Genomic DNA, 60,948 nt, shown 5'->3' with positions numbered 1-60,948 from the left:
TATATTAATATTTTATACCAAACATTTGTTTTTTTTTATAACAAAAGTAGAGTGTTTTGGAAATTATAAGGTTTAGTATAATTGCACAGAGTGCCTTTGCGGCTCCAAAAATATGGAACAATCTGCCTCAGCACATTAGACAGGCCTCTTTGTCTGTTTTTAAATCTCTTCTTAAATCCCATCTCTTCACCTTGGCCTTTGACATCTTGTGAGACATTGATTTGGTGATGTTTTTATTGTATGGCTGTTATTTTTACTTATGTCTTTTAATTTATTTTATTCTATTCTATTTGTTTTTTTATATGCAATTCTATGCTTCATGTGAGCTATGTCTTTTCTTCTGTACAGCACTTTGGTCCACTGTGGTTGTTTTAAAGTGCTTAACAAATAAAGTTGGATTGGATTGGATAGGTCAAAACATTGCTAAATTTGGCTAGATGACAATAACCAAACAAAATAAATAAGGAGTCGTTATTTTTGAACTGAGACAAATGTCACGGTTCATTAGAAAGAGCCTGAATTCCCATCACGGCTGTACACACATTGCACTTGTGTGTTATGTGTGTGTGTGTGTGTGTAAAGGGGGCAGCTGCTGCTTCCGGGGTGGAGACACATGTGCAAACCGCCGCTTCCTGACGTCTGCTGCCGCCAAAACTTAAAACAACAAGCAGTCTGCAGCACCAGCTGTACAGTCCTATCAAGAAGAGTAGTTTCAAGAAAAAGGGGGTTCATTTAAATTTCCTAAAAATGTCTTATACCCCGAAGAGACCCTGCCCCGACCCGATGAACGACTCCATGGAGAAGGTGATAAAGCGGATATCAATCGAGGGCAACATCGGTGAGTGCTGAGCTTAGTTTATGGTATATTTGTACATTAATAGCCAGCTTTAAAACTGCAAAATGCAAGCTCAGGTAACCACAAATGTGACAGTCATTGTGTCATAGTGGTATATCTTCATAAAGTCATTAACTCTTTACACAATACAGTTTTAGCGCCAATTTCCAGGCTCTGATTAACTTACTGTCTCTATTAACGTACTACTAGCTAATGCACACAGTTGCTAATATACCTTTAGGTAATATACTTGCACCTGGCATTGATATTTGTACTTTAATATCTGCATCCTTTTGTGTTCAGCGGCGGGTAAATCAACCTTTGTGCGCCTTTTGGAGCAGGAGAGCGCGGACTGGGAGGTGGTGCCTGAGCCCATCGCCAGGTGGTGCAATGTCCAAACAAAAGGCAGTGACTTTGAGGTATGATATAGTGTTTGTGCAGCATTAAGAAAGGGTCATAAATGTTCAATTCGGTCTCTAAAAACAACAGTCAGGTGCCCAAATGAGCATTGTTTTTTCTTGTTATAATCATGTATCCAATTCATATTGGTTGTACAGTGTAAATAATGGGGGGGACGAAATCTACAGTCCTTCTTCTGTGCAAAAATGTATGTAAAGGTGTATATGAAACTTCAGTCCAAGTTAGTAAAATCATCATTACAGTAATTTTAGTTCTTTATGTCACTGTACTTCCACTGCAGCTCAACAGGGAATCACAAAGAGGCAATTAGATGCTAAAAAAGACAGTAAATATAGACAGATATCCACTTGATATGACTGATCAGACTGCTGTGGCTTCATAAAAGCATCAGATTCACTTTTAAAATGCATTTTTTGCACAAAATGACAGTGTGGACACATTGTGGATTTGTCCTCTATTGCTGACATTAGAAGCACATATGAAGGGGATTTTTTTTAATAGACAGTATGAACAACAGGAATGATTACAGTGAGGAGAACCTCTTTCAAGTGTTCATATGGGCACCTGACTGTTGTTTTAAGACAGATTTAACAATACTGTCATTTAAAGATACAGCGTGTGAGATATAGCGGCATCTAGCAGAACAGACTTGGCAGAAATGGATGAAAATAAGTATGCTTTAATTGGTGTATAATCACCTGTTTTATTTCCTTAGAATGAGCCCTTCAAATCTACATAGGGAGCAGGTCCTCTTCCTTGGAGGCCAATATATTGCACTGTCATGTTTCTACTGAAGCCCAGTATAAACAAACCAAACACAGGCTACTGTAGACAGGGCTTTTTGTGTTTTTTGCAAGTTTAACACCCACTCTAGAGTCTACTACATGTTTGGAAGGAGGGAGGAGGGGGATGTATTAATTTGGTTGCAACCTCACCGCTAGATGCCACTAAATGTTAAACACCGGTCCTTTAATTCAGTCAGGCAAACCCTCCTGTGCAGACAATACAAATGAGATCAGTGTCATCATTGCCATCTCAGAAGAACATGATCCTCCAATCCTCCCACTGTCACTGATTTAACATGTGTGCTCCTGTTAAGATACAGTCTTCATCTGTATTTAGAGTGCAGCTGCCATCTGTCCGTATATGTGCAGTGGTCCATGTCAGACCAGCAGCACACACCCAGAGGAACAGATGGTCACTCAGGACAGATGAACATGCCATCACAGGGACAGACATCTCTTTTTCCCACACAACTACAGACCGAGCCTCAGCCTCATTTTCAGGGGTTAAACACACCCATCTACAGTATGTATACAGCTGTGACTGTAGATCTGTCATAAAGCAGCACATTCATTATATTTAAGTGTATTTTGAAGTAGAGCTGCTAAGGATGATTGCTGTCATTATCAATTAATTTGCCATTTATTTACTCAATAAATAACTTAGTCAATAAAATGTTAATGAATAGTAGAAATATTTGCATTGACAATTTCATGGAGGCCACAGCGATGTCTTCAGTTTGTTTGTCTTTGCTTGACTAACAGTCCAAAACCTTAAGATATTAAAATTCACTGTCATCTGACAAAGAAAACAAGAGCAGTTTGTCACATATAAGAGGCTGGAAACAGAAAATGTTTGATTTTTTTATTCAATAATAAACAATTATTTGATTAGTAAACAGCTGCAGCTCTATTATGAGGCTTATCGTACAATTTTAATTTCAGTTATGAATGAAAAAGTTGAATAAGTGTTAAAATAATTTTTTCCAACAAAAATGACAAACATTAACTGGTTGTAGCTTGTAGTTTTTTTTGTTTTTGTTTTGTTTATTTATTTTTTGGATTAACTAATTGTTGCAAATTTACATTCATGGTACTTTTTTATATTTTACAACAAAAAATGGGAAATTACACAGTACTACACAGTACTACACAGTGTATGCTGCATCACACACTGTGAAGTAAAGTGTAAATTGATAGCGCAGTGGTATTATCAGAATGTACAACTGTTATAAAGTCCAACAAGGCTGCTTTCTACAACTATGATCCACACTGTACATCTACAGTAGTTTGACCAGGCGCCCTCTGCTGATCATTGGTCTCTGGCTCATAGAAGCATATTTTCATGGATTTTGACCAAATGTCAGCTGAGAGTTTTGGAAATGCTTGTTTTCAATTGTATAGTAAACAGGAAGATGACATGTACAGAGTGCTGTAAATACATTAATATAAGAGTAATTAGTTACACATGTCAGCACGAAATAAAGGCAAACACTTACATGAAATGCCACTTTAACAGTTTCATATTCATATTATCTTAATTGCAACAAACATATTGATCCCTAAAGAAGGGGAAATGCAATTAAACTCAAGCTTTACATCTGCTGTACTAGGAGCTGACCACATCTCAGAGGAGTGGCGGGAATGTGCTGCAGATGATGTATGAGAAACCGGAGAGGTGGGCCTACACCTTCCAGAGCTACGCCTGCATCAGCCGGGTGCGAGCCCAGATCAGGTCCGCCAACGGGAAGCTCCAAGAGGCAGAGAACCCCGTGCAGTTCTTCGAGCGGTCCATCTACAGCGACAGGTATCGCTGACCTTCTATAGCTCATGAATTTCAGCTGAAAATATAATTTAAAAAGACGATCAGTGGTCATGTGAATATGCAGCTTGTACAAAAAAAAGCAAAAATATGGTTTTTAAAAGAAATGTGCTTGAAGTTGAGTATTCCTGTCCATTTCTTCCCCTGTCTCAGGTACATTTTTGCTTCCAATCTCTATGAGAGCGAGTGCCTGAATGAGACAGAGTGGTCTGTCTACCAGGACTGGCACGGCTGGCTGCACAACCAGTTTGGCAAGCATATCGAGCTGGATGGTATCATCTACCTCAGAGCTACACCAGAGGTAACCGCCCCCCCCCCCAAACCCCAGCTGCTTTTACTGCATTATTATTCAATTACATCTACATGGAAGGCTTTTACTTTAGAAATTCACTTTTCTTTTTGCTCTTAAATAGAATTGAAATGCCGCTACATAAAGATGTCAATCATTTCCTTCCTCTTGTTGTGTGTGCAGAGATGTTTAGAGAGGTTGCGGATGAGGGGCAGAGAAGAAGAGCAGGATATCCCTCTGGAGTATTTGGAGAAGCTCCACTTTAAGCATGAGAGCTGGCTGCAGCACAAGACCATGACGTGAGCAAACACACACACACACACACACACACACACACACACACACACACACACACACACACACACACATTAACCTTTATGATATGTTTTCACCAGAAACTGTACTCGTGTTCGTGTGAGGACAATAGATTTATTTGTGTTACAGTATAGAAGAGGAGGGTCTGCCTAATTTGTCGTCACACCACATTAGACTGAATGGGCATCTTGGGTATTAGAAAAAGACCCAATTCATGAAGTAACCTGGGGGCGACTCAGTGACATGTGATTCTGCATCCCCCCTTATTAATGTACTTTATAAATGCATGAGGCCAGAAGTGTGTTCCATTCATATGAGAAAGGTTTTTCCTTTTTTATATATTATATGAAAAAAGTTTCTCGCAGGAAATAGTTCAACATCACTAACAGCTTGTCTCATGTCACCTTTGGCCCACAGCATGGAGTTCGAGTATCTCAATAATGTGCCCGTCTTGACAATAGATGTGAATGAAGACTTTAAGGGAAGTAAGATAAGGAGTGCTGACATGATTGAGAAGGTGAGTAGCTGTGAAGTCTCAATAATACATTAAGATTTGTCTCCATCCAAACATTACAATAGGATGTTGACTTCAAATTGAATCAAAAAACCCTGTAGATGTTTTCTTTAACACTTTACTGTTCACTATAAACACTATATCCACCAGCTGGATTACTGGAACTCTGAGTATTTCTAGTTTTGCTACTTTATGCTTCTACTTGTGTAATTGTACTTTTACTTCATTTTCATTTAATTTATTTAACAGGGACAATACTCACTGAAAAACAAACTATAAATGAGTTATTTGTCATTCCTGGACAAAATTAAAATCAATCCAATCAAACAATGTCACAACACAATACAGAGTAGTTAACAAAAATTCACATAAAGTAAGTTAAGTTAAAAAAACACAACTTGAAAGGAAATAGCAAGGATTAGCAACATCATATAAATCGTTATATGTTAACACATAATAATGATACGTATAAAGTATAACAATGGCAGCACTTCAAAAAGTCTCCAATTTATTAAGTGTCTGTTTGCAATTTTTAAACCCTAAAAGTCACATTTTTTTAAACAAAGTGAAAAATGCTGTCCGCTGTAGAAATGTTTCAAATTAGGGCCTGACACATTGGCACATTGCACTGAAACATTAAGCTGGGAATTTAATATATATATATATATTATATTAAACTTAAATTAGGAAAAATAATTAAATATAAATAAAATGCGGCCTATTTATCTTTAAAAAAAATATTGGCACATAGTGGACAGCATTAACACCGATACCAATATATCTGTGATAGACCACTATTGGCTGATAATATCGGTCAAGCTTTATTTTAAATGCAAATGTCCGTATTTTTTGATAGAAGACACATAGTGACATGCAAATGTGTTACAAATATCCTGTAACCAGTCAGTTTGTTTTGGAAATATGTTGAAATGATCTCACCATGCCTGCTGGCAAACTTTTCACTTGTTTTTAAGAGATATTCAGAACACAATGACCGACAAATATAGTTTATAAGATGCTGATTTTTTGCAGTGAAGGGCAATAATGCCTCTGATAATAATTCTCTACTTCAATAATCAGTACATTTTTGGCTGTAGTTGTATTTCTTATATTTAATTTGAATACTTGAGCTTGTTTCCTGCTTACCTTTGTACAGTTCTCATGAAGTTGTTCACTACTTAAAATAATATGAACTCTCACGTGTTGCATCGGATATTATTTGAACAAACAGACCAGAGCCTTTTAAACTATGTGTATACTGCGCTGTTTTCAGGATTAAGCAAGCTGAAATCAAAGAGTTTAAAATTAGTTTTGGGGAAGTATGATCTCTGATACTGAGTCACACGCATTCACACGTAAACTCGTGGGTTTTTTTTGCACTAAATGGAAATGATGCCTGAAGAAGTGCTTACGTAGTAAACTCATATTACTGGGAAACACAGGACTTTTTTTTTTATTTTTTAGATTTTTACTCCCATTCAAAAGAAATTGGCGAGAATTAAACCCAGCTGGCTTGTTTTTCAGTTAGTGTGTGTTGGTGTTTAGAGCCCTACCGATTATATTGGTTGGCCAGTTTTAGCAGCCAATATTAGCCTATCGCAGATATATCGGTATTGTATCAGCGTATGTGTTGTCCTACATGCACCAAGATTTATTTATTTAAATTTATACAGAAATCATTTATGATTTTATTTAGTTTACTGTTTTAGTGCACTGATGTCATACTGGGCAATACAGTTTATTGTTAAAGTGTAAAATGTTCCACCTCTATTATATATATTTGTCACAAGTGTTTGATATTTGAGGGATCATTACAAAAAAATGTGTTTTTTTTTTCCATATACAATCATGTTATTTACTCCCTGATATTGGTCCCGGTATCTGCACCAACAATCCAGTATCAGTGGGACTAAAGTTGTGATTTTCACCCATGTTAGTGTTGACTGGTTATGCTAATTTCTTGCCCATTGTGGTTCTTTTTCAGGTGAAAGAGTTTCTGAGCACCTTGTAAAAGATCACCTGGTGGTGGAAAGCAGAGACGGTGCTTAAAAGAAGAAAAAGTGTGGTATTACTTTTGAAACAATGAAATGCCTCATAAAATTTCACAATTTTTAATCATTAAAAATGATTAGCAGTTTTGTTTATACAATTTTTTACCACTGTGTTGTACATCGAATATATTTATGAATTTTTTTGTGCAAATGATATGAAATATGTGTTTTGGGAGGAGGGGTCTTGGTATTATAAAAAGACAATAAACTTGAAATGCTTGAAATAATTTTTGAGTTTTGGTTTTCTAATATGTGACCTTCTCGTGTTTAGCTGCTTTAAAATGTGTCCTAAGAGGAAAAAACCTTTACACACTCTTCATAATTCATAATTAGTGTCTATACTTCATTTCTGAACTACAAATCATTCATGAATACTTCAGCAGTCGTTAATAAACTGGTGATCAATCCTTAATGAAGCTTTCAGAAAGCAGACAGTGTATTCTTTAGTTTTATGCTTCTTGTTGATGGAGAAAAAACATTTACAATTACATCATATATACTGGTCCAATGTTACTTAACACAGGAGACCATAACACTTTCAGTGAATTGTATTACATGTGAATTAACTATTTCTTTTAATGGTTTTTGAATAAAAATTAGTCAAACACTGCATATCAGCTGCACAAAAATGTTTTTAAAAAGTTTGAATATTTCCATTTTTGTATATTCTAGGTTACATTAGAATGGGTCATCACATTTCTGGCTAAAAGTAAACATTTTAGGTTGAGGGTTTTTTTTCTCGCAAAGCTCAAAATGGGTCAAATTACACCCTGAACAGTATGTAAGGCTTAACTTTATGTGTCAGTCAGACTAGTCTTACACTTTCAAGTCCTCCAGAAGATGTCGCCAGTCCCCATAACAGTAGTCCAGTCAGCTATTTTTGACTGCTGAGCTTGCCTTTACCTGGTAGCTCCAATAGGATTTGAGTAAAGCCACCTGAAATAAATAGGTGCTTCTACTTTCACTTATAATTCAAGATCAGAGCAGAATGCATTACAATAGTGAAACTGCGGGGCCTTTTGATGCACAGCCAAGAAAAAAATGATAGTGTTTAAAATCTGAACTGTTGCAGTTTAAGTCCGGTTAATGTTTAAGATTGTGTGGGAAAAGACCCAAAAATGAGTGTGCTGACACATGGTGCAATTATCCATAATTAGAGGTCGAATTTGAAGTGGTAAAAAATAAAAAGATCTTAGTGTTGAAAGCGTTGGGCTTGTATGCAATTAATATCAAACATAAAAAAGTGCTGCAAATTCCAGTGTTGAAATGTGTTCCCGATGATGTAATAGATCTGCTGAAACTATAATCTGCTTCTTTAAAATGCAAAGTGGACAATACAGAAACCATTTGTCAAGTTAAGGGGTTTGGTGCGCCACCCAGGAGTAACTTTGTGACCTCCACCCCCCTGTGGCGTCACGCAGGAGGAGGGATGGCACTTTAAATATGGAAAAAGACACGCTGCGCTCTCAGAGAGTCTCCACAAGCGTCCCAGCGAGGCACAAAACGAGCCTTTCCCTTAAGATGTCACCTGGGCACGACCTGAAGAAGTCTAACACGATATGAGGATTGTGTGTCTTTTTTTAAGTTTGATTAGTAGAGCCGAAGAAATCATTCCAGCGAGATAATAGCTCGAGCTCATCGACTACTTATTCTTTCTTACTTTTTAATCCACTTGGAAAAAAACGCGACATAGTCTAAAGAGTAGCTGGAGATTTTTCCAACGCTGACTAAAAGAGACACTCACAGCTGTTTGGACATCAGACTGATCATCTTTAAAGGCGAACGTTGTCACCATGAGTTCCGAAAAGACAAAGTAAGTTTTTTAATCTCTAATGTGAAACTTTACCTTGTGGGTTACAGCTCATACGTCAGCGCGATTTCCTGGCCAGGTGAAACAGTGTGAGTTACGCATCAGGTGTAAATCACCAATTAATTTAACATTGGACGCATTCACTTAGATTTTCTGTGCGTAAATCTTAGCTCATCTGGGTTTAATTTGCCTGTTGTGACATACCTTTTTAGTAAAACGCATGTAGATTATGTACCAGGCTATTAATCACAAATCAAGAAATATTTCATTCATTTGAGTTAGAGTGACATCCTCGGCTTAATACTATAGCCGCACCGGTGTGGCCATGAACGGCCGCTAATCTATTTTCCAAGACCCTGTCACTATCAATTAGAGAGACTCAGGGAGCGCAGTGCTGGAGATCCCCGTCTTCGGTGCAACTTTATGAATAAAGTTGCGAGTATGCTTCACAGACCATGTGGCGTATGAGGTGACACCCCCCAAAAAAAATCCACATTCAGCTTGAGCCAGCGTGTGCGTCCACATTGCGCAATAACGCATGTTTCCAGAGCTGCAACAAATCAGCTCCAGGGTTACTATCAAACACGGAAACAGCAGTGCGAGTCTGCATCTGCATGCAACTGATCAGCTGCATGGTAATCCTCGTTTGCAGCCAGTGTGAGGTAGTTGTAGATATTAGGGTTTCCAGTATGAGGGTGCCCCCCTCCAGAATTCTTACTAGTTGGGGCACAGTCCCTCCTGAAACCAGCAGTATCATTGAGTGACTTGAGTGGCTGCAGAAACTATAAAAACACAAAATGATTCATCATTCCTTTACTTCCTTTGTAAAGATTGTGAAATCTGGTTACAATGGGGAAATGTTTCTCTTTTAATTTTGTGACTGTTCCTGCAAGCTGCAATCTTGTTGCGTGTGAATGCTCTTTTGTGTTCTGCTGAATGATGTTCTGTGAGCAATCAGACATCCATCCATTTCCTCATCCTTTAAGTGTCATTCAGAATAAATTCCTAAAGTCAAGGTGGACCTGAGCAGCAGGTATAGTAAAATATAATTAAACTGGGCATGCCTCATTTCCCCCAGTCATCTCTCACTTCTCTATAGCCAATGTGACAGACAAACTCCTGCCAATACATCATGGAATCCATAAATAACTTAGTGAATCAAGGGGTTGAGTAATCAATTAGTGAATAATAATAATAATAATAATAATAATAATAATAATAATAATAATAATAATAATAATAATAATAATAATAATAATAAAAAAGAATCTCCAAAAGTTTTGCAATGAAGAAAAACTCCAAACATGAGGATTTGCAGCTTTTCTCTCTTTATTTAATCACTGTAAATTGAATATCTTTGGGTTTTAGAAAGTTTGTCTGAAATCACTTTGGACTGTGAGAAGCCATAGTGGAAATGATCAAAATGTATTGACATAATGGTCAGATTAATCAATAACGACAGTCATTTCGCAGCCCTAAAAATATTGCATCACTGCAAACTTAAAGTTGGTTGTGAAAAGTTTTTACTTGCCTCAAAAGTAGATTACACTGCAAAAAAGTATTATACTATTAAACATTTCAACATTTGAAATTAATTTATCTATCTGTATTTATGTTTGCTGACTCTGTTCTTTTGGTAGCAAAATGATTTACAGCCACATGTTCAAGTCTAGTATGCGATACTCAAAATATCACTTTAAGCCTCATAAATCATCAGTGCACTGCGTGATGTATTGGCTGTGCTTGGGGCACCCCCCCACCCCCACCCCCCCCCACCCCCTTATGTTGAACCTGGCTGGTGGGACTGGGTGCGTCATTCTGTAAAGGGATGGGGATGATCCCTGATCCTGAGCAGCTGATCCTGGCTCCTCACGCACCGGCAGGTTTATCTAGCCTCATGAGGTCACCAAGCAATGAGATGCAAAATGAGAAGTTCACCACAGCATGAGATAAATGCAGCTGGTTACTCTGACCCTCACCCAGCTTTTTATTTTTTTATTAATCAGGCATAGGAAGTCATAGCAGGAAATGAAAAATAAGATCAAGAAGATTTCCTGCATTTACAGTGACGTGAATGAGGATCTTATCTGCCTTATGTTTTTATACAAAGACACAAGATATGCATTTAGCTTCTGCTTTCCCTTCCTGCTATCTGATTTGAACTTGGTAGCAAGTCATTTAGACTTTGCTGACTTTTGCTGAAGAGTAGATTTACATTTCTTACCCTCTCCCATCAACCTGCTTTAAATATTCATCCCAAAATTATGTTATCCTTTCTGCCACTTTACATATCAGTCCGGTTCATTTTGATTTAACGCTCATTCAAAACAGGAATGCTGAACTCTTCTCACTCCTCCCTGCATCCTAGCTGTCTGTGTGCCACCTGTGGGTCTCCCTGTCTAAGGCCTCAGCGTGGAGTGATTAACGTGGCTCCATGGACTTGCTATAGCCAGCAGTAAACCTGCAACATGAGCTTTCCTCGCTCTTGTGCGTGGGCGACGTTTTTTTTTGCTTCTTGCTGTGTCACATGTGCAAACACACCATCATGAACTTATTGCAGTGGTAAATGCTGTAAGACTGAGCTGTGTTCCTGGAAAGCTTTAGGACAACATAAGATCCTGAAGCGCACCTCCTATTGCACATAATGTTTGCTCAAGAACTAATATAACGCCACCTATTTCTTTTGATCATGTCCATTCTACACTGATCATATTCTCTGTGACACTTTGTATTGCCAGCATTGGTTAAGTGCATGTACTTCACAAAAGGAAACAGTGTGACAAAAGCAACTCCTTGAAACTGGTGGTATTTTCTGTACGCACTGTCCTGGAGGGAAAGAAGATAGAAGACAACACGGAAAGAAATCTGGAGCTAAACGATAGTTGACCCTTTCCACGATGCTGTGTGGGAACTCGACCTCTCTCTTTTTTGTGAGCAATAATGGGCAACAAAAGGAGGGTACAGAGGCTAATCGGCCTATTAGTATTGCTTGTAAACTTGGCACCAACCCAGACTTCTCCTCATCACTTGTTTGATCTTGGAGCCAGTGGCTCAACGTTACATGTCCTATCACCGTTATACCTCAATCTCTCTCAAGGCCTGATACGATATCCACTGGGGAAATTCAGATGAGCTCGCAGTGCAATCAGGGGAACATGTTGTATCCTTCCTGACTTTGTTTATTTAGCAGTTTGTGTACACTGCTCGCATCCCCTCGTTTTTCCAACTGTGCCATCCTCACTTGGGGATTGTTCAGTGGCAAATGGTAGCAGTCCATATGTTTGTTGACATGCTCGATATGCATCCAAAATCAAATATTTACTTTTTTAGCTGTTTAGCAAAACACTTCTCATACAGCGGTTGACCAGATTAGCCTCGTCAGATGAACTCCTAATTTGATACTGACACGCGTATGCAGTCCCCTCATTACACAATGATAAGATTTGACTTATGTATTTTTGCACAGGCTTTCCAAAAAGTCTGTATTCCTAGTGAAGCCTCGTTGGAAATTAGACATAAAACTTATGTAATGAAATGGTAGCCTCTGTTTTTCTCTCCCTTTTGTAGTTAAAAATGAGTGTATTGTTTGCTCCACACCCACTTTTGGTATAAATATATTCCTTTTTTGACTGCAATAATGTTGTGGTTGAAACCACCTTTCATGGCTTGGACTAGTCCACAGTTTGCTGGACTGGAGGATCCACATTCCTACAACCTTTCCCGGAAGATTCAGGCTTCACGATCAAGGGAAACTCCATGTCATGTAGCCAAAGAAGATGTCTCTGATTTTGTTGGGACGTGGAAGTAAACACAAGGCCTTCTCAGTGCATTTGAAAGTCCAGCATGACTGTTAGTCAAAAATGACTCACAATGCAGGTCAATCTTACTGTAAAAACAGTGTTGTGCAATTTATACATGCAATCAGAGAGGAAAAGGAGCAGATTTTTTGAGAATATATTCATGTTACGTGCTGCAGTGTAGGTGGATGGTTGTATGTGGGTGAGAGCCGTAGCATTAGAAATGCTAATGAACATAAGGCAAGACAAAAGCTTGCTAGGTGAACTGATTGTGCAGCATTGCCACGCATATTTACATAATGGTTTTAAATCACTCTGCTTCCATTTTCATACAAAATATCACATTCAGAGCCCAAAACAGAAGAGTCAGTGTGTTGATTTAAATGCAGAATTAAGTTGTCTCGGTATTGCTATCATTGTAACATGTGGCTCGTCTGGACTCTTTTGTTGTTGTGCCACAATTGGAGGCTGACAGATCCAAATATGAGAAAGAAATAGCTTGTCAGGTTAAAATTCAGAGGCATTATGTCGCTGAATAGCAGTCATTATCAAGATTGTGTTTCATGGTAAACCCAATTTGACTCTATTGGGCATAAAAGTGGGCCTTGAATGAAAAAGCGTCATTGGTTATTGGCCTGAGGGATGAAATTGACACTTCTGAATCCAATCTTCAAGTCAATTCATATTAAAAACAATTTGTGGTATTTATTTGTTAATTATTCTTGGAATTAAAGCATTAATGTACAAATTGAGGATGTTTTTGATGGGAAAGATTGTGTATCGCAACATTATGAGCTGTGGAAACATTTTACAATCTGTCTTCTGTGGTGATCCTTATCATGTTTTGTTTATTTTCTCTCTCTTTTGTTTCATAGAGTGGAAGACGAAGCAGTCTTAGACAGAGGAGCGTCCTTTGTCAAGCATGTCTGCGATGAGGAAGAAGTAGAAGGTAAGACCATTGATGAATACCTGTTCATGAGCTAGCTGATGGACACGTTACTCATTCTTTTAATAAATGTCCCGGTCTTGTCAAAACACACACACACACACGCACGCACACGTCTACCCACTGCATTGTGTTTCATCCCATGATGCTCTCCAGGCAGGTTGAAATAGGCTTTCCGTCTAGCATCAGCATAGAATTAGACTTCCAAGATGAATAATACCCACTTAAGCTAATGTTTCTGTACAGGAAGATGTTTTCTTCAAGTGTTCTAATCCTGTCCAGTGCTGGCTGTCAGCTAAAGCCACAAAAGAATTTATCTGGAGACGCCCACTTGGATTTACTGAGACATTCACATGTTTCACAAACCGACACTTAAGGGTGCACACAAAGAAAACCACGTCAATGTTTTTGGCATTATGTCAAACTGTTTGTGTGTATTCGGTAGTAGTTCCAAGAACCTTTGCTTGCCTGAGCGGGAGTGCGGCGTAAGCTTGTGTTTAGTGTGCACTTCAGGTGTACTTTGGCTTCTACTAGGAAGTAAAACTGACCACAGTGAAGTATGAAGGATATCATTAAAACCCACAAGATATGTTAACAGAATTCATGCTTGAATGGAAAAATACATGGTTGCCTCGACGCGAACTCTGTTGGTCAATCCCAGTAAGAGTTTTTTCTCTCCCTCTCTGTCTCTATAATTACTTCCTGGAGACATTAAGTCATCATTTCCTGCATGAGCTTCTGTGTAGGAAGTAGTTGGCATTAATTTAATTTTGCAGCGTGACTGACTGACTGAGAACATACTATATCTCTTCCCGATTGGGAAATAAGTAACCGCCAATTATCTCTGAACAGTTTCAACTTCAGCAAAAGCCAAATATGATATATGATGCGTCAAAGAAGCCTCGTGATAAGCAAACTTTTCATATCTCACCTCATCCCAGTAGATCAACCAGTCCTCAAAGTTTTGACTTGTGTTTTTTTTTTATTGTGTTGTTGCAGGTCACCACACTGTATACATTGGTGTGCATGTTCCCAAGAGCTACCACCGGAGGAGACGCCACAGACGCAAGTCGAGCCACAAGGAGAAGCGGGAACGACCCGAACAGAGTACGGAAGGATACAAGTCGGATGGGGAGAACGCAGACGAATCCGCTGTAAACGCCCTCAAACCTCTCAGTGAGTTCTGATTAAACTAACTAATGTCGACACTCAGTAAAAGCAGCCGTGTACAGAATACAATGTTATGGGACCCCACTTTAGGTAATGGATAAATCACTGTTAATGTTGGTTAAGTCAGTTGGATGAAGTCCAACAACACTCTGGAAATCACAATCCACAGGATATCAGTGCTTAGGGAGGTAGTCATTCAAATAGAGCAGGGAGGGCTGGGTGGAGTAGCAGCTAAGAAAGTGGGAAAAAAGGAAAAAAAAAAACCTACACTCAATACAACTAATGGAGCGAGGGAATGGGAACATGTTTAATGCTAAGCTGAAAATGATGGATTGTCTTTAAGTGTGTAAAGTAAATACAAGAGGGGTATTATCTGTCGCCTTGATGATTAACACTGTACTTTGCGAGATTTGTGAGAGAGGATTGTCAGAAGCTGAAAATTAGGTAGATGTAGGGGGGTGGGTGGGTGGGGAGTATTAAAGCAGAAGATGCAGCATGCATGGCAAAATATTAAGATGTTAACCAAGATAGAAGAAGATATATCTGATCTAAATGTCAAACTAATACAATTTCAGTACTCGCAACTGCAGAGATCAAATTTGTGAAATTATCAATCAGAATGGTAAACTAAAGTGATAAAAGCCGGCTCTACCAACAGCACTAAATAACTGTTAGTCCACAGTGCGGATAGTGATGCAAAATGCACATTAAGGATGTAATAGATTGTTGTCAATCTCTTGGGTCTTCTTCCCGCTATAAGAAAGCACACCAGATGTCCTCCTTTTATATAGAAGCTTAGAAAAGTGGCATGGTAGACCCATTAATCCCAAGAGCATTTTCTAGAGGAGGAATAATACTTCCTTAAAGAGTCTTTAGATATAAGTCAGATTTATCCTATAGTGTCATGAATGCGTGAGAAGAGATTTTTTTTTTCTTCATGTGGTAATACATGTGGGAAATAATTAAATACAGCCTTTGTGATTTATCATTGGTGTACAGTAAATGGGCCTTTAAATATGTATAGGGATCTTCATGTTGTATCTCTAAGCCCTGATTGAAGGGTCTGTACTGCAGCACGAAACGGTAATTTTTTTTAAGGGCACCCAACATTACAATCTGCTTAAAAGCTGTTTGAAAGACACACAATTATCATTCACAGTACTGGAATTCACCTATAAATGGCGTATCCTGAACCTGACATAATGGGAGGGTGTTTACACTTGACTGCTGCTGGTGGAGGTAATGATTAAGGTATCAAAATGTGTTTGAGATGGTAAAAGTAAGGGATTAGCCTCCCAACCTATCACGGCCTCTGTAGACAATAAGAGCATCACCACATAACTGAAGGTTGCTGGGTTTAAGGAAAAACCGTCAACCCAAATAAAAAAAGGATTTATATCAGAATTCACAACAGAATTCGCTCAAGGTGCTGAGATTTGGCACCGATTGATCTAACGTGCCAGCAATGATTGGTTGTATCACCAAAGCAACTGTTCTGATCACTTGTGGCCCCTACCAGCCGGTTAAGAGGAGTCAGCAGTGTGTGGCAGTATAAAACAGAGCACTTAATGGCATTAAAAAATAGGTTTTTCAAAAGTTGTGACAAGAAGTCCTTGAGCATACAGTCATAAATGTGAACAAAACAAATTAAGCTGATGGGTCCAGTAGTGTTCGAGATTAGCTGCGGATAAATTCACAGACACACACACGACCAAATACACAATCTCCTACAGACTCAAATGGACTAATGACTAATACTGCAAGTGTTTTTAAACAAGATAACAAGGACACAAAGCGTTCATTAAGCAATGGCATACAGTAGATAAATCTCAAGGTGAATGCAGAGGCAGCGTAGTCTTCAACAACACACATAGCTGATAGTGTAGCAGGTACGTCAAGAAACTGTAAAGCAGGCCAAAATAGTTTCTCGGTTTAGGCAGGAACTCTGGATCTGCTGGGGTAACTACAGAAAAAGAAGCTCTTAGTGTAAAAAAAGAAAGTGTTATTCCAAATGAATATTTGCAAAGTCAAATCATGCCTGATCCTGAGGGAGAACTTCAGATTAGATTGGGAGTTTAGAATTAGGAGGACTATGGCACTGTTTGGTACAGATCAGGGTGGGGCAGGAGTATTGAGCATCAGGAGTATCAGGAGGAATTTACATGTATCATCAACTGAGCTTTTTTAAAATGTATTTGCAGCAGCTGTTACAACCTGGTGTCATGACATTTGACTGTTCACTCAACATTGATTAAGGACTTTTAATTACACTTAAAATCTCTTTTCACAAATTGGATCCAGATCAGTTCAGATGAGAAGCTCCTTGTAGATGCCTCAACGTCACTTGTTTGATAGCAGTTGCTTAAAAGCTCTGTAATGGGCAGAATGGGAAATAATTAGTCAGGATTTTAATAAAAAAGGTGTGTAAAGGTGACAATAACGTAAGAAATTTAAGCATTATCGTGTCTGAACAGGAAGAACATGTAATCCTCTGCACCTTGAATTCCTTTACCCACCTACTGTTCGGTTATATCTCTGTTGATCAGGCCAGTGCCTCATTAAGCCGGTCAGTTCACAGACTCCACACTTCAGACAAACACTTGAGTAATCCCTTCATGCTGCTAGCTTCTCTGACGCTGTAATCCTCCCGTGTTACACCTCATGCTCAGGTGTAAACCAGCCTGTTGCTTAGTCATCCAAAGGTGCCATGATATGATAAGAGTGTTGCTCACATTAATCTCTGTCTGAATGCTGTAGGCTCTATCTGATTTCTGTGCAAGTCATGCAAAGTTTTAGTGTTTATCTACACACTGTAGTCCTTTAACCAAAGTAAAAGAAAAAGTTGCATTGTACTTGTACTTTTTGATCAATTACTGCGTTTTCCAACAGTTTCACATCCATCAAAATACATATATCGATTATTTGCGGATTTGATAATATCTTTACAATCATCGACTGCTCACATACTCAAATCAGTACCAGTGAATATTGTGTAATTCGTCATAAATTGTGACTTCGAAGATCAGAAACAATTGGCATTACATATATGACCTGTTCCATAAAGACCTCTCCAAGCTTTTATGGTCTTAAGTTAACGTCCTTCATTTACCCTGTAGCATTTTATGTATTTATGTGTTAAGTCCAAACATGGCAACACTGTGTAAATGCAAAGGGTATTGCTTGCTGTTCATCCATAGAATATCCCCTTTAGACTACAAATCAGGTGGCGGCAGGACACAAGTGGAACCAAACTAAACACAGGAGCTGGCTAAATGAACTGTGGTTCACTTTAAATGTTACGTCCTCTAACACACACACACACACACACACACACACACACACACACACACACACACACACACACACACACACACACACACACACACACACAAATGGCCACAGACCTCTACTTCTTTCTCATCCTGCCGTATCTCTGTAGAAGATCTGAACAGTAAACAGTCTTGCAAGGTTGAGTGAGAGGGCAGACTCAACTGTATGATGAGGCCAGAGTTACTGTTGGGATAAACATTTTTCTCCTGTTGAGCAGTAAACCACTTCACTGACCCCCTGCAAGGAATTTCATATTAGCTTTTTGCCCTTTCTTTAATAAGAGGGCATGTTACCTCTTGCTGTTGCCCTATAACTTGCTCTTTACCTTTCTATTGTCCATGCTTCTACCTCCATGTCGATTTGGATTGGTGTGTGTATTTTTTGGTTTGTAGTGATGAGTGTTCCCTTATGGCAGCACGTATGCAAAGGACACGTTGAAGTTGTACATAAAAGATGACTGTCAAAGTTGATGGTGTGGGTAGCGTTCAGGATGACATGTGCCAGATGACAAAGCCGCAACTCAAAACACACAACCTCCTTGACAGTGTGTACAGAGCCTTCCACTTGTTAAAGTTTCCACTGTTTTGCCCTCCATCCAAATCCCCATAATCCCATTGATTCTGGCAAACCCTGTGGAGCTGTCCACTTTAAAAGTTGTGTGTAACCACAACAAAGGTCTGGTTTTTATTGATAACAGCATTTGTGAGATTTAAGAGGTGAATGATGTTGTGTACACCATCTGGCGTCAGTTAAGTGTCACCTTAAAAGTCAGGTCCTGCAAGTCGGGCAGCCTGTGAAAGGACAGTGTGTTGGATGAAAACTGAATAATCTCTTGTGTTTCTGTTCTGGGTCGTTGGTGGATGACGTTGATGTCTGATGTATGATGTCTGCACAATAATGGTGATATACAAGATGAGGAGGTGTTAAGTGTTTTGTATCCTAAAGATGTTTCCAAGACACAGATCTTGACCTTCATGTAGCTTAACTGTTGTTATATTTTCCCACTACAGTAGAAGAGTTCCCACTGTGCTATTTTAGAAACAAGCATCCTACGTTAAGCTCAGTTGCGCGATGTCAGGATTAAAGGGTTACAAGAACTGTTACGTTGTTGAGGAATCACCCCGTAGAATTCTTACTGGAACAGTAAAAGCTGCATAAATAGCCTCGTGAAACCTAATTTCCATTGTCTCGTCACTTCGACGGTTGCACAACTTTCCCAGAAGTCTTATCAAGAACAAGTTTTACAATGACTCATCCATTATATAAAGGATAATAAAACATTGAGACTATATCAGGGTTCTTTACAGACATGGAGGATGAGATTGTAACCATCTCGTTTTGTCTATAATCCCTGAAAAGGAGAGCATCAGGAAGATAAGCCTTTAAGTGATGAATGCTGGTATTCACAAGTCAGTTTGACAATCTCGGCACACCCTGCAGCATATCACGTGATCACAAATTCTTAGAAGGAAGTAAAAGTTATATTCCAAGGCAAAGTTCTTCCTTCATGAGTTTTTTTTGAAGTCTCTCCTTCTGGCTTGAACACTAGTGCCTTCACAAATTCAAGCTGGTCAACAGACTTCTGTCATACTATTTAGAGAAACTGTGTTTAGCTTCCCTTCAGATCAAGATAGTCAAAAAGAAACGTGCATGTAAAGATGCCTCCATCGCCTTTTATACATCTACATTAGAGCTTGTTGAAAACACAGCTACGCCTTTGATCCGCGGTCTAATGACTCAGATTATTCAACCTGCCTGCTGTTATTTTAAAGGTTGATAGTGAATGTTGGACATTGTTCTATTTCAATGGAATATAGCCTTTATGGAGAGCCGTTTTCCTGAATAGCTAATCACAGCTGAATCATCCTGAGACTATAAAAGCCATTGTTATCACTGCTGGTAGTGCTACTGAGGTATACTGTCTGAATATTTAACTTTCAAGTACTTATATGCAGAGGTGAGGACCCTGCAAATACAGTGGTGTAAAGCCAAACTATATCTCCAGGGCTCAATTTTTACAATCAGATTCAAGTCTGGGCAAACATCATCATCAACATCAAACACCACATGATGACATGACTTCATGAACAATTATTCAAACTGTGGTATACAAAAGAAATGAATCAAAATTGTGCAACCGAGTGGCCTATTTCTTGTCTCAGGTTTATTCATGCACACGCATTGTTCCATAACTTGCCTCTTTCTCTCCTCAGTCTCTCCAGCGGAGAGGATCAGGTTTATCCTGGGAGAGGAGGACGATGGCCCCCCACCTCCTCAGCTTTTCACCGAGTTGGACGAGCTGCTGTCTGTGGACGGGCAGGAGATGGAGTGGAAGGAGACTGCCAGGTGAGCCACAAAGACGAATGGGTTTTTCTTTTAAAAAGTCGATCAAGCATGCGATCTGTCACCCCCACCTCCCCACTTTTGTCTCTTGTGCTCACTCACAATGAATAATGGTATTTGAGGTTATTCACAGTCAGGTATCACTCTAAGGATGCTTTTTAAGGAACTTTTTTACATTAAAAGCAACTTGCAGTGTGTATGTGCAGGTCCAATAGTTTCTGCTTCACAATCCCGGTGCAGTCAGCGAAACACAATCCCTCATGAATAATCGTGTTTTGTGTGTGTAGGGAAATAGGCTGTACTTCAGTGAACTCCCAGTCTGCACTTATCAGATTGAGATCTGTAGTACCTGCTCTGTGAGACCAGGAAAAGGCAGAAACTCCCACATGGTCAGAACAAGACTGAGTGTTACAAGTAGCTCTGGAGCACATGAAGTTTAAACCTCAAAATGTGGATATCCATTCAACTGTTTAATGGTTCCTTGTGTTCATGTTCATGGTGGTTTTTATGTACAAAAAAAGTTAAATGTTGGTCATTCAGGTTATGCAAGATACATGGAAAAATAGGAAATATTTAAAAAGCAATAAAAAAAGCATCAAAATGTAATTGTTTCACATTTATGCTGATTAAGTTGTATCTTAAGTGTTTTTTTGGCTTTCTTGGAATTTTACTAGTGATAAGCGTTTCTTTTTTATCACAAGTACTTTTCTTTGTTTTTTTTGTTTTTTTTAGAAGAGAAACTGAGGTTACATGAAAGGGATGTTAAATAGACGCCTTCAGGTTGATGGTGTATCTGTCTTTGGCCAGGCTGCCCCTCCCAATAAGGTGGCTGGTCACAGACGTGTGGACCATAGCCAGAGGGATACTCTATCCCTTAGAGGAAACCCCATCCTCAGGCCTCAAGAGAATGGCTCTTTTGTAGTGGTGATATGTGAGGCATGATTATTAAAAAAGAATCCTTGTCTCCAGTCTTTACCTTCAAGGCTAAGCTTATCTGTGGTAACCAAGTCTCATTTTGAAAGATTTGGATATATATGTGAGGTCTGAAAGTTACGGAAGGATGCCGCCATTCCAGCATATCATGTATTATCTCAAGTCTTAGTAACTTATTTTTTTTATTTCTACGCTGCCCTGTATCCCCTATTCTGGCCCTCTTAAACTGTGACCGATTCAAAACACACAGTTGGGTTGTTTTGTAAAGAAAAGACAATCCATCTTGGCGCCCTTTTATTTCCTGCCCGTATTTGTTCAGAAACGTATAATGCCACTGTTATGTACTTTTATATTTACGGTCTACAGTGAGCTTTTACTTTCAAGAACATGTGAGAGAGAGAGCAACAGAAAAAATAAAACGATTACACGCCCTCTGGCATTTGGGGTATTTCAAGGACATGAAATTTGCTGGCAATGTCCAACATAGCAGTACCAGCCCAGTATACTGTCAACATCTAAACTCTTTCTTTCTTTCTTTCTTTCTTTCTTTCTTTCTTTCTTTCTTTCTTTCTTTCTTTCTTTCTTTCTTTCTTTCTTTCTACCTTTCTCCTTGTCTCTTCTCATGCTCTGCTCAGATGGATCAAGTTTGAGGAAAAGGTGGAGAAAGGTGGTGAGCGCTGGAGTAAGCCTCACGTGGCCACGCTGTCCTTACACAGCCTGATGGAACTCAAAATGTGCATCGAGAAGGGCACAATCATGCTGGACCTGGAGGCCTCCACACTGCCGCAGGTTGTGGGTAAGTGAGTTTGACTACATATCGAAATTCCAGCGCACTCTTGAAGGCAACCAAAAAACTTGAGGATGATGAAGTTTGTTTGTTTGTTTTTTCCTCTTCCTGCCCCTACTAACAGAGATGATCACCGACAGCCAGATTGAGACCGGTCAGTTGAAGGCAGAAGTGAAGGAGAAGGTCATGTACACGCTGCTACGAAGGCATCGCCACCAGACCAAGAAGTCCAACTTGCGCTCCCTTGCAGACATTGGAAAGAGTGTTTCCAGTGCAAGTAGGCTGTTTTCCAACCAGGAAAATGGTAAAAAAGCCTATTTGGCACACACTACATTTTTTTTTATCACTCTAAACTGCTACACTCACTTTTATTCTTTATCTTCTGATTTCTTGTTTCTTAAATCCAATCTGACCTTAACTACTGTTGCTATCGTTACTATTTCCCCTTTCCTAATACAAACTATCACTTATTTTCCATCTTGTCTTTTCTCCTCCTTTGTCCTTCCTGACCTTCTTTTCCTTCTCTTCGCGACTATGCTGCCTCTGACTTCCTGCATCTGGGGGTGTTACAGCACGTAACCCCGCTGAGCACCCTGTGCCTTTCTTAACCCCACAAGACCCAGAGGAACCATTTGAGGTCACGAGGAGCTCCAGCATGGGATACCTCTGTGAGTGAGGTCACTGTTTCGCACAGGGATCCACAAATATAAGCAGAGCCGAAAATCAGAATACTGTCCAGCCGCCCTTTCCATCCGCTGTTGTGTTTATTGAGCGCTATAAACTGGATTAAATCAGTGCAGAAACAAAAATAGAATAGCTTCATTTAATAACTCTTAATGGACTTGACTAAATATTTATTTAGTTGCAGAAAAGTCAGCTGGTGTAGACTCTGTTCTCTTCACATTGTCATCAGCAGTGAATGAGTAAATGGACCGTATCTAAGTCCCAAAGTTTACATTCTCTTTTGCCAATAGTTGCTTAAGGTAAGCAGGACACGTAAGCAGCAGACCTAAGACGGCTTCTCTCTGGAGTGCCTGAATGAATGACCATCTGGCATTAGTCCTAAAGCTTAAGCCTCGCCACATTTAGCTTGGTCCTGATGTTTCTGGCTGTCTTCCTCTACTTTCTTTTCTGGGATCTGTCCTCTCTCTCTGCCAAAAATGTCTAATTGGAAGCTCAGTGGTCTTACTAGGCTTCTTTAGATCCTAACAGTGTCTTACCTCTTTGCAGGTAGTCCAACTACTGCCCATCGAAACCTCACCTCCAACAGCCTGAGTGACTTCTCTGACAAGCCAGAGAAGGATCAGGTAATACATTTGTCTGCATTTGAATTGCTTTTGAGCTTTGCAAGCGATTCCAGCAAACCCAACAGACGACATTTCAGGTCAACATTGACAAAGCAGCACTATGCAGGGTCATGAGTTGGGCTGTATGTATGAATGAGCTTGTGAGCCTCACACACTGATAGATAAGTCCTCTGGCTCTGTCTGCTCTGTGCAACAAAAGCTCACTGTCTCCCATCTTTTGTCGTGTGAATTTCTATCATCCACACATGCAGTTTCTCTCTCTCTCTCTCTGTCATGACTCATGATTGAGTAGCTGACTGTAAATTTGCAGTGCGGTTTGCAGAAACACCGCACAGAGATAAAAGATCACAGGAACAGTTAAACTGTAACAAACGGATTTACGCTCCAGCAGCAGTTAATGAAACTGTATATTTGTCACAAGGGCCCGGCCTTTGACATAACTACAAGGCCTTTAGTTAATCATCTCCCTCCAAAGTTTTTGTTCTTTCATCCACAGCTTGTGTTTGTGTAGACTATACATGTGTTGTTTAGTGTAAGACAGTGTAGTAAACTGTGTTTATTATGTGGCATGAAGTCAAGCTGTAGTACAGCACATAATTCAAGGAAAGGGCGTGCACTACCTGTTCTTGTGTGCAATAAAAACACCATGTCATTCTCCCCATCTTATTATAGCCACATTTTAATCACATTTTAATTACCATCTATCATTGATCTTACTGCCTGTGACTGAGAAAAGGAGCAAGAGTTTGTGTGTGCATGCTCTCTTCAAATAATTGGCATTCATAGTTAATATTGTTACAATACTGCCTGGCTTTTTTATACACAGACTTTGTTTTCTTCTCACCCACTCTGACTTGCTCTCTCTCCCATACTAGTTGAAGAATAAGTTCATGAAAAAACTGCCCCGAGATGCCGAAGCATCAAACGTGCTGGTTGGAGAGGTAGATTTCCTGGAAACTCCCTTTGTGGCATTTGTTCGTCTGCAGCAGGCTGTCATGCTGGGGGCTCTCACCGAAGTCCCAGTGCCCACAAGGTAGACACAAATGCTGTCAAATGTTTAACAGCCACTCATGTTGAAGACACAGATTTCACCCCTAACTTTTTCTCTCATTTTCTTTGTCGTTACTTAGATTTCTCTTTGTGCTGCTGGGTCCCAAAGGAAAAGCAAAGTCCTACCATGAAATTGGAAGAGCCATTGCCACCCTGATGTCAGATGAGGTTCGTTTAATATCATGTCAATGTCAAATTTCTCCATTTTACTTTTTCCGTTTTGAACATCAGTTCTTGAGCCGGTACAGAGAAATTGACCTTATTTAGATGTAAGGTGGTTGTATTAGCTCAACCTGAAGTTACAGGTGTTGCAATACAAAAATATGTTTAATGTTGCAAGTTTTACAATAATGATGAATGAGTTGGCTTTTAACAGTTAAATTTACCGTGTTAACCATCTTTTAATTTACTATCATGTGCTAATTAGCTAAACACAGTGTACAGCTAAAGTTAATGGGAATGTCATTAATTTTCCATGTATTTGTTGATAAGCCGAAGACACTTGAGAAAAATTCATGGGATCACTGAAGTCACTAGGATTCATCCTCTTGGGATTCAGTAGCTTTTTGAAATATTTCTAGCTTGACCAAAGTGATGAACCAAGCGACTGGCTTGACGTTGACATCCCTGGAGTCACGCTGCAAGCACGACTAAAAATGACCAGATGACGCACTATCGGAAATAATTTGTCCTCATTATCTTGGTATTTATAAAGTCCAGTTGCACTCGTTACACCAGTGTAACAGGGCTGTCCACGTACACCTCCTCCTTGTTCCTCTGCAGTTGCAGCCAAATCTTTCAGCTCTCTGGATATTGCTGGATTAATCATCACAGCAGTTGGTTTAGCCAGGCTTGTTGGCAGTGACCAAATTATAGTTCAATTGCTAAGCTGTGTGTTGTGGGAGACAGATTTTTGGTGCATATAATACAATAAAGCATACAATATATATATTTTTATGTCTATGCATCACATGCTGTTAATATACACATTTTATATCTTTTATTAGCTTGTTTCTTGTAGTCAATGTATCCTCATATGTTCATCTGTCTGCCTTGTTTCTGGTGTGTATCTTCACATCTCTTGACTCAACCACTTAGTGTTTCAGAAATGTTAACAGACAGCTCATATATATAACATTCTTAACCCCGAGACCATCTGGCCTGCAAATTCCCACAGGTCTCGGTTTTCCCAGTATAACTTTTATGTCAACATGACAGGATAGGAAGTGTTTTTCCAGGATTTCCTCAAGTTAAACTTTACCCTCCCAGCTCTCCCCTAACAGTTGTGTCACAAGTTTATCAGATGTTTGTTTTTTTTTGGTGCCCTGTAGTGCTCCACCTGCTTGTGCCTGTGGTCATGGGATGGACACAGATAATGAATCATTGTATACATTGTGAAAGAGTTAAGGAAATTCTTTGGTTGTTGTCAGTAATATAGTTGCAAGGTCAGTTTCTGTGATTTGCATTTACAATGACGTGCTGCACTCTGTGTCCCAGTTCTCAGTGTTCTCCACTGAGCCACTGCGCTTGCACATTTTGTGTTTTTTCCCCTCAAGTCCTAGATAAATATTTTAAGGACATGTTGCATTATTGATTCAGTTGATTACTAATAGGATTGTTGTGTTTGTTTGCTGGCAGGTTTTCCATGATATCGCCTATAAAGCGAAGGACAGGGAGGACCTGTTGGCTGGTATCGAGGAGTTTCTAGATGAGGTCATCGTCCTGCCTCCTGGCGAGTGGGACCCTGACATCAGGATAGAGCCACCTAAGTCTCTGCCCTCCTCGGACAAGAGGTCTGCTCTAATTCATACGACCTACTCTAAATTAAGAGATAATGACGTCACTGCTTATAAATCTATTATAAATCTATCAAGTGTGTCACATGAACATTAATTTATCATCTCACCCTCTCCTTTATTAATGCAAGGCCATGTAATTTTGGAATAGTGGCACAAGCGGAGAAGAGTTACAAAGGCAGCGACGTGACCCAATATTTACCCAAAGTTTTCCATTATTAGCCACCACAACCTAATGGCTAACAAGTAAAGCTGTAGCAGCAAAAACCACCTCTGAGTGTACTGTATTGAACTGTGGTGTGTTTTTACTGCTACCTCCATTCATAAGAGGAAGAATGTGTTATTTCTCCTGTCAAATGTTAGTTTCACTTTAAGTCAAGTGTAAATAATGACTCTGTCGGATTAAACATGTAGGCGGTTGCATAGTTACAATATTATTATGTGTTGTTTGTGTGTCACCAGCACAGAACAATACTCTCCTTATTACACTTGATTGATATGTTTTGCCTGTGTAGTATAATTGGAAATGTTGTGTTAAGTTTCATCTGTATATATACTGTAGACTTAATGGCCTTTATGTGACATACAAAGATGTATATAATGTTTTCTTGGAAGAAACTTCCGATTTCACGCGATTTTCTCTTCCTGTTTTGAATTTATTGATGGTTTGTGACTGTGTTTGTCCTCTGTCCAAAGGAAGAACATGTATGCTGGATTAGACCCACCTCAGATGAATGGCGACACTCCCCATGATGCAGGACATGGAGGGGGAGGAGGACACCAGGTTGGAGAGGAGCTTCAGTGCACCAGAAGGTAATTAAGATCATCATATTGTTGTAAATTCAGCACTATAACATTGCAATGATTTCCATATTATCAAGTGAATATGTTTGCCTTGTTAGCCTACATTTGCCTTGTTATCATCATGATGGAGACATGATTGTCGACAATGAAAATCTGCATCATGGAGTGAAAACAAGCTTATGAAAATATGAAAGTTTTATTATGTTTTTATTCATTAAGTTTCCATATGAGGAACATTTCCTAACATCCACACATGACTGAACAGCAATGAAAGCAGTGTAACATCCTGTTTCCTTTTTATTGAATGACATGACAATGATTTTCTTTGGAAACTGACATATTTCCAAGAGTAAATAATCTTTTATTTCCCACCCTATGCACATTGTATGTCATTTATACAGCTGAAGACAAAGTTAGAATATGAATCTGTGTTGCAGCAATTAACTTGAATTGTTTGTTTTTAAGGTTTTGTGGAGGTCTTGTCCTGGATATCAAGCGGAAACTGCCATTTTTTGCCAGTGACTTCTATGATGCGCTAAATATCCAGTCTCTGTCAGCCATCTTGTTCATCTACCTGGGCACAGTCACCAATGCAATCACATTTGGAGGCTTGCTAGGAGATGCGACTGACAACATGCAGGTAAACCCCCCCCCCCCCCCCCCCCCTTTTTTTATTTTTATTTTTTATACATGTTGTTGTTTTATATCTATAATTAGCGAGGTTTGATTCTGTAGAGATATCCAGCTGCACATTAAAAGGGAAAGCTCTACACTGCTGTTTTCTACAGCTGACTGAAGACGAAACAAGTCTGCAGTTAACCTTGAACCAGCTTAACTTTCTAGTTTTGGTCATGACTGCTGACACAGTTTAATGTGATGCCAAAACGATGAACCCTGACATTACTGTGACCACTTCAGAAAAGCTGGACCTGAACCAGATGATCCAGTTTGGTTTCAGGTGGCATTGACACTTAATGAATTTGCACAGAACTAAATCACACTGTGTTTTGCAGAAGTGTAATTATTTTTACTCATTTTGCTCACACATGATGTGAAAGTTACTGGAATAAAGAACTGACGTATTTTATATATAGCTGCAATGTCACAATGAAACATATTTCCATCATATCTTTCTTCCTTTACTTATTGTTACTCACAAAGCACATTTACCAGTAGGTTTTATCTAATGTGACAAAAATGGAAAATGGTGTCCAAGAGCTGCATAAATACTGTATGTGCTCTATAATAACATAGATTTTAATCTGCTCTCTGTGTTTAATCACAAACTAATGAACAATAAAAAGAGTTGACTTCAGCTGATAAGCCATGCTAATTTGGAGCTCAGAGGCTCATACTGCATCCATCTGTTGTGCCTGCTGTTGGCAGTATTGCATACAGTATTGTACAATTGTGATATAATGGTGTATACTTCTGCCTCCATACTGACGCCTCTGACAGCTGAGTGTATAAGTTTGTCCACTGGATGAGTTACATGCTTTAGCCTCTGTCCTGGCAAAGAGCTCTGCATCCTTGGAGACCTACAGAGCACCGGCCTCGGGGATTTGCCCAAGCTGTAAATAACCACAGATCCAGATTACTCAGCCAGTGCAGCCTCATCACGGCTGCGTCTCCACTGACCCCTCCTCCCCACCCTCGCCAACAAGTGCTCCTCAATCCTCCATCACTCCCTTTCTGAGCACAGCAGAGGGAATCCCTGCCCTCACCTGAACTTTCTTAGTGCAAGTCTCAGAAGCACAACCTGCTCGTCAGCTAATCGTCTATTTACTGTATCTACCGTGTGTAGCGTTAGGCTTGTAAAATACACATAGTATGAATAACTGACACAAACTGGGAATGAAACAGGCTTGTCCTGATTGGCCAGACTTGCAGCTTTTTGATGTGTGTGTGTGTGTGTATATAGGGAAAACAATGTTTTACAGCTGAGCGAGCAGAATTGTGTCATTGATGTTTAGTAGCTCAGAAAGCAAAAGTGAAAATGTGTTTAAACACTGCTTAAAGACTCGATAGTTAATAGGGAGTAATGCTCAGTATATGAACACATTCTCTCATGTCTTCTCTGTTTTTTCTAGAACTAACATGCAAATGTGTGTGTGTGTTTTTGCCTTGTGCGCTATGTTGCAGGGAGTGTTGGAGAGTTTCCTGGGTACAGCACTGACAGGAGCAGTGTTCTGTTTGCTGGCTGGTCAACCCCTAACTATTCTCAGCAGCACAGGCCCGGTGCTCGTCTTCGAAAGGCTCCTCTTCCACTTCAGCCGGTGTGTAATAATAACTGATCGAACTCATTCAGTCACTTTTTAAAGTCAGTGAATATTTTTTTCTGCGTGGGTGAAATAAAGCTTTAAAAAAAAGCGGCAGTATCCTGTAAGGTATTTATAGACTTCCCCCTCAAAGGCCAGATGATGTTTGTGTGCTTAAGAAAATGGTATCCACCCATCCCGTTACTATAAATAATATGAAAATACAAATATAAGAAATACATATTGATAAGCAGGCTGGCAACTTTGCCTAAGGTTTGTTTATTTGAACAATATCTCAGAACTTCTTGTGCTTACTGCAAATCTCTTGGCAGTAACAGGTTGTCCAGGATACTGATTAATTTCCCACGTCTTTTTGCCATCAACTTCCTGTCCCAAATTGACTCAGACAAGACCTGAACTATACACACATACTGGTGTAGAACCAGGTACAAGAGAAAGTAAAATGAAGTGTATTCAGCAAAAGACGGTACATCATGTAATAGTGCTATCTATGAACAAAGAGAAATGCCGTCTGTAATAACTTGAAATTGATTTTTTTGAAATAGAAAACTACTGTAACTTAAATCTATAAATGTAAATATAAGTATCACATGTTAAATTCACAACACCTGATGAGTATTACAGTCTGTCTACATGCTGATATCCCCCTCTGTACTCCCTTCCTCTCCCAGAGAGACTTCTAGCATTACCAAACACCATGCTGATTATGTTCCATTATTAATAATTCACTCATTTAATTTTGCACTGTGAGTGAAGAATGTTGTGGCTTCTGTGTCCTCCCAAATGTTTCCATACCTCAAGGCAATGGTTGCTGAGTCAGTGGCAGCTGTTAGTCCATCTACAGCTGCTGGGATACATACTGTGTAAATATATCCACCACATATGCGTGTTATCCATATAAAAGCCTACTGACGACTCTGGTTGCAATCATTTCACAGCTTCAAATATCACAGAATTCGAGCCAGACAGGTGTAACCGGAAGTATAGCGAGTTCGTGGGGGGATTATACTATAACAGTATAAATATATAAAGGTGTATGAATAGACAATTAACCGCTTCCTCTATCTCCTCAGAGACAATGGGTTCGACTACCTTGAGTTCCGGCTGTGGATCGGCCTGTGGTCGGCTTTTTTCTGTCTGGTGCTGGTCGCCACAGACGCCAGCTTCCTGGTGCAGTACTTCACACGCTTCACTGAGGAAGGCTTCTCTGCGCTCATCAGCTTCATCTTCATTTATGACGCCTTCAAAAAGATGATAAAGCTGGCACACCACAACCCAATTAATGCCAAGTACACTCAAGACCTCATCACTCACTATGACTGCCAGTGCATGCCTGGTACGTAGCCGTTGCAGTGGGTCATATAAAGAGAGATTACGGGAGGTTTTTCACTATATCCAATGACACAGGCAGTGTGTGATACTCTGAAATCTTGAAACATTTAACCTAAAAACTTTTCATTGTTGATTGTTTCCGAACGCCATCAGAATCTCAGTGTCACCACTGATACCAGACAGTGACCAGTCATATTTAGTTTTGGCATTTAGCACTTGTGTTACTATTGTCTGTCAAACAAAGCTTTCAACTTATATTTTCCATGTTTACAGTGGAGATAACAAATGATACTAGAATGCGTCAGCCTGTAGATACCACTGTTTACTTTCTCAACAGCCCTATCAGTTTCTGTGTTGCGAGTGACTTGGCAGGGTTGTTTGGCAAAGAGATGTTGAAACAGATCCAAAATGGCAAATTTTATATTGCATGTAAGAGAAGAGAAGTGTTCTCATCTTGGTGATAAGATATTACTGTTTCTCTTTTACTAGGAAACTCATCAGAACTCCTTGATGTCTCTGCCCTGACAAACAGTACTGCTCTGGTATGTAGTGTTCCTGTTTTTGTGACACTTAGTAGCTTTAGCTTGGTCGTTTTTTTCATTCCCATATATTGTTGCGTCCACAGCCGGTAAATGCCACCTGGGAGTCCCTGAGCATGGAGCAGTGTAAGGTCTACGGAGGGCAGCTGGTCGGAGAGGCCTGTGGCTACGTGCCTGACATCACCCTGATGTCTTTCATCTTGTTCTTTGGGACCTACACCTGCTCCATGGGTCTGAAGAAGTTCAAGACGAGCCGCTTCTTCCCCACCACAGTGAGTGACAGCAACCATCACTTTGTTGTTTTTTTTTAACAGTTCTGGGGAAGAGGAGTGAAACAATTGTGGCCTTGTTCGCCAAACAATAGTTAACTAGCAATTCTCAGGTTTGTTAACACGATCAAGGGTCAGTGAGAGTCAGTGTGGGAAGGTCAGATTTCACACTATTAACAGTGTTTGAAGTGAGGTGGCACGAGGCTCCAGCTCAGATTCATACATTACTGCTACTTCATTTGCATTTTATTCAAATGAGTAACAGCACATGTCTGGTAAATAACCAAAGCATTTCACTAAAAAACCCCACAAATATCAACCTAACTGTGGCACTAGGGGAAAAGATAATATTCACATACTACCATATACCATATTTGACCATTTAGACAATTGTGCTTTTCCTAGCAAATCATTTGATTGCCTCTTTATAAATATCTCATCTGGTTTAAATGTGGTTAGAAAGTATTGGAGCCCGACTGCTGAGCAAATACATTAAAAGACAGACATAATTTGCACATGCTGTACTCTTGCAGTTTGTAAAAGCACGCACTCAGTAAGGTAATATCTGCCAGTGTTTGTTTATCTACAAACATGTATTTTAACAGGGTGTAGTCCTTTACAAAACACATGAAGAAAAAATTACACAAGAGCCAGTATTGCTACAAGCTGGAAAAACACTGTCAAACCTGCTTTACAGGTGAGGAAGCTGATCAGCGACTTCGCAATCATCTTGACCATTCTTCTCTTCTGCGGCGTGGACGCCTTTGTCGGTGTGGGCACTCCAAAGCTCATAGTGCCAAGTGAATTCAAGGTACAAGCACCACACATGGAAGAAAAGTGAAGCACATCCACACCCATCATTTCATTGTACTGAATTGTTTTTTGGTTGAATAACAAGAGCCGGCCAGGTGTAGTTTTCTTCAGATTACACTGATAATGATCCATGTTTCTGCTAGAAAGGCACCGCGATTCCTTAAAATCCCAGTAGAATGCTTTCTTTGTAGTTTACCCAGTAAGTGATCCTCATTACCTGAAACTAAGACACAGTCATTCTTTGAGATTTCTAAGCTCAAATGTTCCTCAGCCAGTTTTAAGATCCCCTCTTGACATAAAGGAAGGGAATGATGGGGGTAGAGAAGCAGGTACCTTCATCAAATAACACCTTGATTATAGGCGATGTGAGAACACAGACTGTGGTCAAACAAAGCTGTCTCTGTACTTGCAAATATAAGACAGAGTTTGAATTCACAGATTCGTCATGTAATGATGCACCAGGTAATTTCTCCCTCAGTTCAGTGTTAAGACTCACTGAAAGGGTCATCAAGTAAGATTTCACAATAGCTGTTTTATGCAGCTGTTTTTTGTGTGTGTGCAGACATGAGGTGATACAGCAGTGAGGTGTCTCCACGTTTTGGGTCTATAGCTATATTGGCTCAATTTATCATCTCTTTCGTTCTATTTTTTTTCCTAGCCCACAAATCCAAAGAGGGGCTGGTTTATTCCTCCATTTGGAGGTAACCCTTGGTGGGTGTACCTTGCAGCTGCACTCCCCGCTCTGCTGGTCACCATTCTGATATTTATGGATCAGCAGATCACTGCCGTGATTGTCAACAGGAAAGAGCACAAACTCAAGGTTGGTCCTTTACCTCAAAGTTTTACCCATTTCAAATATTTAAGGATAAAATGAATGAATAACTTAATCAGGGCTGTACTGAAGATTTTTAGATATGAGGTCAAATGTCCCCCTAGTGTAATCCTGTCCTAATTTAAGAAATGTGGACTATCCATCCAAAAAAGTTTTTAAATGGGTCTCTTTCTATCAATTCTATATTTATTAAACTGTAAAGCAGAAATATATTAACATCTTCTGACAATTTTGATAGTCTGTAGGTTTCAAAGCCTTCCCCACAATGCCAGAAGCACATAATAATACAAAATCACTTCATTTTACTATGTTTTGGAAACATGCAAACACTCTTATTAAGGTCAGTTAAACTCATACATTTCCTGAAAGAATAGGAGCATGAAAGTAGCCATATTACTACACTATTACTTACATTTTTAGTGCACCACAGTCATACTAACTGTGAGAATACCTCCTCTTGTGGTTCAACTCCTGATGAACTCATTCTTCCCCTCTGCTGTCTCTCTTCAGAAAGGGGCAGGGTATCACTTGGACCTGTTCTTGGTGGCTGTCCTGATGATTATCTGCTCTTTCATGGGCCTGCCTTGGTATGTTGCTGCCACTGTCATCTCCATTGCCCACATTGATTCTCTGAAAATGGAGACAGAGACGTCGGCCCCCGGGGAGATGCCCAAATTTCTTGGTGTCAGGTGAGTTGTGTTGTTGGCTTTTGACTGAGCCAGATAGTTAATTTCATTCGTTTTGGATTTCCCAGGTGTAAATAAATCTCTCAGACTAACACGTGGGGTCCAGGTCTTTAAGGCCTAATTTATATGAAGTTGTGTGTAGAATCCACACAAAACATTTACATGTTGACAAAATTGCATGCACCTAAAATCTGTCACAATTTGCAAGTGTGCATAAGTACACACGCCTCATTTCCATGCTGCTACCCTGTTTTATGTATATATATGTAGCAGTTATAATGAACCCCCAGGACTCTGCTTGAGAGATTCACTGTGCCAACTCAGGGCTGCAACTAATGTTGGTATTCCTTATTGTTTAATCTGTGTATTGGTTGTTTTTTTTCAATCATTGTTTGGTCCACAAAATGTCTGAAAATGGTAAAAAAAAAATAAATAAATCAATCAACATAGTTGGCGATTAATTGACTTAATAGATTACAGCTCTATAAGTTTTACATGTGGTATAAATTTGAAGCCACAGTTTGGTACATAGTATAAACTATTCTTCTGCATTAACTCAAATCTCTTGATTAATTTTGTGTTTTTGCTGTGTTTTCCCCCCCAAATCCAGGGAGCAAAGAGTCACCGGTATCTTTGTGTTCCTCCTGACGGGACTCTCTGTCTTCATGGCCCCTATCCTCAAGGTAATGCTCAAATTTCTTAATTCCTCCACGGAAATATGGATTACTGTCCACCTCTTTTAGGACAAACTCCTGTCACCCCTCTCAAATTAAAAATCTTCAATTCATCCAATTAGGAAGTCCCATAGTTGAAGTAATGTGATGTGAAATAAGCATGTTCATCAGGGCTTAAGATCGGATTGCAGCTGAGTGCCTTCTCTAGTTTCCATTCCCTCATTAAGCCACCCATTGAAACTGGAAAGTCACTGAGGGGGGGATTGTTGGGGCTTGTACTCCCCCTTGTGGACATTTTGAATATTGTGTTTCTAGTCCTGTGGATACTTTTAAAGAGATATTTATTTATATTTTATGCTTTAAATATTGCCTGTTTATTTAGATAGCATAGTGTGTAGTGAATTTCTTCACTATGTTAGAGTTGATGCAAGACTTCATGGTGATCATTCCTGTGTAACACTTATCCAACCTGCAGAAACAGCAGCCATATGTCGCACTGAGGTCTATTAAAAGAACATTCTTAGAAAAGCTGCTTGTGGACTATTTCTAAACAAGAATTTATTCTACTGGTGCTGACAAAACTGCCAGTCACATTAAAACCTTTTTTTTGTTCTGTGTCCTTATAGTTCATTCCCATGCCTGTGCTGTACGGTGTGTTCCTCTACATGGGTGTGGCGTCACTCAACGGCGTCCAGGTGAGTGATTCTTACCTGTGTAGTATCTGTGTTTGGGTAAAGTTCTTGAAAGAAGATCGGGGTCTATTTATTCATATTAAGTACTGCACTGTAACTTTGTATTCTGTATTATCTTATTTATTCTATTTTTATCTTTTATTTTACTCTTTTAAATCACATTTGTATCGTAATGTATTTTTGGTTTGTTTATAAGGCACAACTGAAAATAGATTAAATACAGCCTTAAATCTACAGTGCAGAACGTTTGTCTCCCTCTTCTGGCAGTGACAGTAATTACAAAAACACTGACACATGCTTACATCATAGGCTCTGCTGTAGCTTACTCTGTCACTACTGTTACGGGTGTAAATAAATTATTTATAGTGTCATACAACGCCCATGTAGACATTCATCCAGCCAGTGCAGAAACCAGAATTAAAGTCTACTGTATATTGTGAAACACGGAGAGATTTTTCTGGTGGTGAAAGGTGATAAACAGCATTGTGAGAACTCATTTTGCAAGGGCTTGAATATAATAATGTTCATTTACAAGCTTTTCACTCATTTACAGTAACAACCATAACCTAAAGAGTTACTGAGGTCATATGAAATAGAGATGTCTGCAGCATTTCACACGATATGCAAATGATGTGAAACCTTTGACAGTAGCATCTCCAGTTTCCAGTCATATCTGACCCCTGTGTGTCTGTGTGCTTGCGTCAGTTCATGGATCGCCTGCAGCTGCTCCTGATGCCAGCCAAGCACCAGCCAGACCTCATTTACCTGCGGCACGTCCCCCAGAGACGCATCCACCTCTTCACCTTCATCCAGGGCCTGTGTTTGGCTCTACTCTGGATCCTCAAGTCTACAGTAGCTGCCATCGTCTTCCCTGTCATGGTGAGAAACGGCCGCTGTCACTCATGTAACACAAACGCACACAGATTTGAAAAAAGCTCATAAAACGATTCCCCCTGTCTACAGATCTTGGCGTTGGTTGCCGTTCGAAAGGCCATGGACTACGTCTTCTCCCAACATGACCTCAGCTATCTGGATGACATCATCCCAGAGAAGGACAAAAAGAAGAAAGAGGACGAGAAGAAAAAGAGTAAGAAGAAGAAGGGAAGCATCGACAGTGAAATGGAATTTGTAAGTAAAGAAAATAAAACTTAGCCTCTCCAAATGTCTCTATTTGTAGAAAACATGTCCAGTATTGTCTTGTGATTGTAGACAGCCTCCTGTAGATCCCGGTGTATTAATGTTCTCCCTTCCACCTCCCACAGTCTGACTATCCCTACCATGAAAATATACCCAGTATAAAAATCTCTATGGATATGATGGAGCAGGAGCCCATGTTGGGGGATAAATCTTTGAATAGTGAGTACCAGCCACGGTTTGCTTTGCGGCACCTCAACAGGCTTCATGCTGGCTGATGGCGAAACTTTGCTTCTAAAGGCTTCAAGTTCACAACTTTCTTCTGTCATACTAGTCCTTCTTGCATGCAGTGTATCGAGTTTAACAACTAAAAAGATCATTGTGCTTTTCTGACTGTTCTTTAATGCTGCTCTGACCTGCAACTTTGAACTGTTAAAGATGTTTTTAGCAGTTTTAACCCTCCTCTTCATGTTAATAAACCGATGGATTATATAATTGCAGTTTTGCAGCGCTTGCTTTCTTGACTTATACTTTTCTTTTCTGCTGGTCAATATGAAAATTCAAAGTGACAGTAAGGTTGTTTTTTTAAAAAAAGTGTTTTTCTGTTTCTTCTTCCCTCAGGAGATCAGTCGCAGACTCTCCTTAGCACACATTCGCCGTGCTGAGCACTACTTTCAGTCACCCACAGTGGCAGAGTAAGTGAATACCAGCTGCCATTCGCATCATGGAAGGAAATGCACAAGGAGTTCTTGGTGTATGATTTTGAGTTCATGAGACACCACATTTATATCACGCTATATCTCTTCTTGCTCTTTCAGTCTTGACAGAGGTTCTTTTAAAGGCTTGCCTCAGACTCGAATAGACCAAGGCACTGAGGACAATGGTTTCTTCGGGAGGAAGGGCTCTGAAACTGATCTGTGAATGCATTAACCTAAGATACCAGCACAACATAAGAAACATCATTTTATACTGTACCATTTCATGACGGTATTTTTAATATTCATCATGTGAGGATTTCAATCACAGTGGATGGAAATATTTGTCTTAATATTGAAAAATGCTTTGGGGGTACTGAATTTTAATGTGGAAGTGACAAGATCCGTTTGATCATTTTTCATCTGCATGACTGCTTGCATAAAACAAAGGGCTACTAAAGGTCATCTGTATGCAGTTTTTCTGGGACATTAATATCTTATTAATGCATATGCTAATAATTTATCAAGTGTCCAAGTAAAGATGTCCAGGATAGGTTTGTACAGTAGAATGCAGATGGTTTTCACACCAACCAGACCAAGTTTTATTTCATGCTGTACATATGGATAGGAGTTCCCTGCAGTTGTGTTTTTAGATTATTCCAAAGAACAGTAAACATTAACAGTAACCGGCCTCTTTATAGTCTTAAGTTAAAACAAAGTGGAGGTACTGCATGTTAAGGGGACACACATGAGAAATCCTCCTCCTCTTGTTGTGAACAAAAGGTCATCTATGCGCAGTCATGAGCCAACATTTATTTTGTATTCATGGGCATATTCATTATTTATCAAGCATCCATCTGAGGCTGCATATTCATAAAATACATCACAGAAGCTAATGTAAGAATAACCCATTTGTTTCAGTTTGGCAAGTAAATAGTTCAGCGCTATACAAACTGGAACAACCATATGTGTATGTTTCCCCCCCCCCTATATTTATTATATTTAAAGACTTGGCAAATTTTATTTGCCGTTTGAATCTTGAGTTTGGCTTTTACCACTTAACTTCCCAATAAATGCAAATTTGAAGATATTCTTTCTCAGTGGTCTGTATCCACTCAGCTGTCTTTTCCCTGTTTTAGGGAGATATAGATGTATTATATCTGTTTGTAGCTCTACCTCTTATTTCTCTGTAGTTGCCAGGCATTATATATTAAGAAAAACATCTGTTGTGCAATTATTTGTATTTAAACACTGATTTTATTTTTTTTAACTGGCACTGCATAGGATCTCTGAATCTCCACTTTGAGTTCCTTTTTGCTCAGTGACACTTAAGATATTGTATTTTTGTTTTGTTTGTTTGTCAATATGAAATATGTACGATTTTGTTGCAGTGTTTTTAAATGGGGTTATTCCATCTAAATTACTTGTTTAGGTTTTTTTTCTTCAAAACCAAAAATATTAATTTAACAATCTCTATATATACATGGTAAAATCAAACATGAAAATCAAAATGATCTGATGATTGAAACACATCAGTATAATATGTTATTTCCTTCATGTGTCATGTACTGTAGTGGGGGAAAAAGTGGTGACCTATTCTTTTTAACCCATCTCAAACGATGAGTGCAGTTTGATGATCTGACACACTTCACCACGAACTCAGCCTAAGAGTCTATTTGAGTTGAATTTTCCTTTTTAAATGTGATTATATTTAAAAGCTGTTAATGTGAGAACTTTTCAGTCTTTGAGTAATTTTTTTAAACTATGTAATGTTTGTTTTTTTTGTTTTTTTTTATGAAAATCAAACAATCACTGTGAGGCAACGCAATGTTATAACTTCCGGTCATGGAAGAACTACTGCTTTTATAGTGTACAAGCTAAAAGTGCTTTTGCAACAGCTTCTCTTCAAAACTGACATTTTGCTGAGACAGTATCTTTAATAGACCATCTAAAATCCATTTTAGTGACAGTTTATTGAGCAATTAAATGCACCGGTTGTTAATTTTCCTGTATTTCTCAAATGAATTGATCATGTTGTAATTTTTGCATATTGAAGTATTCACTGTTACTGATTCAGTAAACTTAGGGTGTTAATGCATATCTGAATGTAATACACCTCAATCATTTGAAATGTACTTATATATGTATAGTCCTTCATACATGATTGAGAGAAGGTGCACAATCAGTGCTGCTTGATTTGTAGTGCAAATAAGGGCTTTAATCAATGCTTTCACAATCACATCGATATGCTGTCGAAATGTGAAGCACAAGACTGTTAAAACCAAAAATCCAAAACCACATTGTCTTCCATCTTTTGTTGTGTAATCTGTATATCTTGACCTTTTGACTTCTGATTCCTCAATTAATGTCATATTTTTGATGTTCTAACTCTGAAACCAATTTTATACAAGCATCTTATGGGCTCAATAACCTTAGGTTAATCTGAAGAAAGCAGATACACTCAGTGTTTTTTTATGGAGTAGTGTTTTGAATGGTGGCAATAAAACAATCCAAATGATTCTTAAATGCATGGTTGTGTGTGGTTTTTGCCCCCTTTTTTAGGAGTTTGGTCTAAACAGCTGCTTATGGACAGAGTTTCAAATGTGACAAAGTGCTTGAAACAATGTTATATGTGAGATCAATGTGAATACAGTTTACCTTTTGAATACACAGTTTACAAAAGGCCAGTTAAGGTGTTTTGTTCAGTGTTTTAAACTTCTTAAAATATTTTAAGTACAACAATAGGGTTACAGCAGCAAATTGAATCTAAAATCATAACGATAAGGTATGTGATTAGGGTATTAATTATCTGATTTGGGAGATAGGGGGGAATTTATTGGGTTAGCTCAGACCTAAGCTGTAGACACAATCACCACATCCTGCTGTAAGTGTTCAGTCTTGCAGCGAAGATGGGAAATGAGGGGCTGCATAGTTTCCACGATCACAGGACTTGCGTTTGGTTGTAATGAAACTAATTGGCTCATCATTATGAGTAACTGTGTTCTTGTCATTGCCAAGAGGAAAGAAATGTGTAATAATTAACTCCTACGTGGGAGAGAACATCAGTGATTTTCCCTGACATCCACTCAGGTTAGCATTATTAGATATTACAGGTGTTGCCCAGAATGATTGGATATGAGTGCCAACGTCATGTTCACACTTCTTCTTCACATCTCAACATGTAAAGAAAAATGAGCAAACATACTATTTAAATGCATGTATTGGGTTGCTCAGATATTGTCCACATTGTGTACAGTATATTCTTAAACTGCATTGAATTCTGACTCAAGGGGGCAGTATTGACTCTTTCCAAAAAAGAGGTTGACTCAACCTATTGAAATTATAATAAACACGACTTGATAACGCAATAGTCTCACAATACCTACCACCTTTTATGAAGATGGGAACACGACAACAAGTAATTCAATGCCACCTTTATATAAAGACACTGAGTAGAGCTGTGTATTTCTGATTCAATTATAGGTGGTTGTAAGTACCAGTTTGCATTCTCAAAAAGGTTTATGTGTACTACTAAATACATTGCTACAGTACTTAGAAATGTTCTGCAAAAAAACACAAAGGCAGTTTTAGTTCATTTAATTCATGTGTTCTGTAAAAAATGGGCAACATTAGCATGTCTGTGCTGATTTGAAACTAAGAAAAGATGAGTACTTATTAGCATTATGTATGGACAGAAATGAGGTCTTGGACAGCTCTCTATTCAAGATAAGTTAATAGTACATCATCATGACAACCCTGCATTTCAGGAGTGATGACAGCATAACTCGTATGACACAAAGGTCATATTCAAGTCCTCTCTGAAAGACTGTAATTCAGTATATTCAGCTCAGAATAGAAATGATACATAGAAACATTGTTTAATTTTTTTTTTTTTTTTTATCAGTTGATTTGGAGATGTGAAAACTAACAGTGTGTAAAAAACATATACAGGAGTAGAAATTGATGGTCTGCTCTGTAGCTGCTTCATCTAACTGCTTTAATACTCTTAATAAACTAACAGTGTGCCTGCTGGCTCTCAACACCTACTGTACATCCCTCTCATTCTCAATGATTTGAGAGTGGGAGGTCTCAAATCATTGATACGGTCTCCAAGGTTCATCATTTCCTGTAATTGTCTGTCCAGACTCTGGTCTCTGTTTCATTTCTCAGTCAAGAGGAGTGATTAGTTTGTTTTCCCTTCTGGGCGTTAATAGCAGTTCATTCATATTGTCATATTTTTCTGAATACATATATAATAATTCATGTTCTTATGTTTTAACCCATGCAAGCAACATGATGTAAGAAAAGTGTTCTCAGGTATCAGGATGGTGGTCAACAGCACAAATACTAAAAGTATGTAAAAAACATATACAGGGGTCAGACATTGATAGTCTGCTCTGTAGCGTCTTCATCTAACTGCTTTAACACTCTCAATAAACTAACAGTGTGCCTGCTGGCTCTCAACACATACTGTGCATCCCTCACACGATATGGTCTCTTTCCAGACTCTGGTCACTGCATCATTTCTCAGTTTTTAGTCATTAGTTTGTTTTCCCTTTGGGTGTTAAAGGCAGTCCAACCATGCATATCATTAATGTTCCTTTGTTTTAACTCATGCAAGAAACATTATGTAAAGAAAAGATGTTGCATCTCAGGCGTCAGGATGATGGTCCACAGCACAAGCCGTGCAGCTCAGTTTCAATGGCCTGTCTTTGCCCTGTCACACTGTGAGATCTGAAGACAAAACAAATGCTACATTATGCAAATTATACGAACATTACAATGCGTAAAAAGAAAACAAAAGCAAATGTGCGTACAAACCGAATATAGCAATGAATCTTTAGAGAAGACGTGTTACAATCAGCACTCAGGTGAAGGTAATAAGAAGAGGGGCGGGACTTTTAGTGGCCAATTTAATAATGGGGTTAAAGACGCTGCAACATATTTTCTTTTTGACTCATGAGGCCTGTAATTATTGTTCTATTTAAAGTCATGTCGTTAACCCCGATTTTTAGTTGTAGTTAATGCGTGGTGTCCCGCCTTCTTTTGTTGAGGCTCAAAAACAAAAAGTGAGGTTGTTATTTTGTCCTGTGATTATTACACTTTCTTGTGTTTTTTTTGTGATTTGATGTGTAGCACTAACAACTACTAACTCTAACTACTAATTAAATTGTTTGATAAATGACTTTTATGCAGCTATGGAAAGTAACTAAGTACTTTTATTCAAGTTGTGTACAGTTTTGAGGGACTTACTTGAGTAATTCAATGTTATGCTCTTTTACTTGTACTCTATATTATATTTTTTGCTATTTTTGCTATCACATTTATTTATTTGACTATATAGACCTAGTTACTGGCTACTTTACAATTAAGATGTTAAAAATAAGCATATGATCTTTTTATAAATTGTGATACATTCTTATAAGATACATTACCCATCAGGAAATAAAGCAGCCATAATTAGTTCAAACTTGATTAGCCACACATGGTGTTTACATGTTAATTAGTGATAATAATTCAATAGTAGGCTATTGTATTTACAACAATTTACAAGTCTAAATGTGGTCATTCTGCATAATGAGTTCCTTTGATACTGCATCAGTAAGTTTATTTTCTGTTCTTTTACTTTTTACTTTGAACCACATCTCAAAAAAGGTTCAGTACAAAGTCAACAAGCTAACGTTGCACTGCAAACTTAACCATGTTGCAGTGGTGTGCAACTTACACAGAACTACTCTCATTAAGCTGAAGACATGAACACTGTTATTAGTCTTTGGAGCCATTTGACTCAATTTACATTTTAGCTGGACTTCTCCCTAAATGTGACCAACAATATACAAACATGAAAATAAAACGCTTTTTAAAATGTTTGTGCAGCTGATACACATTTAACATATGCAAATGTACAAGTTTGACCTGTGTTTATTAAAAAAACAAAAACTAAAAGATCAGAACTCAAACATGTTGTAGTATTCATCATATTCTATAAAATGTTCTCCTGGACCATACAGTGATTGTGAATAAATAAATAAATAGAATACACTCTGTTCGCTCTCTGGCGGCTTCATTAAGGATTAATCAAACATTATTAATAACTGAAAGGGAATTTATTAATGTGAATTGGTGTACACACTAATTATGAGTCAGAATATAAACAGTATGTGAGGTTTAAGTAGAAAGTTTGGCTGTGCACATGAGATTTGTTCATAATAAAAAATAAAGAAAATCGGGCAGCAATATCCTCTAAGTAAACTTTTAAATGCATGTCTGTATCAATAGAGAGTTATTACATAGTAGGCTATCATTTGTAGCACTGTTTATGTATTTTTGGGCCAGTTTGATACATTTACCTGCACAGACCTTCTGAACGACCTTTTTTTTTCTCCATTTAAAAAAAACAAAAAAACTACCAGACAATACTGTAAATATGTAGTTCCTATTCAGGAGCAGATCCCAGCATGCACTGGACAAGAGGGACAGGTTGACAGGTTGTCTGTCAATCACAGGGTGAACACACATGAGACATGCAAATCTTAATGCAAATGCCATGGCAGTTTTACATGTTAATATCATGTCTGAATAACCAAGTAAGTCACGTAAAAAGCAACATCAGAAAGCTGTGGAAACCCATTTCTGCCAGTAAGAGAGAAAATGATGAAAGCAAAAATGCTTAAAATAAGTCAAAATTATGAGATAAACTATGCATATTTTTAGATCTACCATGTATTTTCATCTTTTTTTCCCTTTTCCTGGCACAGTTGGTCTTCCATAGAAGGAAGGGTGATTCTGCTTCATGCTCACGATGGCCATTAAATAAAGTTTCAACACAAAAATGTTTTATAATCCATCACTGTTGCAAGAACAGAAAACATCCTTCTTCCTTCATGTCATTATACTTTTCCAGCACTGACATTGCTCCCTCTCAAACACCAGATGCCAAATATCAAGCAAACTCACGGTTCTTTCTGTAAATGTATTCAGTGTTTGAGAATGGCTATATGGACAAATAATCACATACAGTACAGGCAATATAGTTTCCAGTTTATCAGAGCTGCATGTTTTTGGACTGTGGAAGGAGACCCTACAGACATGGAGAGAGCATGTAAAGTCCAAACAGAAAGAAAACAACTATACTTGACAGATTCAAACAAATGACCTTCCTGCTGTGAGGCAGTGTCTACAGTGTCTACTACAGTTAATCAGGTCATATGTCCAAATGCATCCATTTGAAAGATGTATCTTTTTTCTTTTTTTTTTTTTACATTTTTGATTTGCTGTTCACTGTATCAAAGATATTGGATGGATTTTGCATTTCAACCAAGTTTCAACTAGCACATACATTAATGTTAGACTGCAGTTTAAAAAAAAGACTAAAATACAGTGCCATGCATTTTAAAAACACAAATAGCTCATTTTAGTGGGTTTCATTCCTTTGCAAGGTGCACAAATGGGGAGACAATGACTGTCAGTATGGTTTGTGGTTTTGACATTGACATTAAATTAGAAAAGCCCATTAGAGGTATAACAAAAACTGCTGTTCACCACAGAAATATAGAGAAGGTGGTATATATTTCTCTCTCCAGATGACACTGAAAGGCTAATGTATTTTTTTCTTTTTTTTTTTTTTACTACCAGCAGGGTGATGCACTCCTTTCTCGCTTCCCTAAAAAGACAATAGCTGAACTAGAATTGCTGTGAGAATTATAATGGGATCAAGAAGGGGAATGTAAATCACCTATTTTAAAATCCTGTCATATCTTCTTGTGAGTTTTAGAATATATAATTCTCTATTCTCTATTCTTTCATCCTCTAATTTTTGGTGGATTTACACCTCAGGACATCCAGTTTCAGCCGGACCATATCATTCTCTTAGAATTGCACTTATCTATAATTTTAGATTACAGTTGTTTGTGAAGCATAATGTATTCATGTTGCTCTGAAGAAGCACAATAACATAATAACAGTTTGGTTTTTTTTTGCATTTAATGGAATTTGTATGTCATCTGCAGACAAAGCCAAGGTTACACTCAAAATCAGGTTTCATAAGTAGATTAAGATAATATGATTTTGAATAAAGAGTGTCACTCAATAAATGTTCAGGTTTTTGTGCAACACTTTTAATTTTTGTTTATGTGCAAGCTGTTGTGAGCAACTATACTTCAATTAGCCTTTTTAATATACTGTGTCTCATTTTAATATGCTGTATCAATTTACTTCTACTTTTTCAATATTTATACATATTATACATATAATATAAAATGCTTTGTGGCCGTTATTGATCAGTAATCCTGCAGAGGTCAGTTAGGTGAAATGTAATGATGAGTTGTAGACATGTGGGAATTCAGAGTTTTTAAATGAGGGGACACACATAGGACACAAAGTAGAAATGTAGCCTGGAGGGATGAGTGCAGGCAGTCATGGAAGAAAAAAAAGAGCATTTTTAATAAGTGTGACTGACCAATAGCCTCGGGAATGACAGGAGGAATGGGAATGGGATTATGTAATCCCTTAATGGACAATTTCGGCTTGATCGTTATTTTTAGATGATGTTTTTTTAACATTAAAAATAATTTGGGATCATTCACTCACATTCGATTCAAATGCCACCCATTTACTGTTAATAAGAAACCAACAAACCAAACTACAGCATGGACACTTTTTGTTCACTGCCCTTTAATTATCAGTGTTAAGGATCATTATGTAACAGTCCTGCAATCATTAACACATTTGTTGGAGAAATGGAAGGACCAGCTGAATGCTTTATTTTTAGCCTTTTTTTAGTATTGCTGTCATGTCTTTAGCCACACTGCTACCGTGTCAGTCTGTCTGTGTTGATCAGTCGTTCCACCACTTTGTTACAGACTGAAATATCTCAAAAGCTGTTGGATGGTTTGTCAAGATATTTTGTATCAACATTCATTACCCTCATATGATGAATGCCAAGGACTTAGGTGATACCCTGATGTGTCGTCTACTGCCCTACTTAATTTTAAGATCAAATACATGCAAAACTAATGACATTCCCTTCAGGCTCAGCTTGTGTTAATTAGCAAATACTAGCATTCTAACAAGCTAAATCAGGATGGTGGACATAGAAAATGGTGAACATTACATGTATTAAAGATCAGCATGTTAGCAACATTGTCGCATATTAGGTTGCTAATGTTGTTAGCATTTGGCTCAAAGCACTGCTGTGCTTCACAGAGCTGCTAGAGTAGCTGTAGATTTTTAAAATCTCATTTTGTATTGTTTTATCCTTTATTGATCAGGTAAAGGAACTAAACCAGTAGGATAATAATGTACAACTGTTTGCCTATATGTGTCACCATGAGTCTGCAGATTGAGCTGATATAGGCATGGTTTGTCTTTACTCTATTGCTCACACAATAATATAACAACCACTTGAGCAAAGCAAGCTCCAAAGTATGTCAGCGTCTGATCTATATGTAGAAGTTAAACAAAAAGTTCAGGGTAAACAACACCAGAGTTCCCACTGGAAAAGCCCTCCATGGAAATCAGAGGATCTGCAACCTTTGTAAAGACAGCAGTCTTGGAAATAAGCAGCTCTTTTAAAAAATATATTCAATTTAGGCATTATATAGCAAAAGTACTTTGAATGAAACCATTTAAATGAATTTTGTCAGTCAGATAAATGAGGTGCCTTTTTGGAGGATGTTCTACCTATGTAATTTACTGCATATTTTACTTCATTACTCTTCGGAGCCACATCTATAAGGATTGTATTGTGTGTTTTTGCAGTCATGGTGTTCAATCAATACATCTCAATCTAATTTTGTATTGTCTTGAGGTTTCCCTTGCAAAATATGTTTATAACTTCAATGGGACTTACCTGGTAAAATAATGGTTACATAAACTAGACTAATCTCAACCCAGGTGTAATTGTCTCCCTGTCCTTCTTATTATATTAACATAACAAAAACAACACCTCTCTGATTGTAGTATAATGTTCTGAATGTTTCATTAAGTGAGATGAAGTGGAAAAAATGTATGATTAGATCATAAAATAAGTTGCTGGAATTGCTTCAAATTATTGAATTTTTATGTGTGTGTGCGCGTGTGAAAGAACATTTCTAATTATTGCTAATCTGCAATGACTGAGACTAATTAAGCCAATGAGCCAAAAACTACAAAGTTGAGCATGGTTTTTTTTTATGGGAGCATTATCGTTTTTGCATCCCTGATATTCAACATGTCCTTGACACAAAAATACACAGTCTCACTCTCTCACTCACACACACACACACACACACACACACACACACACACACACACACACACACACACACACACACACACACACACACACACACACACACACACACACACACACACACACACACACACACACACACACAAACACACACACACACACACACACACGCACAGACACACACACACACAGACAGAGATGCTATCACAATTTATCGGCTGCTTTCTTGCATTGCATTCAACATCATTCTTATAACTTAGTGTGACAACCGTTACAAATTTAACATTGAAAAATCTATTTTTAAAATGCCTCGTCTACCAAACTTCATGCAAACTCTGGCTGACAGTGTGTTTCCTCCATCTCCTTTCTCCCTGAGCTGTGAATCCCTACGATTTGACAGGATTTGTGCTAAAGGCGTTTTAACATGTTAGATTAAGTATTCAACAGCACCTGCGGTTACAGTAGTTTAAAGGTGTTAATTCAACTATTTCTTCTTAATTTCTACTCAAGTCAAGTGTAAGACATCCACTTATCAAACCTCATCCTCAACCTGCTGCTCAATGGTCATCCTGCATGCATTAATCCTCACCTATTCATCTTTCCTTTCACTCCAGTGTATTGATCAGGTACGAAATGACTCAAAACTAAAAAGGTTAACTAAACTGAAAGAGAGACGTCCAAAAAAACCTCTAGGAAAATATAACAGAATTTCAGGCAGAACTAAACAGACAGGACGATCTGACAGGGAGTAACTGAGAACGGGCTGTATATGAAAGGGAGACTAAGTGGGAGGCTGATGAGAAGTTAAGAATATTGTGTATCATTTGCACCCTTTAATTTGTACGGTGTGCTGTGGCCCGCATTAATTAAAGCATTTTAGCCAAGATGTATTGCACTATATTTAAAGCAGAGTGTCTGCAACCCTAGTTGCAGACACTTCTGTGCTAAACTAACTAACTAAATTCCACACTTAAGGTGTGAAGATGTGAGGTGTGAGTGGTAAGACCTGACTTATGGAAGACCTGATTAATGCAGGAGTAAGCATCAAGGTGGAGGACTGACACCTGATAACTGAAGAGGTGGTCTAACAAGAGGAGCAATGACATTCCCAACACTTATCAGCTTGAGTGATGTGAAAAAAAACAAAAAAAACAAAAAACTGAACCTCTTTAGATGCTCAACCTTTTCCCCCGTTCACACAGTCACCGTACATTGTGTCAGTCACCTATATACAATTCAATTCACACAATATGTATTGCTTCCATCACCTGCACCACCCAGCATGCCTCTCTTGGGTAAATCTCATCTGCTCTCTGTCATCTATAAGCGCTACAGCAGTCTCTGCCTGGCAGGCGCACTGAACAGACGCGCAGAGTTTAACATAAAGGATGAGAGCGTGCAGCTTTGCTCTATGAGTGGAATTTCTGTTCAATGGATGTATACCGTCTGTGAGGAGAGAAGAAAGGAATACAACTCAGATACTGCTTACTGAAAGGTAAGAAAGTGTAAAAAAAATAATTATTTGTGAAACTTGAGAATTTCTAAGATGGATAATCCACTTTATTTACTGTATGAAACTGTCACTTCTTATCCCATCGCCTGGGATAATTAATTATGAATCTACTGTATTATTTACTTTTGTTTGTAGGTTATATGAATTCAGTGAAAAGCAACAGACATATTATAGCTGTGTGATTGCGCATGGGTGACAAATTAAGACAGACAGACAGAGAAGGATTTTTTATCACTTGAAGTCAGTTTAAAGACTGATACCCACCAGGCATGACTTTTGAAAGCGTGGCTGATACAATATCTTAAGTCCTTAGATCATAAAGTGATAAAAGTGTCTGATTCGTATGTATCATATAGAAATATTGAAGCTCAGTTAGGCTATGGATATCCAGGAATTGATTGATGTTTTTTATTCCCAGATATATTGTAGCATTTATGAACTGAGCTCAAACATCTGCTCGGTCATTCATGCCATTGTTACAAGAACAACAGGACAAAGAGTTTCAAGGGGAAAAAATCATTACTTCCTCCAAAGCTCTATGGATTTAAAGACAAATAAAACTGATAAAATGTGGGTGTTTCTACACATACATTATGTTAATTCGTAACTTTTTTTTATGCATGCAGATGGTAGATTTATATGGTAGAAAATTTACTCATGAGGTTGAGAGCGTATCTACTTTTTAAAATACCATTTGTGGTTAAGTGTGAAAATTACATTATTTAGACTGCATGATTTCATATGTTATTACTTATTAACATGCCAATTACTGATTCACATCACACACATCAATTAATAAACCTGGCCTACTGTTTTTCTTATTTGTATCCCTGTAAACCATTTTCACATGAGAAACACTGCGCTTTATAAACAGATGTGCAGTAGATGGTCATCTGCAAGAAGTGAAATAAAAAATAGAAACTTTGACTCATCTTAATATTCTGCATTATTGTAGGCTTTGCAGAAGGCATGAGCTTAACATTACAGAAGATATAAAATTCCCATAATACGGAGATGTGTTCAATTTAAGTGACAAAAATAGTTTGAAGTCAATAGTAACCTAATTCATTCCCCAGAATGCTGCATTCAGATGATTGATGTAACCAATGGGTGAGCTATGAAGCATATCTCCCCTCTGCTGTCAGAGAGGATTGGTCACTTTGGCCACCGTGTTGATATTAGAGAGTGTGAGAGAGCATGCACTTGACTGAATCAACCAACCAACAATAATCAAAAGACTCAAAATTGGACTATTGATTTCTGGAGAGGTTTTTGTCATTTTATGCAATTACCAGTTGACCTGCAGGATTGCACTCCTGCTTGGAGGATGTGTGTAATGTTGTCCTGGTGTATAATTGGCTGATTTTGTTAAAGGAGGACATTGGATACGCATGCACTTACATGCCAAGCACATGATTGGTGTTCATGAGTTACACCTCTGCCTTTTTTTTGTCTTTTACTATCAGATATGACGATGACCCAGAATCTAGTTGTCAACGCTACTTGGGAGGGCCTGATCCCATCCAATTTCTCAGGCCTACAGGAAAACCCTTTGACCCACCAGAATATCACCTATGTTGATTTCTACCTCCACAAGCCTTCTGTGGCTGCAGTCTTCACCGTCTCCTACCTGCTCATTTTCCTGGTGTGCATGGTGGGCAACGGGGTGGTGTGTTTCATCGTGCTGCGCAGCAAGAATATGCGCACAGTCACCAACCTGTTCATTCTCAACCTCGCCATCAGTGACCTGCTGGTTGGCATTTTTTGCATGCCAACCACGCTGGTGGACAACATCATAACAGGTCAGGATATGAAGTATTTTGGTTGTTCTACTTATTCTCTCTTTTATCACATACTTAAATCTAAATCTGGAGGTATTTAATGCCCACCTGTAGTAATATAATTTGTTTCATTGATGTATTTGTTGCTGCTTTTGATGTTATTAATGATAAAGGAAACATATTTTTTTACTTGGCAACTACAACATCAATCTTTTCAAAAGTGAAAATCATCCTACTTGACCCTCATATGCAAACCAACTAGAGTAACACATAAAACTGACACCCTTATTGACAATATTTTTTTTTTTCATTTACTAACACTTCTGATGCAGCTAATGGATTCAATGAGATTACTGTTTTTTTTCCCACCTTGTGTGTCACAAAGTGACCAGGACAGGTACACCCAAAAACAGGATGAAAAACAGCTGTTTATTAAAAATGTAAAGAAACTGTGGCAAAAGAACTGAAAAGTGGACTTAAATACTAACTGAACTAACCAGGAGATGAGGTGCATGTGGGGGGAACACAGAGCAGAGCAGGGCTAACGAGGCTAGATGCAGAGCAGGTGTGTAGCAGACTGGAGAGAAGCACAAGACCACAAGAGGAAAAACACAGAACAGAAAACCAAAAAAACCCACAAACACAATCCTCTTCATAATAAACCGACATGCACAGAACCGCCACAGTATACACTTACTCAATTGCACAAGCAAAACTACAACGTTTCCTATCCATAACAAACAGAAAACAAAGGGAGTGAGTGAGTTCGGACAAGAATGAAAACAAAGACAGACTCACTATAAAGGCATCTTAAATAATATCATCCCAAAGTTTCATTCAAAAGTCCAACTCAAAATAAGCCATCTCCCACCGAGTCCAGTCAAAACAAACATGGGGAAAAGCCCGAGGTTCCCTGGAGGACTGGTGGGAAATGGAAGCTAGACACAGGACGTGACAGAATCATGAAATTATGCAGATTTGAACCCCCTACATCTAGAGAAGTGCTTGACATCATTGTCAACCTCAGTAATTCTGCAGCAGGTCATGATGAAATTAAGGCCAAGCCTTTAAAGCAGTAGCATCTTAAATTAATGAGCCACTAACTCATGTCCTCTGAGTCTCTTTAAAAATTGGGGTTATCCTTAAAAACCTGAGAGTCGCTATAAGGTCATACAGGGATCCTAGTATTTTCACTAGTTACTGGACAATTTCTGTTTTATCTTGCTACTCCAAAATGTAGGAAAAGCTAGTCTATGCAAGACTGCAATGCAAGGCTATGCAAGGCTTTCAGGATGCTGTTATAAACTGGCTCACTGACTACCTTCATAATAGAGATCAATATGATCTCTGATATCTATGAACTGGTGTATTTTATTTTATTGTAAGAGAATAGAGCTATGTTGTGGAGAGCCTCAAGGATCTATTCTGGGGCCACTTCTATTTCTCATCTATATAAATGACTTTGCTTGGATATCTGATTCTGCATTGGCAGTTCTGTTTGCTGATTATACCAATACTGTCATATCACAAGCAAACTTTGATTCATTGATCAGAGAAGCCAGTTATATTCTATCATTTATTGCGAAGTGGATCCAGATGAACAAACCTTCCCTAAATGTCATCATTTTCAGGAATATAAAAATAAAAGTTATCCAAAGAAGATGCTAAAATCAACTAAGTACATCATTTTTGGATGTATTAATCGATGGAAAAATTGGAAAGACCACATTGTGGTGAAAAACGTGTAAAAAAAACATGAAGTCTTTTGGAATTTCACAAGAAACGACCACACTATCAACAAGATGCATTTAAATGATATATTTAAAAAAACAACGATTGTAATGTGTGTATTTCTTCCGCTGTAACACTCTCAGGACCCTACGAAGAGAGGATCAGGAAGAAACAGGAAAAGAGAAATAAGGTGGAGGGGAGGGGCACAGAATAGAAGAGTGGAAGAGGAGGCCGAGTTAAGTGTTATTCATAGGAATGCAGGAAAATGTGCAGTTCAGGCATAGTCCTGCCCCTGAAACTTCGCTAAATAAACTTCAATACAAAAGCTTGTTCACAGATGAATCAATCCTGCCTTCTAACACTCTGTATAGTTTAATATATCTGTACCATACTGTATCAATGTTTGGGGCAGTACATATCTCTCATCCTTACAAAAAATCATTTTAATCCTCAAGAAATTTTGGAGAGATTAGCAACTGTGTCATTGTTCAAGAAATTAAATCTATTTCCAGCATCAATATTAATCAAACATGAATCTTTATTTATAAATCTACATTTCAAAAGTGCAGCTTATTTAATGTGTTTCACAACTTCTATTTAATGAACTCTGATGCCCGCCCCATTCATATGCAACCAGACAAGCAAAAGATATTCATCTTCCAGATTATAACACAACTCTTGGGAGTCCCCTCTCTATGAAAACCTGTCTATCACTGTCAGTATTTAAGTCTATTATGAAAAAAACCTGTGCCATACTTAGTGTGCTAGTATGTGTGTTTATGTGCTGTGTGTTTCCATCTAATTATGTTAAGGAAACAACTATCCATAGTATTAGGATGAATTGTAACTCTCAGAGGGGAAGTCCTTTGGGGTTTCTTACCTCTTCTGCACAATCTCTGCTATGTTTGTGTTTATATACTTTTGCTTTTATTACTTTCTTTGTGCTAATAAAATAAAAATAAATGACCAAAAATAAATCAATCTGTGAGTAGAAGCCGGGTTATAAAATGAGAATGTTCCATTAGCGATTCATCATTTATATAACACAAGCTTCTGTGTTAGCTTTGATTTAGAAGTGGTGAAATATTCAGTGAAGGAAAGTGTCTGATACTTTCCGCCCACTAGGAATAATTCTAGCATTTATATTATTCATGTAGTCTCCCTTTCTTTGTGTTTTTACACTCGCACTTTTAACAGTTTTTCTCTTTTCTGCAGGGTGGCCATTCGGTAGCGTAGTGTGTAAGCTAAGTGGTATGGTTCAAGGGATATCTGTTTCAGCATCTGTGTTCACTCTAGTGGCAATAGCTGTTGACAGGTGAGGGTTGTTATTGTATGACTATCATCTGCTTGTGTGGGTGTGCATTTTTTTAAAACGCCAACATCATTTTCTTCATGTATTTCCTTTCAATCTCCTTTGTGTCAGGTTCCGCTGCATCGTTTACCCTTTCAAGCAGAAGCTGACCATCGCCACCTCAAAGTTAATTATTGTTATCATATGGGTCCTGGCTGTGTCAATCATGTGTCCCTCTGGGGTGATGCTGCAGGTCACCAAGGAACAGAGGGTGCGAATAGTCCTTGGCCGCAACAACGACACCCGCCCCTTCTACTGGTGCCGGGAAAACTGGCCCAATCAGGAGATGCGGAAAGTCTACACCACTGTCCTCTTTGCAAACATCTATCTCGCTCCTCTCAGCCTTATCGTCATCATGTATGCTCGAATTGGCTTCACCCTTTTCAAGACCACTATTCCCCCGCTGAGGGGAAGTGGAATTGTGTCCGGAGAAGGCAGTGGCAACAATAAGCCGAGCATGGAGGGTCGTCTCACAATTTCAAGGAAGAAGAAGAGGGTGATAATGATGCTGCTGGTGGTGGCTCTGCTCTTTATCTTATCCTGGCTGCCGCTGTGGACGCTGATGATGCTGAGTGACTACGCCAGCCTGACAGAGCACCAGTATCGTGTCATTAATATCTATGTCTATCCCTTAGCTCACTGGTTGGCCTTCTTCAACAGCAGCGTCAACCCCATCATCTACGGGTTCTTCAACGAGAACTTCCGTAGGGGCTTTCAGGCGGCATTCAAATTCCAGCTGTGCTCCGCTGACATTGAGCACCAGAAGACCTACTTGCATCGGATCCGAGCGAACGCTGTGCTTCCGGTCCAGCCGGCCACCCTGAGTAGATCAGGCTCAGGACTCGGATCAGTGCTGGTGGGGAATGGTAAGTGCTCGTATCAGGAAGCAGAATGCTTGGCAGGTAAAGGTGACATCAAAGAACAGGACCTGATCATGGAGGACTTGGAAAAGGTGTCCCAGATTTAGACAGACTGAGACTGTGCAGTGCAAAGACACTTTCAAAGGTTCTGGGGTCTTCTGGAGAATCACATATTGCATTTTAAGGACAAATGAGAAACAGCCTTTAGAAATACATGATTAAAGTCCATGTATGTTTGTTAAAAGTGAATGTACACGCAAGCTTGCTTGAATAATTTTGAATATCTCTTGTAAATGCTCTTTCAAAGTATACATAGCAAAGAATACTATAGACAAAGATTTTAAGATACGAAAGATAATCTGAATGTCCATGATTTATCACAGTGTAAAAACATTTATCAGATGACCTGGCATTACTGTGTTCATTGCTACAGGTGTGTTTTTGTTGTTCACATATTATAAAGTGATCCAACTGTATTGACTCCTATTACACAATTTCTTTGCAGATGATGTAATGCCTGTGAAAGTCAATGAATGGCATATTGGCACATTTCAATCAGGCTTTTATACGAAGGAGCACTGAACATTCCGCTTACTCCTAGAAGGTTTTTAATGTTTCAGGAAGATTGTAGGCCTATCTAGACATTTTTGGCAATTGAAGACACTGAGATTAAAACAGCACTGCTCTCAAGGGTGAAGTGCAAGGCAGTGTGAGGAGAATTATGTCAGCTTCCTCCAGTCAAAGTGCATGGTATAGTGCCCTGAGGCAGTCGGTGCTGGGCCGGCGGCTGTGACAGGTAGCGGCAGGGGAAGAAGATTGGTGGCTCATTTGGAAAACCTCCAAGTGCCCTCCTGTTCTCTGCTCTTCCCCGTAGGATTTGGATGTTTAAATCAATGTCAAAGGGAAGACAGTTACATTAATTAGTGGTATTAAGATACAGGAAAAGAAGTGTGTGTAGTGAGTGAAGCTTCAACTGGAAGCAGAGCAGAAAAGAGGTAAGAGAGACTGAATGCTTGAGCACATAGCTATAATGTGGTAATGTACATAAAAAGTGTGTACTTAACATGAAAGGGTGAGAGAGATTCAGTGTCAGTCTCGGAAGTCTGAAACAAAACTTATATTAAATGCTTAATAGATATTTTTGCTCTGCTTTTCTTTTTTAGAGGCATTTTACAGAACCATTTCAACTGTTTCTTCCTTTTCTTTTTTAAATTGTACATAACGTGTCAGAAAACCACCAGGTCTCACTGTTACGACCTGGCTCAAGTGGCCACAACTAAGAGGAGACACACCAAAGATAAATTTGTTAAACTAAGTAACCCAGATTAAACCAGATTAAAGGCAGCATAACTAAACTAAAACAGCAGGGGTGCCTGACAAGAGAAGAGAGAGCCTCAAATAGCAGCAATCAGAGGAGTGAGAGAGAGACTGCCGCAGCTGCAATCCGGACTTTAACAACCTGGCAATCCTGTGGGCCCTCAGGTGTCACCAGTGACCCTAACAAGCACCTGCAGAGACAGAGCAGGCAGAGACAGAGCAGGCAGGTAAACAAGGCTAAACGCCAATGACAGCAGGGGTCATCACATCACATATACACCTATACACTGACAGTTTCCTTACAAGAAAAATGACAATCTGTCCTTTGTTACAAGGACGGAGCCGTCTGTCTGTGGTAATATTAAAGGAGGCAACAGAGAAAAGAAGGGGAAGTTACTGTGTGATAAAGACTGCACAGGAAGGAGGTCTGGGTGACTAGCAGGGTCAACAAAACGATTGACTTTAAAGGATATGGCTGACAGTTTTCTATATTCTTCTTATTGTTAACAAATCTCATGTGCAGGGCAGATTATTGTGTGTGTGTGTGTGTGTGTGTGTGTGTGTGTGTGTGTGTGTGTGTGTGTGTGTGTGTGTGTGTGTGTGTGTGTGTGTGTGTGTGTGTGTGTGTGTGTGTGTGTGTGTGTGTATGTGTGTGTATATACACAGAACTACTCCACAGAGACTGAACATGTGATCTCTGTTATTAGTCTTTGGGGCTGCATTTAAACAAACTTATGATGCGGCTCACTGACATTACAGAGGGATAAGATATATCAGTCTTTGGATACACACGTGTGTGTGTGTATCCAAAGTCTGATATATCTTATCTACTTAGTAGATCAATTCATTCTTAGTCTTGGTTCTGCAAATGAGATTTGTTAACAGTAAGAAAAACATAAAAAATTCACCAACTTTATCCTTGTCTCCTAACCTTAACCATGGTGTTATAATTGCAACCATGGCGATCAAAGTCCCGTAAGTAGTCAAAATAGTCATTTCAACCCAAATCATGACCTTTCTCTAAACCTCAAATGTCATTTCTTGTTTAAATCTACATCAACCTTAACCGTAGTCCTATCACATAATGAAATATTTATTGTAACAGTGATTTGTAACCTGTAGTATTGGAAGACACAGTCAATTGATATATTCCCACCAATAACTGCCACTACGAGTAGCAGATTAGAAAACTTTTTGATGTGTTATTCTACAGTAAATGGAGCAGCAACAAATCCATTTTGGAGGCTTGTATGTCAACCCTATGTTCTGCTAAAGTGAGAGAACCTGATCTCATCGCTGTAAAGTAGACCCAGCATTCTCAAATTGCGATAGTGTTATTATACAACTGCCACAAAGGCAATAGCTGTTTGAAAAATGTACAGCACTGATGTAAAATGTGTTATTTTCTGGAAAATATTTGGTTTGTGCCCCAAACAGTTGCCTCAGCATATGATTGTGTTATTGAACAGTGGTGACAATGGAGCATAAATGTGAAGCGTTAAGAGTGCGTACAGAATATTAAATAGATATTTATTAAGAATATATAAAAAAAAAATCTTTATGTTCATTACTTATGGGATTCTTTCATTTGTTGTGTACTAGTATTTGTAATTATTTTTTGATGAAAGATAATTGTCATTTTATAAAAAAAAATTGTGATCAATATCAATCAATCAATATTTGGCAAGTTACAATACATAATATGTTTATACCAAAATCTTAAAGGTACCCTGTGGAGTTTCCAACACTGGTTGCTTTTTGGAGCCATGTTTTTGAGAGGTTTTTTTTATTTTATTTTTTAAGCATCTCCATTTTGTTTATATCAAGCAAATTCGATACACGATCCTGGCATCAATGATCAAATGATTAATTAATGATTAAAATCGTTTTTTTTAACTGCTTTGCAAACATTTTATGAGGAATAACTTTAAGTAACTTTATTAAACCTCAAGGATAGACACAGTGTGTTTTGGTGTGAAATGCTGAAACATTACTTTTGTCTGTTTACAACAAAACCCCACAGGGCACATTTAAGGTCTTTAATACTTTGAGAAATCATAATAATTATAATGATAACAATGAATCTTTGCTCTCTGCAGCTACATAATTACTATAGTATGATGTTTCTTATAGTATCGATGGTGTCATTCATGTTTATAAGTGGTCAATTTTTTGTGTGCTGTACATCATGAATGTGCTTGTGCATGCTAATGGTGTGTCTCTAAGCAACTCATTCATTTAACAGCAGCTCTGTATAAAATCACATATTGTCAAGATCAACACGTGTGATGGTTATGAAAGCACTCTTAATGACACTGCCGAGAGCAGTCAAATAAAGTAGCCTCAGGGATTGTAAGACAAGATGAATACCTAATTGATAGAGCCATCATGTGTGCGCAGTGTGTTCAGTTCGTGGTTCCAAGCTAATCTGCACACAGATTGTACTGAACGGGCTTGTTAATCAATTAATAAAATACTGATGTAATGAAATAAGAAAAATGTTCCTCAGAAGATAAAAGTCTGAAGGTGTATGAACCATCTTTTGTCTTATTACATATTTTAATATTTGTATTTGAGAAAAAAAAGTATGGATGAATATACTGTACAGCCAGTGTTCTTTGCTGCTTGTTTGCAAAATATAAAAAGTAATTTTCAGACAGTTTGCTAATCAAATTCCAGCTTCTCCTGATCTGTCTGTGGCTTTCAAACTCAAGCACAGTGGCTCCTATTAAAGATCATAAATATACACTTTTATTTTGAGATTTTCTTAAAAAGCTAGTTACTGTACTAGAAATTGTTGTTATTGTCAGTGGTGGATCAATGCACATTTGATGCGTACTGGTTTATGTGGGCTTGCCTCGGAATAAACGACAGTGCCCGTGTCCACTGTAAACAAGAAAAATGTAATCCAGTGCAACGGTGTGGCTCATTCACATGTTTTTTAATGGTCTGTGGGAAATAATAGAAGTCTATGGTACAGAAAAATAAAGTATCAGATTTGATACATACACAATACTTGTAGGATCAATTCAATGTTGGTTTTGGTCTTAATATAAAAATACAAAAAATTACCAGACTTATCCTTCAGTTACTTGTATTTGAAGATGAGCACCAGAAAGCAGCACTGACCCAGCAGTACTGCATGCTAATTATTCACCATTTAACAGGAAATCAGTTTTTATTTACTGTGTACCTTGCCAACATAATAATCCTTGGAATAGCCTTTGACTTGTTACACTTACAGGAGACATATCAAGCACATTTCGTTCACATTTATATTTATATTCTGGGCTCTACTGGAATATATTTACATGATTTAAAGTTAAAAAAAAACCCTTTTTATCTTATATTGACACTTTATATGCAGCCTCTAACGGCCGCCCTTTTAATGAGCCCACTCTGTACTTCTAGTTAGTTTCTAGAAGCTGCATCTTGGCTGACCTCTGGCTACATCAACAAACTATGGTGGTTGGGTTTTTATTTATTTTTCTTGTTCTTTACTTGAAGTGAAAACTTCAAGTAAAGAACAAATCAATTGCTCAATTGCTTGAGCCCGAATCAAATCCGATATGCAAGTGAGCAGCCTGTGGAACAGCATTCGCCGCAAAGGCTAATGGCCGATGATTTGTGGGCATGCATGAACAATATGAAATCATCATGAGGAGGAAGTAGGGGTAACATTGCAAGTGAGGTATTCAGAGCAAGCTGAAGCCCTGGCAGGGAGCCTTTTTCCAGATGTTTACATCATGTTTTGGAGCTTTGAGCACGTTTAACATAGACATCCAACATTATAACAGTATAAAATCATAGAGAATCACAAAATTCTTTAATTGATTTTAAAGAAAATCTTTAACACTTAAAGATGGCACTATGTAGAAACCAGGTGCCTGAATCATATAGTTAAATACATATAGTCGCATCACCTGATGCATGCCAACTGCCAACAGACAGATTGTGAGTTTCCTTTAAATGTCTTTGAATTAATGCATAATAGTGGCTGTTGATTGATGTAGATTCAGACCTGCAGCTCTATACAGAAAACTAAGTACTTTTTATGCAAGCCAAGATTACACCTAATTAAGTTTCCAGTCTGTTTTTTGTGCCAGAAATACCTCAAAAACATCTAGCTGATGTAGCTTCACCAAAATGTGGCTTGTAGGATATTCCTCAATTTGAACTGTAGACACAAGCACAATTTTAGAATGAGGCTATAACAATCAATGCAATATATGAGATGTCAATTATTTTACAGAAATGTTCCTATAAAAACCAGGAATCCTATATGGACTTCCAGACCTATAATTCACACCTGGAATTCCACCTTGAATCAAAAATGACTCCCTGATTGTTCCTGGCAGCTAATTTCATATTACTTGCATGCTTTCTCAGAATTTCCAACATATTAAAGATAGCCAGGTAGCATATGTTACAGCCAAATACACTGTGACAGCCTGTCATTTATCTTCATTAAACCAGAAAACCATTTAAGATATTCAGCCGTTAAATATCAGCAAGGCAGTCCTTTTAGTCACTAGTGTAACAGTGGTCCTTGTTTCACTGGGTTTAACCAGCAGAAACAGATGGGAGTCATAAGCCGGCTGATCAAAACATTTGGATTATACATTCAACTGGGATCAAAGGGATAAGGAAACAACTTGTGGAGTTTAGAACATTGTTGCTGTGTCCAACACTGACAAAATACTTGCCACGTCTTCTCTTCTATCAACAAGATTTTCTTCTTCTTTCACTTGTTTACTCATCCGACACAAGACTTTCTAAAATTTAAACTTTTATTAAACTTTTATTAAATCCTGGATAAGCAGAGATATTTGCTAATGTTGGAAATCTGCTACTGTGTATGCAACCTTGACAGGGTTGGAGAAACACACTGTTGTCTCCCCCCTGAGATATTACACTTCTCACTCACATTTTAATATGCACCCACAGTAATAAACCATATTAAATCTCTAAAGGAAAAAAAAACTCTTGGTGATCCACAGTATCACTAAAGCCATCCACAAATAATAAATAATAAAGATGTCTGTGTGCATCTTTTTATTTGCTTAGAAATGTGAAAAATGAATATCAATGATCCTCAAAAGTTGGTGTTACAAGGTA

General features: G+C 38.5%; 3 protein-coding genes across 3 annotated transcripts; all 3 read left to right on the top strand.

The window, feature by feature from the left end:
- The first annotated feature begins 656 nt into the window (after window positions 1-656).
- dck (deoxycytidine kinase) lies at window positions 657-7,103 on the top strand. The gene is made up of 7 exons (XM_062434722.1): window positions 657-838; window positions 1,139-1,254; window positions 3,651-3,844; window positions 4,013-4,160; window positions 4,332-4,447; window positions 4,881-4,980; window positions 6,962-7,103. Exons 1-7 carry the CDS (start codon window positions 748-750, stop codon window positions 6,986-6,988), a joined length of 792 nt encoding a protein of 263 aa, XP_062290706.1. The 5' UTR covers window positions 657-747; the 3' UTR covers window positions 6,989-7,103.
- Window positions 7,104-8,762: 1,659 nt separating this feature from the next.
- On the top strand, window positions 8,763-38,715 carry LOC133995796 (electrogenic sodium bicarbonate cotransporter 1-like). Its single transcript, XM_062435287.1, has 25 exons — window positions 8,763-8,841; window positions 13,511-13,584; window positions 14,581-14,757; window positions 20,295-20,427; window positions 21,993-22,153; window positions 22,269-22,448; window positions 23,375-23,451; window positions 24,327-24,484; window positions 24,582-24,669; window positions 26,140-26,294; window positions 26,994-27,110; window positions 27,567-27,741; window positions 29,244-29,377; window positions 30,454-30,716; window positions 31,202-31,254; window positions 31,338-31,523; window positions 32,218-32,331; window positions 32,992-33,153; window positions 33,676-33,854; window positions 34,462-34,534; window positions 35,152-35,220; window positions 35,923-36,096; window positions 36,181-36,345; window positions 36,480-36,573; window positions 36,973-38,715. The coding sequence occupies exons 1-25, from the start codon at window positions 8,822-8,824 to the stop codon at window positions 37,014-37,016; spliced, it is 3,225 nt and encodes a 1,074-aa protein (XP_062291271.1). The 5' UTR covers window positions 8,763-8,821; the 3' UTR covers window positions 37,017-38,715.
- An 11,549-nt stretch (window positions 38,716-50,264) lies between these two features.
- LOC133995335 (neuropeptide FF receptor 2-like) lies at window positions 50,265-54,620 on the top strand. Its single transcript, XM_062434689.1, has 3 exons — window positions 50,265-50,592; window positions 53,518-53,617; window positions 53,726-54,620. Exons 1-3 carry the CDS (start codon window positions 50,265-50,267, stop codon window positions 54,618-54,620), a joined length of 1,323 nt encoding a protein of 440 aa, XP_062290673.1.
- The last annotated feature ends 6,328 nt before the right edge of the window (window positions 54,621-60,948 follow it).

This window comes from Scomber scombrus, chromosome 15, assembly GCF_963691925.1.
Source record: "Scomber scombrus chromosome 15, fScoSco1.1, whole genome shotgun sequence".
Taxonomy (NCBI): Eukaryota; Metazoa; Chordata; class Actinopteri; order Scombriformes; family Scombridae; genus Scomber; species Scomber scombrus.
This window is presented reverse-complemented; position numbering and strand designations above follow the sequence as displayed.

What these genes read in the sequence shown, in the direction of transcription:
- dck (XM_062434722.1), top strand. Translation starts at nt 748, where the DNA reads ATGTCTTATACCCCGAAGAGACCCTGCCCCGACCCGATGAACGACTCC. An exon ending in ATCAATCGAGGGCAACATCG is followed by an intron (nt 839 to 1,138) that starts GTGAGTGCTGAG and finishes TTTTGTGTTCAG; the next exon opens with CGGCGGGTAAATCAACCTTT. An exon ending in GTGCTGACATGATTGAGAAG is followed by an intron (nt 4,981 to 6,961) that starts GTGAGTAGCTGT and finishes GTTCTTTTTCAG; the next exon opens with GTGAAAGAGTTTCTGAGCAC.
- LOC133995796 (XM_062435287.1), top strand. Translation starts at nt 8,822, where the DNA reads ATGAGTTCCGAAAAGACAAA. An exon ending in TGACAAACAGTACTGCTCTG is followed by an intron (nt 31,255 to 31,337) that starts GTATGTAGTGTT and finishes TTGCGTCCACAG; the next exon opens with CCGGTAAATGCCACCTGGGA. An exon ending in CCATCGTCTTCCCTGTCATG is followed by an intron (nt 36,097 to 36,180) that starts GTGAGAAACGGC and finishes CCCTGTCTACAG; the next exon opens with ATCTTGGCGTTGGTTGCCGT.
- LOC133995335 (XM_062434689.1), top strand. Translation starts at nt 50,265, where the DNA reads ATGACCCAGAATCTAGTTGTCAACGCTACTTGGGAGGGCCTGATCCCA. An exon ending in GGTGGACAACATCATAACAG is followed by an intron (nt 50,593 to 53,517) that starts GTCAGGATATGA and finishes TCTTTTCTGCAG; the next exon opens with GGTGGCCATTCGGTAGCGTA. An exon ending in GTGGCAATAGCTGTTGACAG is followed by an intron (nt 53,618 to 53,725) that starts GTGAGGGTTGTT and finishes CCTTTGTGTCAG; the next exon opens with GTTCCGCTGCATCGTTTACC.